Genomic DNA, 72,089 nt, shown 5'->3' with positions numbered 1-72,089 from the left:
GACTTCCCGAGGCTTTAAGCCAAATTTCAAGGCGGAATTCAAGCTTGTATTATGTTATTTAATTACTCCTAAGGACGGCGACCTCGGTGCACTTATGTTCGAAGAGTGTAGTACTTAGTGAGTGGCTCAGGACCCAAATGGTCCCGATGAGTCTAAGTCTCTGGCCAGAGCACCTCCTATCCCGATTGGATAGATGCCTACCTCGTATGGGTAGATGCCTATCCCGTATTGGATAGATGAAATCTTATGTCCCGTATGGACAAATGCCTAACCCATATGGTTAGATGCTCATCCTGGATGGATGAATGCCTAATCCAAATGGATGGATTCCTAGAGTATGCGATTGAATCAAACAGAATGATTAAATTAAACCAAAAAAAAAAAAGAATGGTCAATTTTGTTGAGTTAATTATGGTGGGTTATTACATGTGGTATCAAAGCAAAGGTTCAACTCTAGGCCTTGTGCTCACTTAAATTTACACAGCTAAGGGAATGTTTTGCAATGATAGAAATTAAATTTTAAAATCTTAAATCAAGAACTAACTACATAATTTAACTTTTAGGTAAAAAACTAGAATGGCTAGAGGAAGACGAAGACGAAGAAGAAGAGGAAGGGGTAATGGAAGACGTACTACCACTAGGAGTCAAAGGGAAGAAAACCGTGAGGAAAACCATGAAGAAAACCATGAGGAAGACCATGAAGGGGATCAACATAACCCAAGAAATAATGAAGATGGGGTCGAGGCTATAATCAACCTTCTAACCGAGCAAAGAGATAAAATCAACTTCTTGGAACAATCAATGCAGGACCTTAGGGCAAGGCAGAATGACTTTGAAAATCGAAGTGGTACTGAAAATGGAAACCCTGGTAGCAATCAAGGGAATATGGTGAGTAACAGAAAAGAAAATAACATATTGGAACTCTCCAAGGATCTAAATAAAATCACCCCTCGTAAGTTCGATGGGAGGCAAATTGGTGAAGGAGCTGAGAATTGGTTAAATGAAATGGAAAAGTATTTTGAATTAAGAGATTTTAGCGAAACAACCAATTTCAATTCTAATTGACACTGGGTCATCTGAATGTTTCATCTCACCTGAATTAGTAAGCAAATATGCATTAAAAGTTAATCAAATGGAGTCATGGACGGTTCAATATGGAGATAAGGCAACTAGGGAAGTAACTAAGTGTTTGCTGAAGGCAAGGGTACAATTTCCTGAGTTTGAAACAAGGGTGGATCTCTATGTGGCACCCCTAGGATTATATGATGTAATTATTGGAATGCGCTGGTTAACAGACCATCAAGCTAATGTAGATTGCTATAATAAAGTTGTTGAATGTTTGGATGATGGAAGAAGAAGGGTCAAAATCCAAGGAAAGTTTAATCCCATTAATATAGAAACCATATCAGCCATGCAATTAAAGAAGGAAAGAAGAAGAGGAGGCCAAATCTATATGGTTGAAATTGATGAAGGAAAAGAGGAAAATACACCAACCTTTGAAAATACCCCTTTCTTAAAAGAATTCAAGGATTTTTTTCCAGAAGAATTACCTGGCCTGCCCCCTAAAAGGAAGTTTGACTTTTCTATCGAAGTACTACCAAGAGCTGAACCAGTATCAAGGGCACCTTACTGAATGAACACAACTGAATTGCAAGAACTCAAGATGCAATTAGAGGAACTCTTAGCTAAGGGATTAATAAGGCCAAGTGTATCACCATGGGGAGCGCCAGTCTTGTTTGTTAAGAAGAAGGATGGAACCTTAAGACTATGCATCGACTATAGGATGTTGAACAAGGTCACAATAAAGAATAGGTATCCCTTACCTCACATAGAGGATCTTTTTGATCAAATGAAAGGAGCATCAATTTTCTCAAAGATAGACCTCCGGTCAGGGTACCATCAACTCAGAATTAAGGAGGAAGACATTCCGAAGATAGCTTTCAGGACTAGATATGGGCATTATGAATTTACAGTAGTTCCTTTTGGTGTAACCAACGCCCCAGTTGCATTTATGAACCTAATGAATAGTGTACTCCATGACTACTTGGATAAATTTGTTTTGGTATTTCTGGATGACATATTGATTTACTCTAGGAATGAGGAGGAACATTTAGTACACCTACAAATTGTTTTGCAAAGGTTGAGAGAACATAAGTTATATGAAAAATTGTCAAAATGTGCCTTCTTCGAGGAAAAGATTCACTACCTTGGGCATATAATATCAAAGGAAGGAATAGTAGTTGATCCAGATAAGATAAAGGCAATAGTAGAATGGTCAATCCCTAAAAATGTTTCAGAGGTAAGAAGCTTTATGGGGCTAGCAGGTTACTATAGGAGGTTTGTGGAAGGATTCTCTAAGATAGTGAACCCCATCACCTCATTACAAAGGAAGGGTAAAAGGTTTGTGTGGACAGAACAAAGTGATAAGGCATTCCAAATCTTGAAGGGAAAACTAACTTCAGCACCCATTCTAAAAGTACCAGATCCGAATGGACACTTCACAGTCGTAACTGATGCTTCTATTGAAGGTTTAGGAGGAATACTTGTCCAAGATGAAGGGGTAGTAGCTTACGAATCCAGAAAGCTAAAGACTCATGAAGTTAATTATGCACCCCATGACTTAGAGTTAGCAACGATTGTGCATGCCCTACAGAAATGGAGACACTTCTTGCTAGGGAACCCCTTTGAGTTAAAGACAGATAACCAAGGACTAAAGTATATCTTTACCCAACCCCACTTAAATGCTAGACAAAGAAGGTGGTTAGAGTTTCTAAGTGAATATGATTTTAAATTTGAATATATTAAGGGGAAGGAAAATAGGGTGGTAGATGCTTTAAGTAGGAGGAGACACTTGATGACTATAGCAACATTCAAAACTTCTTTCAAAAGACAAGTAATGGATGAGCAGGAACATGACCCATGGTATGAGCAAGTTAAATTGACTTTAGAACATGATCCAACTGATCCTAAGGTTGAAGGATATACATTGGATGAGGATGGGTTGCTCAGATACAATAATAGAATCTATATTCCTAATTCAGGAGACTTAAGGGAAGTAGTCTTGTCAGAGGCTCACAATGCCCCTTATTCAGGGCACCCAGGAGTTAACAAACTTTATGCAAATCTAAAGAAGTTATACTTTTGGCAAGGGATGAAGAATGACATAGTCAAGTATGTGGCTAAATGTTTGGAGTGTCAAAGAGTAAAGGCAGAACATAGACATCTAGCTGGATTGTTACAATTACATGATGTACCTCAACACAATTGGCAAGTTATTAGCATGGATTTTGTGCAAGGGTTACCCACGTCACCTTCTAGACATGATACAATAATGGTGGTAATTGAAAAACTCACTAAGGTGGCACACTTTATACCAGGGAACCTGATAGATGATGCACCTACCTTGGCTTGGCGTTTTGTTAAGGAAATATTTAGGTTGCATGGAATACCAAAGAAAATCATATCAGATAGAGATGCTAGATTCACTTCAAGGTTTTGGACAACTCTTCAGTCAGCTCTGGGAACTCAACTAAATTTTAGCACTGCATACCATCCTGAAACCGACGGTCGGATAGAAAGGACAAATCAGATTATGGAAGACCTACTTCACATGTACTACATGGACCAACAGAAGAAATAGGAAGAGTACCTACCTCTGGTAGAGTTTGCTTACAATAATACATATCAAAAATCTTTGAGAATGGCACCTTTCGAAACATTGTATGGTGGACCATGTTGAACACCTTTGAGTTGGGATAGTCTTGAAGATAGAGTAATTGTTGGACCAGATATGTTGAAGGAAATGGAAAGGAAAACTAAGGAAATTAGGCAGAGATTGAAGGAAGCCTCAGATAGGCAGAAAAGTTATGCAGACAAAAACAGGACACCAAGGGAGTTTGAGGTAGGAGAGAAAGTCTTCTTGAGGGTTAGGCCACACAAGAGTTCCATAAGATTTGGGAAAAAGACTAAGCTTGCACCTCGTTATGTTGGACCCTTTGAAATATTGGAAAGGATTAATCCAGTTGCATACCGGTTGGCCTTACCTCCCCAGTTGAGCCGAATCCATGATGTCTTCCATGTATCATTTCTTAAAAAGTATGTACCTGATGAGAAACACATTTTGAATTGGGATGCTTTACAGGTCCAGGAAATGGGAGGAATAATGATAGAGCCATTCAAAATCTTGGAGAGGCACTAGTGCCAATTGCGCAACAGAGAGGTTGATCAATGCAAAGTACAATGGAATCAGTATGATGAAAAGAATGCCACGTGGGAGGATACTAAGGATATGCAGTAGTTGTTTCCATTTTTGTTTTAATCATGAACTATAGACTCTTTTGAATGCGTTCAATAAGTGCATCGGGACAATGCACAAACTAAGGGGGGGAGGATATCACAACCCTCCTTTGTCACCTTTTGATTTAAATACAATTCTATTATATTTTTGGATAAGCTATTTAAATGATTGAATAAATGTTATAAAAAGAATGAAAATAATAATACACACACACGAGCTATTCGAGATGTCGTGCGTCTGGGCGTTTGCGTGCGGCCAAGCTAGGGTTTCACGGCCCTAGCTTGTGGCAGACATCGTTGATGGTGCGGTTGGGGAGGGCACTGCAAGGTGTCGGGGGTATGGCAGGGTAGAAGGTGTTGGGCTACGAGTGGCAGGGGGTGTGGGGGTGTTGCAGGGGTTGCTCGGGGGGCTGAGGCTGCGCGGGGGTGGAGCTTTGGCGATGCGGGGGTGGCATTTCAGTGGTGTGGGAGTGGGGTTTTGGTGGCTTGCAGGTGGGGCTCCAGCTGAGGGTGGCTCAAGGGTCTCCCATAAGCTTGGGGAGTCGACCGGCTTTGTCCTTCGGTGGTGTCTCGGGCTTCGACCCGTTTTGAACAGCCTTTTGGGGGGTGGTTTTTTTTAGGCATCCTCATTTTATTATTTGCTCTGATGTCGAGTTTTTGTGGGGAGGCCTCATAGGTTGCTCTAGCCTTGGATTTTCGTGTTGCAGTGGGTTCAAAACCCCCACCTCAGAGTATGAAGACCTTTAACAATAATCTGTATGCTTTAGATTCAAGGTTTGGGAGTGGTGCCAGTTCTCGCATGACGAAGATTAATGGTTGTCTGGAGAGATGTAGCGAGCGGCCAAAGTTGGTTATTCCTCCTGAGATGATAGCGGAAGACATTGATTATTTTTCAAAACACTCGCTATACTGCAAATTTTTGGGAATGAGGGTTTCCTTGCAGTTTTTGGAGAACTGGGCACAAAGGACTTGGGCACCGGAAGGGGAAATGGAGATCATGTTGTTGGCCAATAACTACTTCATGGTTACTTTCAATTGCATGGAGGATCGCAATAGGGTCTTTCAAGGGGGGCCCCTATTTTTACAACCAGGTGGGATTGTTCATCAAGCCTTGGCATGCGGGGTTTAATCCCTCTAAGGAGCTCCCAAATAGGGTTCCAGTGTGGTTTCGGTTACCACGTTGTCCTGTGGAATGTTTTCGAAAGGATGTGCTCCGAATGCTTGTTGCTCTGCTTGGGATGCCTATGGGTTCATCAACACAAACTCTGGGGAGAAAGGTAATGACCTTTGCGCGTATCTGTGTTGAAATTGATCTTAGTAAACCTTTGCCAGATGCTATAGATATGTGTGCAGGCTCTTATTCTTGGGTTCAACGGTTAGATTATGAGACTCTACCCTTCCGATGTTGTCTATGTCATGAGTATGGTCATTTACAGTGTAAGTGCTCTAGATATAAGCCGGCGGTATGCCAACCTTAGTAGTCAGACCCGAGCCTAGATAGGGCTGAGAAGGGGAAAGTTGCCTTGTCGGTCGAGGGCGAGGGTGCTGATGGGTTTGTCTCAGTTAAGACAAAGAATAGGAACCGAGGATAAAAGAGGCCCTTACAGGAGCAACAGGAGGGGGATTCTTCCAATAGATTTGAAGTCCTGGATGACCTTACCCATCAAGAAGTAAATTCGGGGTTTACCCCTTTGGATCAAGATGCTTCAGGGGGGGTCTCGGAAAGGGTAATTGAGAATTCTACCCAGGCCTTGCTTGTGGTTGGAAGTCAGCAGATGGAGATGGATCAGCCAATAGGGGCCCAGTTGGAAATCACTCCAGGCTTTGAGGTGAACTCGGTTGAGGGGGAGGGGTCTCTGATAGCTCTGAAAATGGAACCGGTTGGGGTTAGAAGTAATAAGCCTTCCGTTCACCTGGGTTTGCATCAGAAAGATATAAAGAAAAGTGCTTCAGAGAAGAGTTCAAAGGTGGGCAGAAAGAAAGATCTGGAGAAGATCAAATTGATGGGGGAGAACTTGGTTGAGTCAGGGTCAGTGAAGACTTTGGATACTCACTTTTCCAATCCTCCTAAATGATTGTGCTTTCTTGGAATGTGAGGGGCTTGAACAGCGGCCCTAGACAAAAAGCTATTCAGGAGTTGATTAGGAATCATTCACCTGATGTCCTATTTTTGCAAGAAACTAAAATTTCAGTAGAAAGTATGATGGGTCATGTGCCCAAGCTGTGGGGGAGAGGCGAGTGTCAGTGTGTTGGGGCAGCTGGTTCTTCTGGAGGGGTGGCCTACCTTTGAAACCCTTTAAGATTTCACCTTGTCTAGTGGGTTGCCCCCAGATCTTCGATATCCGGGGTTATATCTAGTCTCGAGACTGGAGAACTAATCTTGTTTTCTAACATATATGCCCCTACTGATTTTCAGGGCAAGCAAAACTTATGGTCCCATATTTCAGGTGTGCAAAGATTGGCCCCCTTTCACCCTTGGATTATGGCAGGAGATTTTAATGCAATCCTTGAGCTGAGTGAGAAGAAGGGGGGGATTATGAGGTTGGAACCCTCTTCTACCTTTTTCAGGAAAGTATATCCTTGTTGCACCTTGTTGACATTAAGCCTGGCAATGGGCTATTCACTTGGAACAATAGGAGGTTGGGAGAGTACTGGATTGCTGAGAGGTTGGATCGTTTTCTGGTCTCTAATTTTTGGATTTGGGGGGGGTGGTCCACAAGTTCTGAGATTTTGGACTGGAGAGGGTTAGACCATTGGCCCATCAAGTTGGTGTCTTCTTCGGCTTGGGTAGCCCGCTCACCTTCTTTCAAATTCCAACTCATGTGGCTTCGGGATCCTACTCTGCAGGTTCTCGTAGTGGAGTGGTGGAGGAAAGGGAGGTCGGCCTTTGGCACAGCCCTATACTCTTTTTTCAAGCAGCTGCAATTTGTTAAGTTTCAGCTTAAACGATGGAACCGACAAGGATTCAGGAACATTTTTCATGCTAAGGAAGCTGCTCAAAGCGTGTTGAATGGGATCACTAGTGAAATCAGAGAGCAAGGGTTGTCTGAGGACTTGCTTAGGGAGCAGGATAGGGTTGTCAAGGTGGTTGAGGAATGGGAGCTTAGGGAAGAAATATATTGGAAGCAGAGAGCTCGTATTGATTGGCTGAAGGAGGGGGACAAGATCACCGCTTTCTTCTTCAACTCAGTGAAAGCAAGAAGACATGGAAACTCCATCCCTGTTCTGGTTAACGATAGAGGTGAGAAGTGCCTATCCTTGCAGGAGATTTCGAGGGACTCGCTTCATTTCTTCCAGACCCTCTTCAGCGAGGACTCCCAGGGAGAAGTGGTGGCAGAGAATCAGGTTCTTGCTTGCATTCCCTCTTTGGTCACAGGGGAGATGAATGAGAAGCTTTTGTGTCCTATTTTGATGGAAGAGCAGGAAAGGATTGTCTTTCACATGAGGAAAGGAAAAGCTCCTGCACCGGATGGGTTCCTGGTTGAATTCTTCAAAGAGTTATGGGATATTATCAAATTAGATCTATTGGATGTAGTCCAGGAGTCTCAAAGGACTAAGCAAATGCTTAGGGCATTGAATGCAATGTTCATCGCACTAATCCCCAAATGTGAGGGGGCTGACAGGTTAGGCCAATTCCATCCTATCTCTCTCTGCAATGTGATTTATAAGATTATATCTAAGCTGATAGTGGATAGATTGAAGAAGTGCTTGGGGAATGTTATCTCTGAGGAGTAGAGTGGTTTTGTGGAAGGGCGACAAATTTTGGATGGTGTGATCATTTCTACGGAGACCATTCATTCTATGGAGTCATCCAAGGAAAAAGCTATGTTTATCAAGCTGGATATGGCTAAGGCATATGATAGAGTGAGGTGGTCCTTCCTTGAGAAGATCCTTAGGGCTTTTGGTTTTGCTGATGAGTGGGTCTAGTGGGTTATGAGTTGTGTCATGTCTGCTTCATTCTCTATGCTTATTAATGGTGACCATACGGGGTTGTTTGGTGCTTCTAGGGGTCTTCGCCAGGGGGACCCCTCTCCCCCTATTTATTCATTCTTCTGGCTGAGGGTCTGGGAAGGTTGATCAAGAATAATGTGGGGCTAGGTATTATTCAAGGATGGAAATGGGGTAATGACTTGCAGCCACAATCTCATTTACAGTTTGTGGATGACACGGCCCTTATGGGGCTTGCTCAGGTCAGGGAAGCTACTAATCTGCGTAAGGTCTTGGATGTTTATCTTGCGGCCTCTAGCTAGTTGATCAATGAGGATAAATCTTCAATCCTCTTTATCAACACTCTTGTTGCTATTCAAAGAAGGATTGCCCTTATCTTCAGATTCCAAGTTGGCACTTCTCCCCTAATTTATTTGGGTATTCCTATTTCTCTTGGCAACCCTCCTAGGGAGACCTGGCAAGGTATCTTAGATAAATTTTGCATGAAGGTTGAACATTGGACTCATAGATGGCTATCCTTCGCTAGAAGGGTTCAACTGATTCATTCGGTGGTTCAAGCTCTTTTGATCTACCGATGTATGCTTCATGTAGCTCCTAAGTGGTTTCTGAAGGGACTGGATTCTCTGGCTAGGCAATTCTTATGGGCAAGCAATCTTTCCTTTTCCAAATGGATTCTGTTCAATTGGGACTTGGTGTGTAGCCCAAAATAGTCGAGGGGGCTTGGTTTAAGGTAGTCTGTTCTTTTTGGGGAAGCGTTGGTGGCTAAGCTTTACTGGAGGTGGTGTGTTGAGCAGGATCGCAGCTGGGCTAGGATTCTGGCCAACAAATATATGCAGAGGATCCCGATGGAGGAAATCCCTAGATATCCACTGAAGGGAAAGGGCTCTTCGATCTGGAATACTCTCAAGAGGGGGGCCTCTTTCATTAAGGATGGACTTTTTTGGATTTGCAGAAGGGGGGAAGAGGTCCTTTTCTGGAACGACTCTTGGGATGGATATCCTCCCATCCTGGACCAGTTTCCTAACCTTGGGAATCTGTGCCAGAGATTTTTGGAGGCAAGATGGTCAAGGGTGAGTGACTTTAAGGTTGCTTATAGGTGTGGTCGGCTAGAGTTGGAGTGGTGGAAGGTCCCTAATGAGTGGTCGATTGTTGAGATGGAGGAGGAGTGTGCTGAGTTGCAGGGCATTTTGGCGAGTAGACATTGTAGCTCCCTCAAGAGTAGGGATGGGCTTGCTTGGCTTCCAAATCCTAGGGGCACTTTTACTGTGGCCAGTGGATACCAGGAATTGTTGAACCGAAGACTTGATGGAACAGAGGTGAGCTGGTGGAAACAGGTGTGGAATAATGTTTCTTGGTTGAAGTGTAATTGCTTCGCTTGGACTTTGGCTTTGAATAGATGTCTAACTTGGGACAATATCCGCAAGTGGGGATTTCTGGGACCCTCTATCTGTGTTTTATGTGGTTATGGGGAAGAAGATTCCTCACACCTGTTCTTTAGATGCTCTTTCTCCAAGCTTATTTGGCATTATTGGTGGGGGGCATGGAAGCATCCTTGTGTCCATGTTGATTCTCTAGTACAGTTCTGGAACAGTTTGGGCAGACCTCCTATCTTGTCCCCCTTCCTCCAGACTGTCTGGTATATTGGGCCCATCTTCATTCTGTGGCAGATCTGGCTCGAGAGGAACAGGAGGATCTTTTGTGAGGACGGATTGTTTGTTCAACAAGTTTGGAATAGGATCATTGCTATGATTTGGGAGATAGTGGAAGCTAAATGTGAGGTGAATTTTCCGCTGAGTAGAGATGAGGCAGATATGGTGAGTAGGCTTGGCCTACAAGAGTTGTCTCCTATTTCAACTTATGTCAGGAGAGGTAGACGGGCTATGAAGAAGGTTCAAAGGGTGGGAAGGTGGATTCCCCCCTAGAAGGGATTCTCAAGGTTAACACTGATGGCTCATCAAGGGGGAACCCAGGCCCGGCTGGAGTTGGTGGTGTTGGCAGGAACAGCACGGGGGGGTTGTTTTCCTCTTTTCAGTGCATAAAGGGTGGCAGTCTAATAACATTATGGAGGGATTTGCGATTCTCTATGCACTAGAGAGGGCTTGGGAGTTGGGTCGAAGGAAGGTGATTTGTGAATCGGATTCACAAATTATTGTTAACTTGTTGAATGATCAGAAGGTTAGTGGGATTCAGTGGCAGTTGGCTGGGATTGTCTAGCAGATTCTCCAAATTAGTACTTTAATGGAATAGGTGTCTTTCATCCACATCCCTGGTGAATGGAATAGAGCAGTTGATTGCTTGGCTAAGTGGGCTTCGAATCATGATAGTAATTGGAAAGTTGAAGGTTGGGAACATCTCTCCAGGGATTATAGCCCATACTTGCAGAAGATTCTTACTAAGGACATGGAGGGGTATGAAGTTGGTTAAGTTGGGGTTGGTTTTATGGCTTGTGTCTGGGGCCTCGGGGCTCAGTCTCTCTCTGTAATTCTCCTGTTTAATTTTCAATAAAGTTTTTACCCCTTTTATTCAAAAAATAATAATACACACACACACACACACTTGGAGAATATACATTATTTTTATTTATTTATTTTCCACTCCCACTTGGCCTTTGTTAATGCCAATCAAACTTTAAATCCAAGGCAATGTTAATTTTTAAAAATTCTTTTTTTTATATGTATAAAATTTTAGTTTATTTAAATTCTTTCTTTATATATATATAAATTTTAGTTTAATAAAAAAATTTAACTTAGGTAATTTTTAGATTTATAACTAGTTTTAACAAATTTATAAATTGTAAATTAAATTATACTTAGATCCTCTTAAGATCCACTTAGCAATTAATCCATATTAAATGACTTGAAGCTAAATTCTATTTTGGGATTAGTGGCTTTATAAGCGATATGCACGCATGTAATTTACCCTACCTTCGCCTCATGCAAATTTCTTTACATTGATTACATTTATTGGCATTTCCATCTCCATGCAAGTTTCACGTTTAAATATTATTATGCAAGTTTCCTAATCGTTATTATTATGCAAAGTTATATTTCAAGTTTTGAATAATAAATAATGTTAGTTATGGTTTTTATTCCATGTAATTCATCAAGTAGTTATTTCAATTAATTGAGATTTGCAATGTCTAATTATACATGTTCAATTCATAATTATTTTTCAAGCATGATGTTTATCATAAGTTAGAAAATTAAATAAAGGAAGTTGGAAAACCAAAACCTAGTAGCGTTCGGTATATACAGTGCCTCTGGGTCACGCTTACGGGTAATGTCGTCGTGTTGAACTACTGCACTTAACGCTTAATAAAACTACATCAACGACATTTGTGGCATCGTCCCTATAAATTGTCGGGGAGTAATAAGGGACACTTGGAAGTTAAAATCCAAGGGGCGGGTAATCCCCCTTGGATCGATAATTTAATAAGATAATTCTAAAATGATCTTTCATTCACTGAGTTAAACTATAGTAAACCCCTATAGGGATGATGAGTGAAATGCTTTTATAAAATTGATTTAATCTTGAAGAATTGTTGTCGATTCACGATTTGTCAAGGGTGACGCTTATGTTAAGAATTAGGATCTAGTTGATTTAGGCCACAAGCAATAGGCCATCTTGAGCCCTTGCTTAAGCGCTACCATCGTGGGTAGCAACTGCAGAGAAACTGTCTGGGACATTGACCTTAGAAAGGGTTGCGTACCCACTAATTAGTTTACATCAAACCATAGAGTAGAAAATAGAACTACATACTTTACGCCTTGATCCCGTGCCGAAGCGGGTATGTAGGCAGTCCTGGGACAGAGTTGTCCCTCGTACTCAAGCATTCGTGAGTGGGGTCTAGGCTTGGTATAGAAGGATTGAATAGAATCATAATTTGAAGATAACTAAATGGAAAAAGTAATACAATGCACACTCGGAAGGAATCCCGTATGGATTCACTTGACTTCCCGAGGCTTTAAGCCAAATTCCGAGGCAAAATTCAAGCTTGTATTATGTTATTTAATTACTCCTAAGGACGGTGAGCTCAATGCACTTCTATTAGAAGAGTGTAGTACTTAGTGAGTGGCTCAGGGACCCGATGAGTCTAAGTCTCTGGCTAGAGCACCTCCTATCCCGATTGGATAGATGCCTACCCTGTATGGGTAGATGCTTATCCCGTATTGGATAGATGAAATCTTATGTCCCGTATGGACAAATGCCTAACCCGTATGGTTAGATGCTCATCCCGGATGGATGAATGCCTAATCCAAATGGATGGATGCCCAAAGTATGCGATTGAATCAAACACAATGATTAAATTAAACAAAAAAAAAAAAGGAAAAAAAGAATGGTCAATTTTGTTGAGTTAATTATGGTGGGTTATTACATCCTCAATTTTGAGACCATTTTTTATCAGTTTTTTCAAACTTGGTGGACATTGTAGTTGGAGTCTATAAGTCATCTCGTTGTTTAAATTGTCAATAAAGATATCCATCTTTTCTCTCTCAGGTACCAGACGAGAATATCTAGTAAATAATTGTCTCCATCTTTGCAAGAATGTAAGGAATGTTTCACCATTTTTTGTTTTGTGTTACATAAGTCGAGCATAGTTATCTCATGTTGGATGTTGTATGAATATCGAGATACAAATTCGTTTACCATATCTTCGAATGTTCTAATACCTGGTGTAAGTTTTGATAACCATTCCATGGATTGTCCGCCCAAACTTCTTGGAACCAGCCTCATTAAATTAGGTGTCATTGTGTGCAAATTCCAAACTTATGGTGCAAAATTCCTTCACATGGTCTTGTGGGTCAGTTTTTCCATTGTATTTATCCTATTTTAGAATTTCACAATTTGGTGGAAATGGTATCATGTTCAAATTTTGATCAAACGGATAGGGGAAAATGTCTTCCAAGGCGTATCTCCTCGTTGTTCCCCTTTGCATGTCTTACATTTGTTGTTGAAGAGCCTGAATTTGTTGAGTTAAAGTCGTCAATGGATTGTTGTCATTGGTTCTTGCCTCAACTTCTGCTTTCTTGAGATTTTTTTTTAGTTTGCTTATATCGAAATCAGCAAATAGTGTAGCACCTTGAATCACCAACATCATAAAGTTTTTTTGAGGTTAGTTTTTAGAAGCTTTTCCATAAATTTTTGGAATTTGGGGTCTTGTTGAACCTCTTGAATTAGTTCCTCAGTTATCTCCTCTACTTCAATATCTTGATACTTGTAAAAAGGATTTTCCTCTCTTTCTGCCATGATTGGTTGCGGTTCCAGTATGGGCATACGAGTGATCTAATTGTGATTGTTTTGAAAGGCTTGATTAAATGAGAATTAATGAAAGGTTATTCTAGATGAGGAATGACTCAGTAGGTGATTTCTTGTTGAGGCCTATAGGACAAGGAGATTTGACCACTTCTATTGAGATATTGTGACAAGGCGGATCTTTGTTGAAAGGCATGAGATTTTAAAAATTCTTCATCAAACTCATTTCCATGACCGTGTAGATAATTACGAAAAATGGTGCAGGAATGTTTGATGTTTTAACAAGAGTTTGCAGTTTGTGTAGATAAATATTCTCTTCTTTAAGATTTATTTTACTAAGTTTCATTTTCTTCAATTGACGATAAATGGTCATACAAGTGATTGAAATTGTTTTAAACTTTTGATCTTTGTTGTGAGTGTCAATTTTATATGAGATACCTAAGTCGAATAGGAAAGATCCTTCCTATTGATAGGACTAGGGCAATCTGATTTGCAGCGTTGTTTCATGCTAAAGGGTGATGGATCCTGATGATGAAATTCTGTTGAAAATCAGAGATCAAACTGATAATTGAGCACTTAAGTTGTTTGATCCAAGTTTCCATGAAGTGGTTGCACTTGCAATAACTGAATTTCTTCAGGTTTAAATTGATGTTGTGATGTGAAGAGATCCAACTCTAAAAAGGGTATCTAAAAGTTATCCTAGTTTTCTGAGAAAATCACAATTATGCTCTCTATCTTAGGTGATAACAAGTTTATGCACTAAAACAGATAGTATATGCACTAAAAGATTCAGTGGATGTGCTACTCTGGACCTCCAATGTGCTAATTTGTCCTCTGAATGCACTACCTTGTCCTATGTATGTGCTAAATGGGACTAATTTGACTTTCTGACTGTTTTGGAGGTTAATTTTTTGCTTGTCAGACGCACTACTGTTGACACTAGATGTGCCACTATGTTTCTTCTATTCGCTAAATAAAGACCTTGATGCATTGTTATGTTGGGTGTATGAGCTAATGTTTCCTGTTAATGCAAAAAAACTGCTCTGCAAATAGAAATTTTAACAATTTGACTGTGTTTTGAGTGAAAAATATGAGTGTTTAATGCATGATCTGAAAAATGACTGAAAAACACAACGTCAAACAATAAGATAGCAGTTTCGATTTGTTTCACCTTATAATCTAAATAATGAGTACATTCAAGGATCTTTTCAATTCCCTTTTGTTTTCACTGGTTTGAACAATAAAGACACATCAGTCAAACTCTTCTATTCTCAAGGGTCACTAATAATACCACAGTTCACATCTTGATACCCTTTCAACTTAAACAACCCTATCAAACCCAAAGGTGTGCCCATTTTTTTGCCTTTTGCAAGAAGTTGAACAAAAAGGAATTGCTTCTCAATTGGATCATTTTCTTGGGAGATGTATGGTGAGTGTCTTGGGGGTGGATTCTTCCCCACCCTTGCACTGTGATACTACAATGTTTGGACAACTGACTCAGCTTGGTTTCTACACCTAAAGCTCGTAGTAAGTGTTTTTTTTGGTGTGTCAATGATAAACTCCCTCAAGAAGCTTCCCAACCTTTAGAACAAAGTCTTTACGTATCACAAGGATACAAGGGGAATGTTATCAATGAACATTGTCATTGGATGTAATTTTCATCGCAATCCACACTTGATTATAGTGGGTTGGAATACTTGGCGTTAGTCATTCCCACTTAGGTCGTTCCCCTCTCACCGACCTTATAGGCTTCTCGAGAGGGCAAGCCTGCTAAAAGGTGTTATCTTAATGCGATAAATTAAAGTGAGTCTGGCGTTTTGGTCACCCAACTAAGGGGAAAGCATAGGCCTATCACAAAACAAAGCAGAAATAATGTTCATTAACCTTTTTAATTAGCTAGATACCTAATTTAATAAAAGAAAACAAATCAAATCCCTAAAAGCATCATTATTAGTTTTAAAATTGGGTCTTTGACAACATATTGTTTTAAATTATTCAGTCTTTGACAGCGTATTGGGTACCTGCAAAACAGAACAATAAAGATTAGTCTCAGATTTTTCAAATTCTGTCAAAATAAGCAAATGCACTAAAACAAAGCATGTAAGCGATAAAGTTTGCAGTAAATGCATTAATAAACATAGTGAATGCACTACTAAATAACTTCTATGTGCTATTCTGATGACTAAATGTGCTAAAACAAAGTAAGACAGAGAGTAAAGATAGATTTTGCAGATTCGTTGAAACTTTGTGTATATGCACTGCTCTGATACTTCAATGCGCTAAAACAAAGTTCCTATGCGCTAAAATTTACACTCAAAGCACCATTGTTTGCAACCAATGTGTTGTTCTAGGACTCTGTTGAAAACCCACACTTGAACCTGTGTGAAAATTGTTAAAAATCGTGGGTTCGAGCCCCACGATGAGTGCCAAAAATGTATGCTAGAAAAATGGTATCATTTGATTAAGAACAAAGTAACTAACTTACCAATGAAATATTATATAGTAAATGAGGTAATTAATGAGAAATTAAAACAAACAATCCTTCCAAGACGTTCTATTGTTCTCTATCTATAAGGATTCTTCAAGTCATGGTTTTGCTCTCAGATCATTGAGCACTTAACTTTCAAAATGACAACCTAAAGAATGAGTGCTATGATAAGATGATCTATATGCTATGCAATTAAGATCTATATCAGAGTGATAATGTTATTATGATTGATGTATGATCATGAAAATGCTATGATAATGACAATGTTAAGCTATGATAAGTAATTGCTATGCTAACATGAATAGTTGCTTAATTGATAATAAGATTATGATCTAGAAATGCTTCTAAAATGCTTGTGTGTGTGAGACTTTTATTACTTGAAAAAGACGTGTTAGAGGGACCAATGTAGCACCTTGATAATGAAAGAATGGGTCCTATTTAAAGAGGAAACAGGCAAATGAATGGTTGAGATTCAATTGATTGAAGAAGGGTTAAGATTGCTTGAGGAAGGGGTGATCGTCAATCCATGCACTCCTCTTCAACCCCATCATATGTTGACAAGTGTCAACATGAGAATGCTTGAGAGGAGAGGGACAAAGCATTAAATGCCTGAAGAGACATGATGGTTACCCTGGATGGTTAGGTTAATGGATAAAGCTTTTATCCAAGGGATAAAGGAATGAGCAAGGGTTAAATGGTTACCTTAGTCAAAGCATTAAATGTTTGAAGAAACTTGAGGGTTACCATGGAGGGTTAAGGGATAAGTCTCTAACCAAGGGTCAAAGGTGGGTTAGTTCGATCAAATCCTTTAAGACTTGAGGAGACTTTGAGGGTTAACTTGTGGAAGGGAGAAGAAGGCTTTTAATGCTTTTTAAGAGCCTTAAATGTTTTTGAGAAGTGACTCTTCTCTAATCCTTTAGTTTAGGAGTATGCAAACACTTAGAAGGGGATTAGGCTAATGATTGGAATTTTGTCATGATTAGAAGAAGGATTTGTATGCAACTTCCATTTTCTAGAAAGTGCAAGTGGGTGAGGGTTTTAGGATTTTAAATAAATATTTATTTATTTAAATGTTAAAGATGAGACTTAAATAAATGTTAATTTATTCAAATTCAAGAGGGGGGATTTAATTAAACAAATATGATTTATTTATTTAATCAATGTTCTGAATTTGGTTAAATGAATTAAATTAAATAAATTTCAATAATTTATTTAATTAATAGAAGAAGAGAGTTGGGGTGAATTAATTAAATACTAATTTAATTAATAGTTGAAAATGAGAAAGGATTAATTAAATGTGAATTTAATTAATAAATGGATGAATGATAATTAAACAAATATAAAATTCATTTAATAAAGTGGACAGAAATAGGTGTCTACAACCCTAACTATAAATAAATCAAACTTTAACCTTAAATAAAATTGAATCCAAATCCTAAACCAAATACAACCCTAACTATAACACTAAAATGTCTTTGGACTTGTAGTGTTGAAGTTAAAACACTTGGTGAAATGGCCACCAAGGTTCAAATCCCTATTGGGCCACTGAGCTTGCATGCCTTGTGCTTTCGTTGGGCCATTGTGTTCACAGTTTTGATCAAGTAACATGTGGAGATGAGGTCCCCTGATTGTGGCATCATCAGTTTGCTCAAAGTCAAAAGCATTTCATGTGGAGCCAGAGGGCATGTTGTGCGAGTGTCACTGGTCACGTTAAAAAGTTTACTAGGAATAGAAAAAAATCATCACTAAACCAAAATCAACACTAACCCTAAACCATATTCAATTATAACCAGGTAACCTTATAATGAAATTGAAGCATAAACCTAATCAAATCAAACCATAACCCTGAAACTAAACCAAATTGAACTCAAATATTGAACCAAATTGAACCATAACTCTTACACTTAACTAAATTGGCCACAAACCTTAAACAAAATTGAATTGTATCCCTAACCCTAATCAGAATTTCATTGTAACCTTAACACTAAATAAAATTGAACCATAACCCTAACTCAACAAAATTGAATCCTAACCCGACACCAAATTGAACTCTACTCCTACACTAAATCAAATAAGCCCTAACCTTAAACTAAGTTCAACCTTAACCCTAAACCAAATTAAAACCAAATCGTATACTAAATTAAACCCTAACCCTATACCAAATTAAACTCAAATCCTAAACCAAATCGAGCCTTAACTCTAAGCCTAACCAAATTGAATCTTAATTGAACTCAAATCTTTAAACCAAATTGAATTATAATTTCATAGCTCAATGAAATTGAACCTTAACCCTAATCTTAATGAAATATTAAACCAAAGTAAACCATTATCCTATATCAAGAACCAAAATCTATCATAAAACTAGCACTATACCAAATTGAACCCTAAGTCTAATCCAAATTAAATATTAAACTAAACTGAATCCTAACCCTAAAAATATTTGAACCTTAACCCTAAAATTTACTAAACCAAGATAAACCCTAATCTTAAACTATAAACCAAATTGAATGCTAATAATAAAAATATTAAACATAATTGACCCCTAAATCAAATTGAACCCTAACCCTATACCAAATAAAACTCAAACCTTAAAATTGAACCCTAAACCAAATTGAAGACTAAACCAAAATGAACCCTAATCCTATAGCAAATTGAACCCAAATAATAAACCAAATTGAATGCTAACCACAAACCTGATGGAACCCTAAACCAAATTAAACCTTAACTCGAAACCTAATTAAACATTAAACAAAGATCATCCCTTTGTTGAGGGAGTCGTTGTTGGGTGTACTTCAGTTGCTGGTGTTGCTGGCGAGGGTGTGGATGCCTAGGTTGTGGTCTCTCCCAGACCTCCTCTTACTAGTGGAAGAAGTTATGCTCGTACAGTTAGGTTTGCCACTATTAAGGGCATTCGTCCCCTTTCCTATGCCGAATCCTCCACTATGGTGGTTTGTGGCCAGGATGTTATGGATAATATTAACTTCTATCAAAGAAATGCATTGGTGTGCGGATTTTCAAGGTTTTGGCCTTCTCTTCTAGACCTCCATCGTTGGGTGACTCTTGGAAACCCCTGGTTGCTCACAGCATTGAGCTCTTTCCTTGTGTGAAAGGTTTTTTCATTGCATCATTTACTTCTTCCTTGGATAAATACTTGGTGTTAGACAAGCTATGGGCTTGGCGAGATCACTCTCTCTTTGTCAAGCCCTAGACAACCTCTCTTAATCCCCTTTACTGAATCATTGTTTGTACGTCCAGTAAGGGTCCACCTTCCTAATCTCCCTCTCCATTTTTGGGAACTTTCCTTCTACGAGGCTATTGGCAACTCCATAGGTCATTTCTTGAAGGTGGATGAGACCACGTCTTCTATGGGGCACTCTACCTTTGCTTGCATTTAATCGACATCGACATCTCCTCACCTTTCCCAATGGATGTTGTTCTCATGGTTGGGGATTGACCATGGACTCAGCGGCTGGATTATGAGGGCATGCCCTTCTGCTGTCGAAAATGCTTCTCAACGGGATATCTTGCTATAGACTATTGTCTTCCTCGTCATAGGGGTGCTTCTACTTGGTGGAAAAATGCCACTTTTGACCATTTGACTGTGAATGCTTTGGATTCTGCTAGCTCCTCTCTTGAGGATGATGTATCCTCCCGAGATGAAGTGCCTCTCACCGCTACTGAACCTTCTATTGGTTCTCTCGTTGTTGTTGTTGTTGCATTTTGCGACCCTATTCTACTTCGGTTGAGCCTGCTTCAGGTGGTACTCTGCCTCAACAACCTATTTATGCATCTTCTCCTAATGTCGATACCTCTATTGTCTCTACTCCTATTGTTGTTCCTCTACAGTAATTTGTCACTGTTCCACAACACCCTGTTGTAGTTCTACAACAACACTCTGCAGTTGCTTCTAATTACAACCTTGCGAAATCACTCCCACTTGATCTCTCTCTTAATAGTCCTAATGATTGTATTGTTTGGACTGTGGTTCATCGTAGGCGGAAGAAGAGGTCCTCACCCCTTGTTCAAACCTCTCCCTGTCAAGGCTTGGGTGTCTCTACCCCTCCTCAAGTTGGGCCTAGTTAGTTTTTTTGGTCTAACAAGCTTCCATGTTTGCCTGTCTAATCTAGTTGTTGGGGGGTGTGCTCCCTTGGTTAGTTTTCTATTTTTGATAGACTCTGACTATGTAAAGGGTTTGCGCCCTAGTTAACACTTCTTTTTTAATCAAAAACATTAAACCAAGATAAACCATATTGAACTCTAACACAAAACCTAATTGATTGAATATTAAACCATATTCAATCTTAACCCTAACCCTAACCCTAACCCAAATTATATCCTGACACTACACAAAATGAAACCCTAAACCTTAAAACCATCATCATCAAGCTTATCTAATCTCAACTTTAAAATATTTGGATTTCAAAAATCTACTCCCATGTTGGATGAATTTTTGGAGCAAATGCCATAGCGATCTATCTTGAAAAATGATGCTACATTCAACCCTAAACCTAAGCCTAACCCTTATTATTAAAATATTAATGAGGGGGGAATTATTAATACTATCATTACTATAACTATTATATAATGATGATGAGGATGATATAAGTATTAAAGAAGAGTTGCTCGATGTCGCCAAAGCGTTTTCCTGCTCTTCCTAGGATTTCTGTAGGTTTTGACGACGGTGGGGCATGGAAGCATGGATTGTTGCCTGTATCTTTCTCAAGACCCCCACTATGTGTTGGTGGTTTTGGGCATTGAGGAAATGAGGCAACAGGGGTGGCACAATTTGGTGGTTCTACAAAGGGGGAAAAAGTTTGTTTGCAACCAGAGTGGCGGCCCTTTCAGAGGCTAGATGGAAGGGTCAAAGGTCGATGATGATGCCTCTAGGAAACGAGAAGAAAGAGCGGAGGGAAAAACTATAGGCCTTTTGTTATAAGGGTGTCCACAATAAAAATGTTCCTAAGTGTTGGAAAGAGCAAATTGTTGCTATGGAAACTGTAAATTTGGATGCAAGGATTGCCAAGGATGTTTATGAAAATGAACAATATTTTGTTGAAATGGGTTTGATAGGGAGGTTTCAAGGCTTTTGGCCAAGCTTTGGAGAGTTTCACAAGTGGGGCCCTATTTTGGAGAGAATGTGCAGATGTACCTAGGAGGTTGAGGCTTCTTTGTGGTAATCTTCGACAACCTAGAGGATAGGAATTGTGTGTGTGAAAAGTGGACCTGTATCTATATCTGGAATACACAACACTTCAATTAAGTCATTAGATGCATGGTTAGTAAATCAATAATCAATGAATAATAAATCATTACAAAGCGACCCATTGCCTTCTAGTAGATGTGAGTTTAGATTGCTCTCAGATTGTTAAGCTATCCAGTGACTAGACAACACCTAAACGAAGGATTTTTAATCTATATGAGCATGGATTTAAGCTAGATGAATGCAAGATTAATCTATCATGATTTAAGCAATATATGAATATTTAAGCTAAATGATTTAAACAATATAAAATAATTAATATGTAATATCTCAATGCAAATTCTCAATGAACCTAGAGCAAAAACAGCATAATAACAATATATTCTCCAGGATCTTTTTTTTGAATGAGAGATGAGAGCCTAAATTTATAGAAAATTCAGAAAGAAACCAAAGACTGAGATCAAATGATGATGAGCGGTCAAGATTTTCCAAGAGGAAGCACAATCCAGGTGAATTGATGTGATTGGATGCTTTTCTTAGTTTTAAAAGAAATTGAACTAAAATTAAGATAAAATCAAGAAAAAACTGATTTATTCTCTATTCCATTCAATTTTAATATTTAATTGTTTTAATTGCTTTCTATGAGATTATTTATCAATTTTTAATTTGTTTTTCAAGATTATCTCCAATTGATTTCTTTTTTCAATTTTTAATTCTTTCTTTTTGTCAATTAATTCTTTTTTTGATTTATTTCCTTTTTTGAAGATTTGTGCTCATAATTTCCAGTTCCTTTCTTGATTTGTTTCCTTTTTTGAAGATTTATGGCAATTGATTTATTTAATTAAATATGCAAAAGATATTTAATTAAAATAAATAAGATAATTGTTTAAAATGATTTACTTGGAATGATCAATTAATTAATATTGAGTGATTAATTAAGATGACTTGGTTGATACTGCTTAGGACATGTAATGTGCTCTGTTGATTAACCTAATACTAGGACATTGATCAGTTTCAAGCCATGAGGGTTCCAACGAACCAAGATGTCACAAAAGTGACTGAAATATGTACAAGCGAAAGCAAAAATGTAGCATTTCAATACAAGAGATAAGACCAACCTGGACAAAATTCAACATCCATACTGATCTATGTCATTGTTTTGATTTGATCATTGATAGGAATGTCTGGTTCAAAGAGTAAGTACCTCGTATAAAACCGATCTGTCTGGTTTCGAGTGTACCCTTCCTTGTATAAGACATGTTTATGTTTGATAGAGTTTGATAGATTAATTAACAAGACATGCGATAAGTTTGATTGCAGACCTTGAGAGTTTGTGTGTGGTTGATTTGGTTTGAAGGATTGTCTATGCTTTCTTACTTCGATTTTGCAGTTATTTTTCGTTTTTTATTTTTATTTTATTTTATTTTTATTTTTAGGATTTTGTTCAAGACATTTTATGATTTTTAGGAGTTTGTTTAGAACATTTTAGGATTTTTAGGATTTTTTCAGCTATGCCCCCAGTATGCAAACCTATATGACATGATGATCTACAAAATGCATGTGGAGACAATGAATTTTTTGATATGATCTATATTAATGCAATTTGCATGATGAAGATGCATTTCCTATTTGAACAAGGATGGTCGTGTTTGTTTAGCACTTTGTAATACATCAATTGAATTGGAGGTACAAAACATTTTATAGATAAGTGGTCAATCGATCCTTAAGGTCCCTTGGAACATCCAAATTAACACACTTAGTGACTAGGATTTACAAATGGAGACCCAAAAAAATTCATCATTGATTCTTGAAACTTTGATCTTCTTTTGCCCATGTGAGTGCAAACGAGTTAATTTTCACTCTTGTGTTTACTAAAGATCCTTAGCATCCTATATGACTAGCTACATGGATTATTCTAACTTCAAAAGCATCCCGAATAGAGCCTCGCTGCCAGCAAGCTTTTAGAGCTCCGACAAGGTTATAGACTGTAATTTCTCGAATATTCCTCCATTGCCAGTAGGCGTCCATTAGCCTTGATGGAGTTACTCGTATGTTCCCATAGTCAATCTTTTTGTCACACTTGTATGCGTGATATTTCAATTATATATCATTGCTCTTCTTGCCTTGAGATGAATATTTGGCATAGCACTTTTCTTTTTTTCTTTTCTTGCCTTGACTTGTAAGTAATGAAACCTACTTAGGTGTGACAATTACAGTGGCGCTGAAGTAGAATGTTAGATTTTTCACTAGTCATATGATCAACTAGGTGTCTAGAATGAATTAGAGATTTTATTAATGTGTTTGAGATGTAGCAATTGATAGATTTTGGGTTAACAAGTCTCAAATAGTGAAATCACTACCCAACCATAAGTAAAGCGTCGTCACAGGGTAATGTTAAAATGAATGGCCTTATGACCTCAAAGACTTCATGTCTGAATATCTAATAAAGGAGACGAGCCTTATTTGCCTTGAATGCAAACAAATGATAAACATGGATAGTTGTCTTGTTTTATTGATGCTACTATATGCAAATGCAAAAACGTTATGAATGTGATGCATTTGAATAAGAAACTATATGTGATGCAGTGCTTTTAAGAAAATGATATGCAGTGCAAAGGAAAAACTGAAACTAACCCAATCCTTAGATATATATCATTTAAGGTGCATGTTGTTCACAGGGTTAGCGAGTTTTGTCCTGCATAAAGAGGTCTTTCCAAGAAGGACTCGGCTAAGGGTACATGTCCAACATCTCCAATGTTAATTTCCTTAGTTTTTGGATTTGGTGATGAAACTAGGGTAAAGTCTTATGGAAAGGATCGGATAAGGGGTATGGGAACATGAAAAAGAGGTGTTGGATAATGCATCAGATATTGAAAGTTTGGTGCATGACCGAATGGAAACGTTTGCGGGATCACCATTGGCACACATCTTGAGGGATGGTGGATTGATGGAGGAAAAGTGGATCTCATATTTTGAGATTTGGATGGAGGAACAACCAGGGATTTTGGGACATAAGGATCCAAAATGGATGAAGGAGTTGATGGAGAAATAGATTTGGAAGTTTTGGATGGAGGAACAACAATCTTGGTTGTTGATTTGGATTTTTCTTTCGATTGTTGTTCTTCAAGGAGATGCTTAGGGATCCACATGGTTTTTGACTTTTCATGCTTTTGCAGTTTCTTGGAACGCATTGCTTCTACAAGTGCCTTAAGAACCCATATAGCTTTTGATTTTGCTTTCTTTTTCTCAGTGGGACTTTGTGTCCTTTTGGATGGATGGAAGGTACCCGAAGATGTACACCTTTGTTGATCTTGCACAAGGGATGGAGGAATATAGGGTCCTAAAATGGATGGAAGAGATAAATGGGAAGGCGTGTACCTGGATTTTGGTTTAGTAGGGATACCACCATCTTGAGGAATGTCACTGAAGCCATGACTCTTAACAGTTTCTTTAACATGGAGGGGTTCTTGCTTGTAAAGGTCTACCCCTTTGCGTTTATAAATATTTTGACTTTTAGGATCATGAGAGGGCTTTGTAGGCATGATGGATCCTTGAGGTGAATGTGGAGGATTATGACAAGGAGATGAAGGCTTACTTTGATCTTGACATGGAAGAGGACCATTGGATAGAGTATTTGACTCTTCATTTTGAATAGGATCGTTTGAAAAGGTAGAAGAGGCATCATGATCTTTCTTAGGAAATATGCTTTGCTCTTGAGATGGAAGAGGATCATTTTGGAATAAATGGAAAGGTATAATGGGATCCTCATGGAATTCTAGGGAGGTAAGATCTTTTTCAACCATTGGATGGGATGGTCCTTGAGATAGCCCTGGAGGATTAACATGAGAAGTTTCATCATTAGGTTCATCCTTTGAGGAATATGGTATGGATTGTTGTTGAGAAGCCTTAGGAGATGGAGGCATCATGGAAGAGATGGAGGCCACATATGGGGCCTTGCTAGACATAAGTTCATGATTTTGATCATGCTTAGAACTAGTTCCTTCTTTTTCTTTAGGTGAGTCATTAGGATCTTCAATTTTAATGACACCATTATCAATGAGATCTTGAATCTTATGTTTTAATTCCATACACATTTAAGTCTTATGTTTGTTATGCCTATGATATGCACAGTAACTACTCAAAACTTCACATCCCCATGTGGTCTTTTTAGGCAATATGATAAGATTGTTCTTAAGAAGCTCTTCCAAAGCTAACTCAATAGATTGCCCCAAAGGTGTAAACTGCCTATCTAGGGAATAGATGTCTTTCTGTCTTAGTGAAGGTGTTTTGTGATCTTGTATGAGATTTGGTCTTTGATTGTCAATTATTTGTTGCTCCATCTTATGTAATTGTTTTAGCATTTCTTTAAGTCTAGTGTTCTTGATATCATGAAGTTTTATCTCAAGAGGTGTCATTGAATCTTTTCATTGAGCTTGAATGTCATATATTTCTCTTCTGAGATCTTGAATTTGTTGAGCTAAGGCAGCCATGGGCTTCTTACTTTTGTTAGAAATTTTAGAAGAGCTTTTGGTTTGGACAGGCATTTACAACCGACGGGACCGAGAGCTAGATATGTTGCAGAAGTCAAGATCAAATTGTAGCTAGTTATTCGTTTAACGTAGTGATTGAGAGAAATTACTAAGATCTGGTCTGGTTTCAAGAATGATATATCCTGTGTAAGACATTATCTAAGTTAACTTAGGTTTGATAAGATGTTGTTTCAACTGGCTTAAAGATGATCGACAAAATCGTGCAACGCAACGGCAGCGGTACACTATCAAGGTTGTTTATGCTTAGGGGGATGATGACCAGTTTTATGCTCATTGTAGATTGATCTGGGTAGGTTTGATTGTTCTGTACTGACAAAATCAGAGATTCATACGATAGGATTTACTGAGTCGAGCGACAATTTAATAGTTCCAAGACGATAATAGTTTTATTTCGTACGAGTTGCTGCCTAGTAGCGTACGACATATGGGTATGTCTAGGACGACAAAAGATTCAGTGCAATTACGTATCGTATGACACAGGATTTATCTTCATACAACAGATTGTTGGGTTTCGTATGACCGAGGATTGAGCTCAAACGACAAATAATCCGACTCGTATGACATAGGATATGGTGCAGAATGATAAATGATCAGATTCGTACGACTGTTAACAGGACAGAGAAAAAAATTTTGAGTTTTTCAATAGCTAAGTATGACAACTGAGTATGACCAATTCTGAGATTGACTGATTTTTTACCAGGATAGACTAGTTTTGGACAGATTTTCGACTTAGGGTAGACTAGTTCTGACACGGACAGAGTTTTTGATCACTGAGTTGTTTCTTGTTTTCTCTAATTTTGGTATTCCAGTTTTAGTTTGAGGGATAAAAACACAGAAAACACGCAGTATGAATAGTAACTCCAATCACAACATGCAAACCCTATGGAAGTTGGCTTAGAGAAGAAAACTTTTGCTTGTTGACTTAGGTACACACCTAATAGCTAATTAGAATACGGTCGTTGAGTCTCACGCAATGGATTCTCAACACCGTATTAGCCGACTCCAAACGCTAACGAGAGCACGATATGGCAAGTGTCTGGGAGAGTTACTATCTCTCTTGCACAAAGATTATCAACCTTTCGGAGGTGAATCGGGTAGCTTCTAATTTTAACTGGATCTAGTAAGGGGTTCGTTCGGCGCGTCGAGGTATAAACTCAATTAAGAGGTCTCCCAGCCTTGAAAACCAAGGTTCAATATACCCGAAGGTATTGAGGAGAGTTAATCCCGAGCACTGCCATTGACTTGATTTTCATCAAATCACGTTTATTTTATAATGGGTTGGAGTACTTGGTGTTTAGTCATTCCCACTTAGGTCGTTCCCCTCACACTGGTCGTAACGACTTTAAGAGTTTTTAAGCTCCTCGAGAGGGCTGGCCTGCTAAAGATTTACAAATCTCAAACAAAGAAAATGCCTCAAGGGTCTAGATTTCCTATTGTCTAAAAAGACAAGAGCATACTCTCCTACCTCTCGGAATTTAAAACACAAAATACAGATTTGTTCTTTAACCAGATAGCAAGTTAGGTGCCTAAAAAATGAATTTAAAGAATACACAAAGTTTGGTTGATTTTCTTTAGGCAACCTACAAAAACAACGTATCAGTAGTCATGTTGTTTTTATTCTTTGACAGGGGTATGTGTGATTGATAAATTCTTTGACAAGCGTTCTGCAAGAAACTAGTTAGGTTGTGAAAATATCAGGCAGACAAAAGATGATTCAAGGTTAGCATTAGCGTAATCAAAATTCGGACAAAAAACCTAAAAAATGAAACTTGTTTTAACCCAACAAAATACAGCATCGTACGACAATTATCATAGAATGAAACGACAAAAGGCTTTTATCGTACGAGTTAGAACTAAGCATAGGACGACAGAAGATAAAATCAGATAATCAGAACAGTATGTCATACAACACCATTTTTTGATTCGTACGAAAAATAAGGCTTCGATAGAATGTCGTACGATGCAGTAATACCACTAGTACGATATTTCGCAGAGATTGTACGGACAAAACCTGCAGGATTTTTTAAAAATGATTTTGAGGCCGAAAAAGTAGTCTTCTGCCCCACAGTGGGCACCAAAAATGTGTGTGAAAAGTGGACCTGTATCTGTATCTGGAATACACAACACTTCAATTAAGTCATTAGATGCATGGTTAGTAAATCAATAATCAATGAATAATAAACCATTACAAAGCGACCCATTGCCTTCTAGTAGATGCGAGTTTAGATTGCTCTCAGATTGCTAAGCTATCCAGTGACTAGACAACACCTAAACGAAAGATTTTTAATCTATATGAGCATGGATTTAAGCTAGATGAATGCAAGATTAATCTAACATGATTTAAGCAATATATGAATATTTAAGCTAAATGATTTAAACAATATGAAATAACTAATATGCAATATCTCAATGCAAATTCTCAATGAACCTAGAGCAAAAACAGCATAATAACAATATATTCTCCAGAATCTTTTTTTTGAATGAGAGATGAGAGCCTAAATTTATAGAAAATTCATAAAGAAACCAAAGGCTGAGATCAAATGATGATGAGCGGTCAAGATTTCCCAAGAGGAAACACAATCCAGGTGAATTGATGTGATTGGATGCTTTTCTCGGTTTTAAAAGAAATTGAACTAAAATTAAGATAAAATCAGGAAAAAAACTGATTTATCCTTTATTTCATTCAATTTTAATATTTAATTGATTTAATTGTTTTCTATGAGATTATTTATCAATTTTTAATTTGTTTTTCAAGATTATCTCCAATTGATTTCTTTTCTCAATTTTTAATTCTTTCTTTTTGTCAATTAATTCTTTTTTTGATTTATTTCCTTGTGCTCATAATTTCCAATTCCTCTTTCTTGATTTGTTTCCTTTTTTGAAGATTTATGGCAATTGATTTATTTAATTAAATATGCAAAAAATATTCAATTAAAATAAATAAGATAATTGTTTAAAATAATTTACTTGGAATGATCAATTAATTAAATAAATATTTAATTACTATTGAGTGATTAATTTTGCCATGGGACATTTGATGATTAAAGAATTAATTGTGCTCAAGATTTATTTAATTGCCTTTGGTTGGGACCTTGGTGACGTTGTCGAGATTAGGGGCTCATGGTTTAGATGACCAATTTTAGGGTATTACAGGAATAAAATCTTCTTCACACCATTTTGGTGCGAGGAGGAGAAACATACTCTGTTGCTCGAACCCTAGTATCTAGCATTTAACCCAGTTATTGAATCCCTTGATCAAATACTAATATGGGTAAGACTCCCAAATTTACCATTACAGTTTTGGTTTGAATCTTGTTTTAAAATTGTAGGTGATTATTTGGGAAAATATTTAGGGAAGGATAAGGGTTCTTTCGATTATTTTCACACCACTTATGCATACATCTTAGTGGAAATGGATTCGTCTAAGGCTCCACTTGTAGAATTAGTTTCGCAATCTAAAAAAAGGATTTGATTGCAATCATAGATTATGAAGGTATTCCTTTTAAATGCAAGAAATGCTTCCAAAGTGGGCATATAGCAATCAAATGTGATAAGCAGAATATCAATAGGAGGGCCTCTTGGTGGAGGGAGGTATCCCCTTGTCATATTTGGTTGAAAAGGTGGGGAACGCCCAAAAAGAGAACAGAATCAGATTTTACACAATTTTTTGAGATGTCTTCAACTTTGACTAAAGAATAGTTTGGGGAGGTGGCTCTCTGGCTATAGCTCAAACTGGGTCAGGCCAGTTTTAGCAATTATAAATTCTACTTGCAATTTCTGGGCTTTCTCTATGATTTTATCTATAGCTATATGATTAGTTCACGTTTATCGCCCAAAACATTCTAGGTTTGGCTTTTATATGCAATCTCCTACATCAAGTGTAGTTTTGGCTCATAATCCAGAACATTTTTGTCTAGAAAGTAGATGTGATACTCCTTTTAAAATATTAATAAAATCTTGGCTTTGGCCTTTATCAAGCAAAAGATAATAATATTGTTATAATATCAATTTATAGTATATAAAATTGATGTATTTTATTCAAGTTTCAAATTGTAAAATAAACTTAAAGCTTGATTTTAGTTGGTTTAAGGTAACTATTCAATTTGGTATACGATCATGATTTAATTTCAATCACGGTTAGTATTACAATTATATTTGGTTTTGGTTTAATATTCAATTAGGTTTAGTGTTACCTTTCAATAATACTATAATACTAATATTAAAAAAACTAATAGAAATTATATAGTAATTATTTAAAAATAATAATAATTTGATAATAATATAATAATAACTTAACCATATGATACCATAGTAATGTTAATAATATTCTTATAATACTAATATTAATAATAATAGAAGACTAATTATCATATTCACATTAATAAGTTATCTTATAATATTATAGTAATTGTATTAATCTTGATAATAATAAAATATCCTCATTAACATGTGCATATCAAATTAAGATACCCTAGTTAACATGTGCATATTAAGTTAAGATCAAAATGTATTCTCTTTCATATTGCACTCCCCTTGCTACTAGCATATATATCTTAAAACTGACATAAATTAGGCCAACATATATCGAGGCGTTTAATTTTTCATTCAACTTTAATATATTAACAAAGTAGAAGGCCCACAATTTTCCCACGCATAATGCCTATCGGCTAATTAATAGTGTCCATGGGGGATTAAAGAACATATTGTAATCGAGACAGGCCATTATACTTGAACTAGTGAATAACCAAAATAATGCCCCTCAGACTTGCTACCATCTCAATGAGATGCAATTCTACAGGAATGAGGACCTATGATCACGATTCAACTGCCATGACATTACACATTTGTAGCCTTCCAATTAAATAGTTTCCTCCCCAAGCAATAAAGTGCATTTCAAATAATTTACCTTATGTTTGATCTTTGGCATGTTTCACAGATTTGAATACACTGCAAGAATAACTTAAATGGCTGGAAAAACGTTACTTGCTATTTACAAACTTTGACTTGGCTTTATAAAACTTTTCATCTTTCAATTTAATGTCTTTCGGGCCTGCCCAGGTTTAAAAAAATCTGCTGCAGAAATTTGAAACCTAGCTCTCTAACAACATAAATTTGTTAGAATTATCGTGAAGAATATACATTGTTTATAATGAAACAGACTGATATTCACAAATTTGATCGCATCCTTTAATGCAATTAAATTTTATAACACAGTTTCTAATTAATAAACAATCCATTTCATTCTTGACATGATTATTTAACAAGATTTTAACCAAGAAAAACCATTCCGACTGAGATGGCTTATCAGTTATCCAAATCTGTATGAAGGTACAAAATAAAGCTCAGGAAGTACTTTCACTGGGTACAAATATCCTCTCACAACTGAGAAAAAGGCATACAAGGGCTACCAAACCTTAACAAACCAAGTGCAACTCCACAAAATAACACCCTCGTGTGCCATTACTGTAACTTGCGAGACTTCATTTTAGCAAAAAATAGTAGCATAAAATATTGTCATCACAAGAAAATTGCCTACCAAAACATTTAGTAATAACATGCAAGAAATTTCAACTCAATCATTGTGATCTAAGGACCAAGAAAGTAGCCCCAAGTGAAACATTAATTCATAGAAATTGCCACATCCTGAGAAAATACTCAAACAGCAACATAGAGTGGTACAGATTAGATCAGAAAGTTCAAAAAGAACTTGCAATATTTTTGTACAACCAAGTACTATCATTGAAACTCTCAAATACATAATACAAGTTACCGCCCACGACCACGGCCACGGCCCCTTCCTCGTCCACGCCCACGACCAATAGGTTTGCCTGAAAACAATATAAAGGCTTACACAAAACTAAAGACAAAACATTAACCATTTATAAATGTAATCAATTCTAACGGAGAGAAAAACTATACCAGCAGCTGCCTTCTTTGGCTTGATTCTTGGTGTATCTTCCACCAGCAGTGCTTCCAGGTTCAAGCTATCAGGCAAAATATAGTACCGAATATTATTTCCCCTGACACTGAGATGGTCAAGTGTTACAGGAGCTTTCCCCTTCAGCGTTAGTTTCACTGTCTTCAAGTGTGTGTTCATGCTTATGTCAACCCCTGTTCATGACACAAATGCAGCATAAACTACCATAGAGTGATGTTCCCTAGACTTACAATGACTATCATTGGTTCAAGGAACAAAAGTAAAAAATATGAAGATCTTATGTCTACGCCATAGCTTGACATCATATTTTGCAATCTGAACTGGCTTTAGTGTCTTCTCATTCAAGGATGCAAAAAATTCCAAAAAATCAACGTATTTAAACATTTTCCATGACCTGGGATTATTAGGTTTCTAAACAAATCTAAAACTATTTCCTTCATTCAAATATTGTCGAGAACATTCTCAAAAATTAAAAGACTGCAATGAATTAGGCTACACAGTGTAAAGATTAAAAAATACAGCTTCCAAGAGGATGAAATCAACATGAAATGGCACAAGGGAACCCTTTTAGTAAATCTTTCATGGGCATGAGAGTTTCCCCACCTCTGTGCCAATAGAAAGTGATAGGAAACCTCAATTAATAACTATTTGTATAACTGACACAAGAAAGCACCACTCAGAAATAAACATAAGGGAAACCAGGCACTGTCCATGGTAAATTGAAGACATCATCTCTCAACATCTAATGAAAGATGGAAAAAATGACATGGTGAAATTTTCCATTGCTACCCCAAATTCACCAACACCGGTATTCCACAGAATGTATGCAAATAGAAAGTACACATTGTGGTAATCTGCATAGTGAATACTTGAATACGCTTAGATTTTAATAAAATCCCATGGAGCACATAGCATGTTGACTGGGAATCATTTGCATGGGCCTCTTTTAAATTAATATAATTCTTTTTCCCCTCTCCCACTTCTCCCCATATAAAGAGTGTGAAGCCAGTAACTTTATAAGAGACCCCTTTCGGTTAGCAATTTCTCTAAACCTCATCTGTTGAATATCCTTGTAAAATCAATGGCTATGGATCAGCCTTCACCTTTTGGGTGGCCTGTAAATGTGCATCTACCCTTTTGGAAAGGGCTTGCCCTGTGAAGAAGTATAAGCTGACTATACCATTTTGCATCAGATATTCGTATCTAACCTCTTATTCACCCTCCACTAGAATCTCATTATTGTGATTGATTGTTATCTATGGACAACACAAGTGCACAGTGAAGTCCTCGGAACCTCCTTCTGATCCTTTGCAATATGAGATGTCGGATGAGCTTGTGGTTCTGCATTATTTGTAGGTTCTGTTCTTGTGCATTCTAGTTTTCTTTATGGAGTTTCCCAATCTCTATATTGATGCATCATCTCTTTTATTTTTATACATAGTCTCTCCACTTTTTCCCAGCAGATGATTTAGGGTTAGCACCAGGGTAGAGTAGATAGGAACTGGCCTTCTCTATAGGTTACCCATTTGAAAATGGCCCAAGCTTCCAATGCTGTTGTGCATGTGCTAGCAGACATTCAACACCATAACATAGGTTGAGAAACATATTGTTTGAAATGAGTTTGAACTGTGGCTAATGAAGCAGTGTGCAATGTGCTGCCATTATATCTATGTCCGCCAACTCAGATACTCATTGTCAGCTAGTTTACTGGGCATTTCCAGAGGCAGAGTGCATAACTACCTCTGGAAAATGGGCAAAGATAGAAACCATGTTATTAAACTTCTTAAAAATATATTAGCACAAGAAATGCACATTAAGGCCATTGAAAAAGCCATGTCACTATTTTAGTGCAATGTCCCATTTGAATTTTTAATATCCCGAAGGGAATCTTTTATAATATCCACGCAAGTTTAAGTTTAATTTCTCTACAATAATATATACACCAGAAACTACACTTTTTCCAACTGGTATTTCTGATAGTGATAATTAATCAAATTTGCACAATTAAATATCTCTTTTAAAGATAGCAATCAGATTCCCTAATAAACAGCAAATGTTATTTACTTAAAATTTCAATAATGTCTACTAGAAGATCACTCAACTTAGCAGAATGGTAATCTCATTCTACAATTCCTGCCATGTGGGGTTTCGTCCTCAGGGTAAATGAATTGCAGTTCCATGCTCCAAGAGAACAATCAGATAATAAAAGATGGATTATTTATATGGCATTACTGCCATGTGGGGTTTCATCCTCAAGTTAAACGAACTACAGTTCCATGCTCCAAAGAAATAATAAAAGATGTATTCTTTGGATAGTGGTTACTTCTTCTTGTTGGTGTCTCTTATATATCTTTTTCCTTCAATATTCATGATTCTTTACATGCCCCTTTATTAATAAGATTAAAAGTTTTTATATTTTATATATAGTTTTTAAATTTATTGTTATTATTATTATTATCATCCCATTTCAAAAAGGGGATATTACAATTAGCCTATCTACCTATTCTTCGACAGATTGTTGATACTCGCCTGTATGCATGTCATAAGAATGTCAATATCGAATCAATTATTTATGTTTTTGAATAATACTATTATTCATTTCTAACAACAGTTGAGAAAACCCATGCAGGTATAGCTTAAAAAAAATTCCACACTTTTCCAGAAAGGATTTATATAGCCCAATTTATGCCCATTTGCTATCATTGAATTGGAATGGACACATGTTTCTGGTATTTTCACTTTAACTGTTCAGAATGGATCAGGATGGGCAACTTTTCCTTATCTGTTGTGAAATATTTTACAAATGATAAAATCTCAGAAATACCCCCAACACTACAAGAATATTTCATACAGTGAATTCCACTTAAACCCCTCATTTTCGTTTGAGAAAGATTTTACAGGTGAAGACTTCTCCAAAACACTCTCCATGCAACGCTTTCTTGGAAAACTTACAATCCCAAATATATCAAGTGACCATGCTGATGACTCCAAATTTGTAAGACCCAAAACTATTTTTGGTCATTAGAGAGAAGCCTGCCCAAAAACCAAAAAATGGCCAGAAATAGACAAGGTAAAGTTCAGAAAGTGATATGAATATATGTTCTTGTGTAGTTCAATCTTTCATCTATGCAGCCTATAATAATAGATACAGGATACCTGCCCTTTTTCTCAAATGGAGTGAATGTCATTAGAAATTTAACTAAAACATAAGGTTTATGCATCAACATGATAACTCCTCTAAAATAAACTTGAATAAACCAACGTCCAAGTTTATATTAGCCCCCAAACAAACATAAATAATTAGTTGTCTCACTTATGCAATTTTTAGATAACTAACGTCTCCATAATGCCAGATCATTCATAACAGTATACACTATTTTCCTCCGGCCTCAAGTAGAGCGTGAAGAAGGATAAGATACTGTAAAAATTATTAGCAAACTATCTCTGTAAAAGTGTGTAGCACATGGAGACTAATAACTGTTTCTTGTAAGCATTAGCGTCTTCCATCTCCAATAAAGTAAATAATCTAATAAAAACTTGCCTCTGCTTCAGCTCATTCTCCAATGCCTTAAGTGCATACAAGATTTTGCAAACTACCTCCACAAATGTGTGTAGAGCCTAGAAACTAGTAGTGGTCCCTCATAAACATTTGGATCTTCCATCTTTAATCGATTATTCAATATGTCAGGAGCCAAATTGTGTGCATGCATTGGACATTGAGCTGAAGGAAACACATCTTTAATTGGAATTGCACCTTTCTAAACTAGGGTCACACACATTGTGTGTAACATTATATGCTCTATCTCCTCAATGGCATCATATATTTAATCCTTTGAAAAAGGTGGAATTTCCTAACAAACAAATTAGGATTTAATAAAGACATCATAGTGCACTCTTTGCATCCTACAAATACACAAAACACACTTCTTTGATTTAAGAATCTATAATGATGGGCAAGCCTTACCCCTTTAAAATTGTTTGTTTAGCCTCTTATCATGGTGGATATTATAGTATCTACATGTGCAAATGTTTTGAACAATATTTTGTATTTTTTTCAGAGGCACCATGATCATGATTTAAATGAATCAAATGGATAATGTACATGACATCATCATTTATAATGATGATGAATATTTATTACATCAAACTACTGCTATGATGATTTCTCTGATATGAATTTGATAGTCTTTCTAGCTTCCCAATTGTTTTGCTTAGTTGATCTTTGAATGCATTTCTGGGAAATCGTGATTGTTTATGCTCTTGTACTTCAATTAAATCTCTTATCGGGTAAAGTTGAACTTATTCATAGCTTGGATCTAATTATCTCCTACAAATTATTAATAATCGTCTATAACTCAATTCAGACAAGATCACTTGCTGAAAGAATTCCTCTCAGTGCATTCTTCTTCTAGTCGATTTCATTCTATTGAGTTTTAATGTGTCGATTGAATTAGGGCCCAATGGATTAAAATAGTCCCAATCAAAAAATTTACAATCTTTCTGTGTCTGGCAAAAAATTATATAAAAACTTTCAAAAGAGTTTAAATGTTCTCATATTTCTAATATCCTCTGTATCAGAACCAACTTCCAACATGCCAGCGGATATTGTTGGTATGAGCAAAGGAATGAAATGAGAGGAAAGGCTTGTTTTTTTCAAGAGAGATGATAGCCCTATGTTATCGATGACCGTCTAATAAAAGACAGCAGTTACAAAGGCCATAAAAAATAGCAGTTATAAAAGAGCAGAAATAAAAGAACAATTGTACTAGCAGTTATACAATCATATGCTATGCTCCCCAAAGTTTTGGGGACAAGGACAGCGAGACGCATTTCTGGTACGAGGTACTTTTGGGCCATTTTTTAAAGGACGGCTAATAAAAAAGTGGATAAATTTTAAAAATATAGAGAAATTTCAATTATTCATATCATTACATTGATGAAGCATTCATCATAGACATTGAAGAAGCTTAATACATAACATTAGACTTGAATTGAGATTTCAAATTCGAATTGACAAAGAAAGTAACAAACATAGTATATAAGAATTATAACAAAATGCCCAAAAGCTCCAAGATTCAACTATAAAATGATTAAATAGGAAATATATGCCTGTCCCTAATCAGCAAGAGGCAACTGGTAGTTCTATATCAAAATCGGTGCTCATGTCTAAGTCACTACCAATATAAGGGGATGTCTCAAGCAAAGGATTCTAAACCAATCCCTCCTTTAAGTCTCTTCATTGATTTGTATAGCATTTCAAGATCAACATCCCATCATAAGGCTAGAATTTAATGATACTCGCGACTCTGACGATCCTATACCCACAAATCACTTTGTATAGCCACCATCTTCTCCGATCATCTAGAAGTAAGGTTATTCCTCTTGACTGATTGAATGGAGTGATATATGGACCAATTCCTCTCTACACAAAGGAACTGGCAACTTGTGAAAGACAGTGAACGGCAAGTAACCTCTCTGTGCCATGTCCACCATCCAATAGGGTTGGTTTGAGCTAACCTGGCTCTATCTGACCTTGCCTCTGATTTATTGAAGGTTGGACCACAGACATTGACAAATGCAAGCCACTGTGAGCGAAATAAAGTAGATTGCTCTTCAACATACATTTTCCCAAGGGCCTTCATGAAGCCTTCTTTCACCTCTTCATCATGAGATGGAGAAACTCTCCCAAGTCTTGTTGCATATCATTTGAGATCGAGAGCATAGGCTGCCATATGAAGTGGTGTGTTCATATTGTTCCACCATTGCATCACAATGGACCTAAGCTACTCATAAAATCCCAAAGTAGGGTCCCTACCATGAATTGCTTGCTTGATCTACCCAAGCATGCAATCAAAGGTCCCATAAATCTCTCCAAGGCTAGGAGAGTCAATATCAGCATATTTAATTGCTCACACAATAGGCCCAATAAGGAGAAAACATATCTGCTAGTGCAAACAAGTTATAAAAATTAAAATCTTCAAAAAGAATGGAAATATTTTACAAGTTAAAAACATTAATAAATTATTAAACTAACATTTTAAAAATTAAATAATAAAATCAGCAATTTTCTTACCTTGTTGTGGACCACCAGTCATCATTGAGGATTTTTTGTTCCACGCTTCTTCCTTCTACTATGCTTGAATCTTGCAATCTACCCCACTTTGCATTGACCACCATCAATTGTGAAGCTTCCTAGAGCTCAAGCATCCTCTCTAACAAAATGAAGTAGCTGGCATATCTAGTGTCCACAGCATTGAGGAATTCCTTCCTCGAAAATGTCTTGAACAAAGCAAGGGAAGTGTGATGGTTGCAAATTAACATCTGTACATCTCTAGCCTCTGACATCACTACCTTCATCCAATCTATATTCCCAATGTCCTTCAAGGTATCGTTCAATGCATGAACACGACATGGGGTCCTAAAAATGTGCTTATAAGCACCCTCTACCATCAATCCAGCTAACTTACACACATGAGCTAAATTGATCACTACCTCTAAAACATTAGAGGCTCCAACATCTTCTATGGCATCTCTCAAAATTTGAAATGGGAAATTTGCATCCTTCCTTTCCCCGAACAATCAATAGCTCTTGTGAAAATAAGAGTCGGTCATAGATGTGACAATAATATTGATGAGAGACCAATGTTTGATATTGGTCTACCCATCCAAGATAATAGAGCATCCATCCCTTATCCAAGTTTGTCTCATATCTTCCATCAACACACTCACCTTCAAATATTCTCTATCAAGGAGGGTGGTGTGTAGCTTATGTTCTCCAAGTGAAACAAACGAAGGAGAGGCATCTATCACATCTTTGAACATTTGTTTAAAATATGGTGAACGTGCCACATGAAATTGTATGGCATGAACATAAAAAAAACTTGGCATAGAGGAATCAGCCACATCTCCTAATTATGTGTTAAACATATCTGCAACAATAGTTTTCTTCTTTCCCCTAGCAGAAGTAGACCTTTCTCCCCCATGAAATCCAACATCCATGGACCCTGTAGGCCATGACACGCTAGACTGCAAACTCTCCAATGGAGTTCCTTTCTTTCTTGCCTCTTCCTCCATATGCAATATAGTTGCCTCAATCTTCTTAATAGGAACTATTTTTTCACAACCTTTTTCCCCTTTACCACCTATCCACAAAAGATGACAACTGCCCCTGTATTATTTTTTGCACAAATGCCAAAGCCATTCTCTACTCCCCCCTAAATTTTTTTTCTTATCCTTATCAACTCATGATGCAAATTGTAATAGAAGTTTCTTATGATTAAATGGGCCTTTGGCATAGGTTTTCAAGACTTTGGAAGGACATTCGAATGGGTTTGAAATTGCTGGCCCCGCTACATTCCCACTCCCTGAAGAACCCCCAATAGCTGCGATACTTCTATGAGTTCTACTTCTAGGTCTACTTCTTTCATGCATTTAAACTTCAGCCTCCTCCTATCATTATAGTACTCTCACTATTGCTCATGAATTTTTTAGGTTAAGAATTGTAAAGAGAGTTGCAAATTCAAATAAAAGATAACATAGAACTCACAATGCCCTTACTATGTGGTAAAGAATTTGAAAACAACTTGAAAAAATGCACAACAAATGTAAAATGAAAAACTTGCCTTCAATAGAGTGGATTTGATGCCCTAGCCTCCTCTTTCAACTGTTGTTCTCTCCTCCTTCACTTGCTGCTCTTCATCTCAAGTTTGCAAATGTCAAAATGAGAATGTTCTTTTCTTTTTGTTTGTTTTGCCCTTGTGGACCTGCCCATCCCTTTTTTTTTTAAAGTAGTTTTTTAATAAAAAACAATTCAAAACATTGTTGTGCAGTAGGGGACGGCTAGTCGTACCTTGGCCATCCCAAGGACGAGTACGACTAGCTGTCCCTTACCATCCCCTATCATTTCTGGGGCGTTTCGAGGATGCCCCCAATTTTTGGCACTGATTGGGAACGGATAGGTGTTTTAGAGGTCTTCCTAAGTCCTTGAAATGTTTCAGGGACAAAGACAGGGGTACTGGGGCAAGGGGCACATCCCCGAGGAGCACTGATTATTTGTCATTATTCTTAGTTCTAATATAGCATAATATATCCTAATACCCCCCTCTTAATGACTAAACCAAAAACAACACCAAGCTTGCCCCCAAATTTGAGGAACTAACTAGGACCAAGTTTGTCATCGGATCAGCAGGTTGCTCCTGAGAAGTGCAGAATTGAAAAGTAACATCTCCACACTCTACTGGTTGCCTAATATAATGATGATGAATCTCAATGCGTATGATGCCAGCATGACACATTCGGATCCTTACCAGCTTTAATACCCACTAACCATCACACAAAAAAGTTGGGTTGAAGAATACAGATGAAACTGAATATTTGTCAATATTCTATGAATCAAAACTACATCACATCCAACAGTCACAACTGCCTTGGCTTAGCTTCAATGGAAGATAGAGTTATTGTTTATTGAAGCTTACATTGCCAAGAAATTACTCCTGGTCCTAAAGAGAAAATATACCTTATAATAGACTACCAAGTAACAACTGATCCCACCTAATAAGAGTTAATACATTCAAATCTGCTAGCTGGTGAAAGAATGAGACAAAGCCAAGAGTATCTTTGGCATACTACAAAACTTGATTTGCGGCTATTCAATGAGACAGCTTTAGTTTTGACAAAAACTAAGAGAGCTAACAGCAAGTGGAGATCCAATCTAGTGGTTGTATCAAGCTGCAACTATCTATATAGAATGATTTGTTGACTAGAGATCAATCATCAAAGGCTGATAACTTCAGCCCAACCTCCATAGGTGTAGAAGATGAGTGCCAATCCATCATTCAAAAACTTTCGGAAAGACTTGTAGCATATTTGAACTTAACCATGACGATGCAATAAGCAGATTGTCAAAACTCAATTTCTAAGCGGGGATGACCTAGTGGTGTAGTGGTCATGTGGTTGCACTGTTAATGGTGCAACCAAAGGTTCAAATCCCTGCTTGGCCCAAACAGTGTTAATGCCAATTTCGGCCCACCTTGGTGGCCATGTTAGAGGTTGGTGGGTGTGCTGGTGGACGTGCAGGAGGTTGGTGGGCGTGCTTGTGGACATGCAAGAGGTTGGTGGATGTGGAGATTGGTGGAGGAGGAAAGAGGATTGGTGGAGGAAAGAGGTGGTTGGTGGACGTGGAGGTGTTAATGCCTCAATATGATGTACTCAGGGATGGAGTCCCCCTCTGTGACCCCACTGGTTCAAAGCTCCAATCAAAAGCCATTACCGAGCAAAAAAAAAACTCAATTCCTAAGCAATAGTGTAGGTGGCCTAGATCAAACATGTCAAAAACCTACACACAAGTCTAATTTCACTTGCTAAATTCCATGTTTGTGCTTCTTGATCACGAGATCGTTAGCATATACAACAATAATTATAGTATCATCACCATTGTTTTTGACATAAAGATTTGAATCAAAAAATTCTTCTAAATCAAGAATATTTTAGACATTATCAATTTTGAAATACCAAGTTCAAGGAGCCTACTTAAGCCTATAAAAGGACTTAATCAACTGGCAAACTAGGTGTTCACAACCAAGAACCTAAAAACCCTCGAGCTACACCATATAGACCTCCTCATCCAAATATCCATTCTGGAAGGCACTCTTGGCATCCATTTGATACACCTTCCAACCAAATTGAGCAGCTATGGAAAGAAGCAACCTTTGTAGTAGGCGCAAAAGTTTCTTCATAGCCTATCCTCTCTTGTTGCCAAAAAAAAACTTTAGCAACCAGACATGTCTTGTACCAGTCCAAAGAACTATCAGCTTCACGTACTAGTCCAAAGAACTATCAGCTTCACACTTTACCATAAAAACACATTTACACTCAATGAGCTTTTTCCATGAAGGCAATTCTTGTTGCAAATGTGAAGATGTGTGATGTGTCGGTATGGTTGTCATTGATTCTCATTGATGTCAACGTACTGATTCTGTGTTTGAGTGTTTGGTTTGACTCCGCATTATTGATATGTTGCAGATGTGTTCATGATGTGTTGATATGTTGATGATGTGTTGATATGTTGTTGGATATTACCTTGAGATATTACTCTCGTGTTTTGGAGGTCCCGAAGTTGTGCTCTAGAAGTCTATGCAGTAATGATATTTTTTGGCAAAGGTTGCAGTGCTTCGCGTTTCTCCGCATTGCCAATTTTGTTGATAAGATTTTGCATTTATGTTATTCACGTACTTATCTTTGTTATTCTGATTCAGCACGTGTTGATGTGCTCCAAAGTTGTGGTTTTGGATATGATTATTTTGGGTCTACTTGACCTCGAATGCTCTACCTTATGCTCCAATGATTGCAGCGTTTGGATAACATGTTGTTGCATCCTGATGTGGTCCACTTCTCATCCCTTTCCACCACGAGAATGCCTCATGATGTTGCATCGTGATCGGTATAAATGAAGAATGATTGTAATGAGGAATATATAGAAAGATATAGAAGAATTTGGATTGAAAAGAAAATCTATCTCCTGTTTGTTGAAGTGTTTTTCAGGCACATGCGAACACAAAACAAAATACCCAAAAGTATCTTATCCTCTCTTGAACAAAGTTTCTCAAATGCTAAAGATTGGCTTAAGGATCACTTGAGATAACTCCAAGGTTCTTGTATGTCGGGTCACGACGTGTGGATAAGCTCAATGGTTTGATGTGATTATGTTGGGATCACAAAGGGACTTACGTTGAATTGTTGAATGCTTGAATCGCTGGAACTTGATCATCTGATGTTGCAATCTTGTGATGCTTTTTGATCCTAAACTAACTTGAGTTGAAAAAAGGACAAAAGGAAAGGGTTGAGAGAGTCTATTCTAAGAATGCAAGAGAATGAGTGAATGATTCGATGGAATCCTACAGGGCGAGGTCTCACCATCAACTTGAACGATTTGACACGAGCTCAATGCAATCTTCTAAGGGATAGTTCAAAGATGTTCAAATCATTACCATCCAAGTTAATGCATAAACAACAGATGTATAACAATTTGAAGTTAAGCTCATATCATTCCAATTGACCACACAAGGCACACTTACAATCAGCAAGAGGTTAGTGGTATGGACTAAACGAATTCCACACAAATGCATTCAACAAATTCTTCCATTCAACCTAATCAACATGAAAGCAAATGAGAAGTAGAAACCATGGGACTAGTTGAAATAATACATTTCACCATAACTTCAATGAAAAGAGTATCTCATTTACAAGTCTTGACAACAGTTCCTCCTCCTCCTAATCTATTCCAACTTCTAACTAAACTATTCTTCTCTTATTCACTAATTCTCCTGCTACTAACTATTCACTAACTATTAACCTTTACAAATGAAGAACCTGAGCCTTATATAGAGAGCTCATTACAATGAATGGCCAAGATTGATTTGAGATCAACGGCCGAGATTTTACAATGAAATCCCTAATTAGGGTTTGTTACAACAAACTTAATTATGGCCAATGAAATAATTAAAACATTTTGACACATGCCCTCTCTAGAATATTCGACCAATGGATAACGAGGGTAGGTGCCTCGACGTTTGTGCCTCCATATGATGAGCGTGGTTCATTGAGTCAAGACATGCAGATGTGGAACTCCTTGATTTGGTGAGTAGTGACTAGGATGATGACTAGGACGCCACTTCAACTTGGGCTTGTAGACTCTATTCATCATGAAGGAATATTCCTTGATACTCAACATTATCCAGCTTCAACAGGGATGATGATGATCTTCTAACTTTGATTAACTCTTTGAAACTATCCTCTTGAATCTCAATCCTGGAGGTGCAAGGTATAGATTTTGACTTCCTCTTAGTTTGGAAGTATTCATGTTGCCTTGGAACGAACTCTTGATGTCACAACTGCTTCTCTCCTTTGGAGTTCCTTCTTTGTGACTCCATGTTGTTGGTGATGTGGATCATGTCCTTGTGTAAGTGAATGCTTCTTATGTAATAACCTTCTTGCGCTTGTTTATGAAGTTCTCTTGAAGATATCTTCCTTGTATGTAGGAATTTGTTTGCTAAGAGACTTGTTTCAATCCTCCTCCACCATAATCCCCTTGATTTCTTTCTTCATCTCTTGCAAAACAAAACAAATGAGCATCAAACACACATGATATATACCTTCTATATAACCTCCTAATCTGATATAATTTCTAATTTTTTGTGGTTTGCAGGTTTGATAAGAGGATTTAGAGAGAATTTGCTCTCATGAAGGAGCAATTGAAGTGTTTTTTCACTCCTAGGGAGGAGCACTTGAAGTAGATTTCGCTCCAAGGAAGGAGCACTTGAAGTTCTCTCTCACCTTGATGCACTTGAAGTTCACTCTCTCCTTGATGCACATGAAGTTCTCTCTTGGAGACAAGCATATGAAGTTCGCTCTTGGAGGCCATCACATGAAGTTTGCTCCATTTGCCTTACTCATGAAGTGAAAACCAAAATGAACTCCCCCTTCATTACGTCATTGTTTCATGAACTCAATCCTTAGGTTTTTCAAGTCTTCATCTACAAATACATGTCAAACTTTCCCTATGAAGGCCTAAAATGCAAAATTCGCTTCCAAAGGAGTACTTGAGGTGATCTCAAATCAAAATCATACTCACTATCCTCATTCAAACGCTCTAATTCACAATCAAACAAGGCTCTTAGGGGAAATTTGATCCAAAAGTGATGGTCATGAAGTTCGCTCCTCAGGCTAAGCAAGATTGTGATGTGGCTCATTGCGAAAGTCAATAACCTTAAGGAGAGGTTCAAAGTGAGAATTCAATTTCCCACTAAGCAGTTTAAAGAACAAAGACACTCTAATGGCCCCTCAAAACGATGGCCACATTGTGCACTTTGAAAAAGTCAAGCTTTGTTTTTAGGGTTTTTTTCTAAAGTTTTTATATTTACATTTTTCTTAATTGAGGTTTTTTTATTTGATATAAAATTTACTATATGCATTTTCAATTTTTTATGATAAGAGTTATAAATATTATTTTATTTCCATTACATTTTTATTTAAAAATTTAACATTTAATGTTATTTTATTTTATTGTTTTACTTTCTTTTATAAACAAAAATCATTTAATAAATAAAATTCAATATTTCAAAATATTTAATTTAAATTTTAAATTAGTCATGTATAAAATTTTAAAAATTCAAATATTTAAATTAAGTTTAACTTGTTTTATTTTTAAATTAGAAACTTTAAATATTTTAATTAAATACTTAAACTTATTAATATTTTAAATTTATTATAATCTATTTAGATTTAATATAATATTATTTAATTTGTAGTGATTTTAATTTACTATATATAAATTAACAAATTTAAATTTTTCAATTAAATGTTTAAACGTATTATTTATATTTATTATTTAATTATTTCCAAGTAGAAGACCTACGAATTTTTAATTAAAAATTTGCCAAATCCTCACAAACCCCATAGACCTGCTCTGATACCATGAAAAATAATTGAATGAATGATTCAATAATCGGATAATCTATTCAACAAAATACAAGCGTATATAAAGAGATTACAAGACGACGTTCTAAATTAAGAACAAGTCGTTTATAGTGAACTACTAAAAAGCTAAATGCTAAATAAAGCTTCTAAGCTAATTAACTAAAAAGATAAATGACCATTAAACAAGGAACTAAATATAGGTGACTAGTATATAATTAAATATTCTAATAAATTTAATCATGAACTTTTTTTGACTTTTTTCCCCTTACAAAACTACTTCCGAATTTTATCATTGTTGAACACGAACTCGAACATTGTGACATAGATTGTAATACCCACATTTTTTTATTATGAAACATGCAATTTCAAATTTTGTGAATTTCCTCTACAATTCACAACTTCTCAATACCAACCACACCTATTACACATTTCTTGTGACCAACAAATTTGCATCATCCATGACTACAAATGCCCACATGACTGAAAACCCATGATATAGAAGATGGCGATGGCGTTCGTGCGGAGGCTTGCAAGCGGTCAAGCTAGGGTTTCGCGGCCCTAGCTCGCAGGTGGTTCTGGTGCAATATCGTGCGGGGGTGGGAAGTGCAGGGTGTCAGGGGAAGACTATGGCGGAAGGCGCTGGTTGGGCTCGGCTGTGGGCGTGGGGGTGGTCGCCGGGAGGTGTGGCGATTGCGCGGGGGTGCGGTTTTTGCCTGCTACGACCGTGGATATCCCGTGTGAGAGGGAGATTCGGTGGACCTCTCTTCAGTGGTGCTAGTGAGGGGAGTTGCCTTGGGTGTTAAGCTTCTGTGGGGGCCCCTTTGGGGTGTGGGCCTTTGGCCCTTTTGTCTTTGTTATTTTTTAATTTTTTTTGTGCCCCGATGGCAAGTCTGGGTGGGGAGGCCTCACAGGTTGCTCCAACCATGGATTTCCGTGCTGCAGTGGGCTCAAAACCCCCACTTCAGAGTATGAAGACGTTTAACAATAACCTCTTCTCTTCTGATTCGGGATCTAGGAGTGTTGGTAGCTCTCGCATGGTGAAGATTAATGGTTGTCTGGAAAGATGCAGCGAGAGGCTGAAGCTGGTCATTCCTTCTGAGATAATAGCTGAAGACATTGAATATTTTTCAAACCACTCGCTATATTGCAAGTTTTTGGGAATGAGGATTTCCTTGCAGTTTTTGGAAAACTGGGCACAGCGGACTTGGGCATCGGAAGGGGAAATGGAGATTATGCTTCTGGCAACTAACTACTTCATGGTTACTTTCAACTGCATGGAGGATCACAATAGGGTCTTTGAAGGAGGCCCGTATTTTTACAACCAGGTGGGATTATTCATCAAACCTTGGCATGCGGGGTTTAATCCTTCAAAGCAGCTCCCAAAATAGGGTTCCAGTATGGGTTCGATTACCACGTCTTCCAGTGGAATGTTGTCGAGAGGATGTGCTACAGATGCTTGCCGCTCTGCTTGGGAGGCCAGTGGGATCCTCTTCGCAAACTCTGGGGAGAAAGGTAATGACCTTTGCACGTATCTGTGTTGAAATAGATCTTAGTAAACCCTTGCCAGACGCTATAGATATGTGTGTAGGCTCTTATTCTTGGGTACAACAGTTAGATTATGAGACTTTACCATTTCGTTGTCGTCTGTGTCATGAGTATGGTCATTTACAACGTAAGTGTCCTAGATACAAACCGGTGGTGCGACAACCTCAGCAGTCAAAAGTGAGCCTTGATAGGGCTGAGAAAGGGAAAGCTGTCATGCCGGTTGTGGTAGAGGGTGCTGATGGTTTTGTCTCAGTTAAGACAAAGGACAAGAGCAGAGGTCAAAAGAGGCCCTTACAGGAGAGACGTGAGGAGGATACCTTTAACAGATTTGAGGCCTTGGATGACCTGAGCCACCAGGAAGTAAATCCGGGGTTAACCCCTCTAGATCAGGGTGCATCAGGAGGGGTCCCAGAAAGTGTAATGCAGGACTCTACCCAGGCCCTGCTAGTGGTTGGAAGCCAACAGATGGAGATGGACCAAACAGTAGGGGTACAGCTGGGCTTGGCTCCTGGTAGTGAGGTGAATTTGGCTGAGGGGGAGGGTTCTCCGATAGCTTTGAAATTGGAACCGGCTAGGGTTAAAAGTAATAAGTCCTTCGTTCACCTAGGTCTACATCAGAAAGATATTAAGAAAAGTGCTTCAGAGAAGAGCTCAAAGGTTGGCAGAAAGAAGGATCTGGATAAGATCAAGTTGATGGGGGAAAATTTGGTTGAGTTAGGGTTAGTGAAGACTCTGGATTCGCACTTTTCCAATCCTCCTAAATGATTGTGCTCTCATGGAATGCAAGGGGCTTAAACAGCGGCCCTAGACAAAAAGTTGTTCGAGATTTGATTAGGAATCATTCACCTGATGTCCTATTCTTGCAAGAAACTAAACTTTCAGTGGAGAGCATGATGGGTCTCGTGCCAAAGCTGTGGGGGCGAGGCGAGTGTCAGTGTGTTGGGGCACCTGGTTCCTCGAGAGGGGTGGCCTGTCTTTGGAACCCTTTAAGGTTCCGCCCTGTCTGGTGGGCTGCCTCCAGATCCTCGTTATCCGAGGTGCTATCTAGTCTTGAGCCTGGGGAATTCATCTTGTTTTCGAACATCTATGCTCCCACTGATCTTTAGGGTAAGCAAAACTTATGGTCGCATGTTTCTGATATGCAAAGGTTGGCCCCTTTTCATCCTTGGATTATGGCAGGAGACTTCAATGCCATCCTGGAGTTGAGTGAAAAGAAGGGGGGTGTAATGCGGTTGGAACCTCTTCTTTCCTTTTTCAGGATAGTATCTCCTTGCTGTAGCTAGTTGACATTAAGCCTGGCAATGGTTTGTTCACGTGGAACAACAGGAGGGTGCGAGAGTATTGGATTGCAAAACGGTTGGATCGTTTTCTGGTTTCTAGCTTTTGGATTAGCAGGGGGTGGTCCACAAGTTCTGAGATTCTGAACTAGAGAGGGTCGGATCACTGGCCCATCAAGTTGGTTTCTTCTTCGGCTCGGGTAGCCCACTCGCCTTCATTCAAATTCCAACTTATGTGGCTTCAGGACCCTTCTTTGCAGGTTCTTGTTGCGGAATGGTGGAGGAAAGGGAGGCCGGCCTTTGGCACTGCCATGTACTCTTTTGCCAAGCAGCTGCAATTTGTTAAGCTGCAGCTTAAACAGTGGAACCGACAAGGTTTCGGGAATATTTTTCATGAGAAGAAAACTGCTCAAACTGTGCTGAATGAGTTCACCAGTGAAATCAGAGAGCATGGTTTGTCTGAGGACTTGCTTAGAAAGGAAGACAAGGTTGTCAAGGTGGTAGAAGAATGGGAGCTTAGGGAAGAAATATATTGGAAGCAGAGAGCTCATATTGATTGGTTGAAGGAGGGGGACTAGAACACTGCTTTCTTCTTCAACTCAGTGAAAGCAAGGAGACATGGAAATTCCATCCCTATTCTGGTTAATGATAGAGGTGAACAGTGCTTATCCTTGCAGGAGATGTCTAGGGAGTCGCTTCAGTTTTTCCAGTCCCTCTTTAGGGAGGACTCTCAGGGGGAAACAATGGAGGAGAATCTGGTTTTGGCTTGTATTCCTTCTCTTGTCTCGAGGGAGATGAATGAGTAGCTTTTGTGTCCTATTTTGCTGGAAGAACTTGAGAGGATTGTCTTCCACATGAGGAAAGGAAAGGCTCCTAGACCAAATGGGTTCCCAGTTGAATTCTTTCAAGAGTTCTGGGATATTATCAAGCTGGATTTATTGGAAGTTGTACAAGAGTCCCAGAGGAATAAGCAGATGCTCTGGGCATTGAATGCGACCTTCATTGCTCTAATCCCCAAGTGTGAAGGGGCCAACCGGTTAGGTCAATTCCACCCTATCTCTCTCTGCAATGTGATTTATAAGATCATCTCTAAGCTGATAGCGGATAGATTGAAGAAGTACCTGGGGAATGTTATTTCTGAGGAGCAGAGTGGGTTTGTGGAAGGGTGCCAAATTCTGGATGGGGTGGTCATTGCTACGGAGACCATTCATTCTATGGCAACCTCCAAGGAAAAAGCTATGTTTATCAAGCTGGATATGGCTAAGGCGTACGATAGAGTTCGGTGGTCCTTCCTTCAGAAGATCCTCAGGGCTTTTGGTTTTGCTGATGAGTGGATCCAATGGGTTATGAGTTGTGTTACGTCCACTTCTTTCTCTGTGCTTATCAATGGGGACCATACTGAGCTATTTGGTGCTTCTAGGGGTCTCCGCCAGGGGGATCCCCTCTCCCCTTATTTATTCATTCTTCTTGCTGAGGGTCTAGGGAGGCTGATTAAGCATAATGTGGGCCTGGGTAATATTCAAGGTTGGAGATGAGGTAATGAATTGCAGCCACAGTCTCATTTGCAGTTTGTGGATGACACAGCCCTTATGGGGCTAGCTCGGATCAACAAAGCTTCTAATCTACGTAAGGTCCTGGATATTTATCTTGCGGCTTCAGGCCAGTTGATCAATGAGGATAAATCTTCTATCCTCTTTTTCAACACTACTGAATCTATTCAAAGGAGGATTGCTCTTATCTTGAGATTCCAAGTTGGCTCCCTGCCCTTGACTTATTTGGGTATTCCTATTTCTCCTGGCAACCCCCCTAGGGAGTCGTGGCAAGGGATCTTGGATAAATTCCGCTCGAAGGTTGATCACTGGACTCATAGATGGTTATCCTTTGTTGGGAGGGTTCAACTGATTCAGTCGGTGGTTCAAGCTCTTCTGATCTATCGATGTATGCTTTAGGTGGCTCCTAAGTGGTTCTTGAAGGGTTTGGATTTTCTGGCTAGGCAATTCTTATGGGCAGGTAATCTCTCCTCTTCCAAATGGAGTCTTGTCAATTGGGACCTGGTGTGTAGCCCGAAGCAGTCCGGGGGGCTTGGGTTAAGGCAGTCTATTCTTTTTGGGGAAGCACTTGCAGCTAAATTGTACTTGAGGTGGTGTGTTGAGCAGGATCAAGGCTGGGATAGGATTTTGGCCAACAAATATATGCAGAGGATCCCGATGGAGGAAATCCCTAGATATCCGCTTGAAGGAAAGGGCTCATCGATCTGGTATACTCTCAAGAGGGGGGCTTCGCTCATTAAAGCAAGACTTTTTTGGATTTGCAAAAGGGGGGAAGAGGTCCTTTTCTGGAATGACTCTTGGGATGGATACCCTCCCATCCTTGATCAGTTTCCTAACCTTGGGAACCTGTGTCAAAGGTTTTTGGAAGCGGGATGGTCAAGGGTGAGTGACTTTAAGGCAGTTTATAAGTGCGGTCGGCTGGATTTGGAGCAGTGGAAGACTCCTAATGAATGGTTGGTTGTTGGGATGGAGGAAGAGTGTGCTGAGTTGCAGGGCATTTTGGCGAGTAGACACTATAGCTCCCTCAAGGGTAGGGATGGGCTTGCTTGGTCTCCAAATCCTAAGGGCGTTTTTTCTGTGTCTAGTGGATACCGGGAATTGTTGAGCCAAAGACTTGAGGGAAGAGAAGTGAACTAGTGGAAACAGGTGTGGAATAATGTTTCTTGGCCGAAGTGTAATTGCTTTGCTTGGACTTTGGCTTGGAATAGATGTCTAACTTGGGACAATATCCGCAAGCGGAGATTCTTGGGGCCTTCTATTTGTGTTTTGTGTGGTAATGGAGAGGAAGATTCCTCACACCTGTTCTTCAGATGCCCCTTCTCTATGCTTATATGGCACTATTGGTGGGGGGTGTGCAAGCATCCTTGTGTCCATGCGGATTCTTTGGTGGAGTTTTGGAGCTGTTTGGGCAGACCTCCTATCCCGTCCTCCCTCCTCCAGACTGTCTAGTATATTGGGCCCATCTTCATTCTGTGGCAGATCTGGCTCGAAAGGAACAGGAGGATCTTTCGTGAGGCCAAACTGTTTGTTCAACAAGTTTGGAATAGGATCACTGCTATGATTCGAGAGACAGTGGAAGCTAAATGTGAGGTGAATTTCCTGCTGGGTAGAGATGAGGCAGATATTGTGAGTAGGCTTGGCTTGCATGAGTTGTCTCCTGCCTCTGCTTGTGTCATGAGAGGTAGACGGGCTATGAAGAAGGTGCAAAGAGTGGGAAGGTGGATACCCCCTCAGGATGAGTTTATCAAGATTAACACTGATGGCTCATCTAGGGGTAACCCAGGCCCGGCTGGAGTAGGTGGTGTTGGCAGGAATAGTAGGGGGGAGGTTTTTTTCTTCTTTTCAGTGCATAAAGGGTGGCAGTCTAATAATTTTATGGAGGGCTTTGTGATTCTTTATGCACTTGAGCGGGCTTTGGCATTGGGTCGTAGGAAGGTGATTTGTGAATCGAATTCACAAATTGTTGTTAACTTGTTGTCTGAGCAAAAGGTGAGTGGGATTCAGTGGCAGTTGGTAGGGATTGTTCAGCAGATTCTCCAAATTAGCTCTTTAATGGAGCAGGTGTCCTTCATCCACATTCCTCGAGAATGGAATGGAGCGGCTGACTGTTTGGCCAAGTGGGCCTCGGAACATGATAGTGATTGGAAAGTTGAAGGTTGGGAGCATCTCTCTGGGGATTACTGTCAGGAATTGCAAAAGATTTTCACTGAGGACATGGAGGGTTTTGAAGCTGGATGATCTGTGGCTGGGTTGGTGGTTCTTCTCTGGGGCCTCGGGGCTCTGGTTCTCTTTGTAATTCTTGTGACTGATTTTCAATAAAGTTTTTACCCTTTTATAACAAATGCCCACATGACTAACCAATCTTCCTTGACAAAACACAACTTTGTTGTACTTTACTACCCACGATCCTAACCAAGAAAAAAATGATTTTCTTCAAGCCCACAACCTTATACCTAGATGCTACAACCCGCAACCTTCGCAACTCTAAACTTATCTTCCTGCTTTCTTCCATGAATTTTGTTAGCTCTAACACCACTATTGCAATGAGCAATGGAGTGATATGGGACAAAGGGCTTGCTTATCTCAGTACAAGATGGCAACATTATATTGTGGAGTAACATCTAATAAAAGGCACTTACAAAAGCCATGAAGATGGCAATTAAAAAAGAGCTGAAACAAATGGACAAATGCAATAGCAATTACACTTTCAATTGTCATTATTCTAATATAGTACGACTATACCCTAACAAAAACTAGATATTGTATCCCTAGAACAACCAATAAATAATTTCATACCTATTGTTACATTGATTCCTCCCTCAATAACCAATTCCTATATGTTCCTACCCTTATTGAAGTTAAACATTAGTTGTATTATTGACTTGAATTCTTATTATAACCTTTAACTAGATAGGATATAAAAGAAAAAAGAAAGGAGAAACAACTTGAAAATTGAAAATATATGCACATCAGTTAAACCAAAGGACAAGATACATGGACAATGGTGCAATCTAAATAATTACATAAAAATGGCATTTCATAGAAGGGGAATCTTTAATAGTTCCATTGTCCCTATTCAAAAGTCCCATGACCTAATATAATCTTTATAATGAAGACAAAATTACAAAAGTGGAGATCAAAAACTTTGCCAATTTATATGGTCTTAGTCTATAGCGTACAGTTTATATTGTAATTTCTAAGACAAATGAGGCAACCAAGACCTAGGGTAGATATGTCTAGGGAGAAATGGATGTGCTTCCCCCACTCAATGTGTATAAATTCACACAAGCATCCCAATCATATTTTGTTTACAAGAGATGTGTGCCAAGTCCTAAAATACCAACTTATGAGTTCTCTAATTGCTTTAACTTTTATACTGATCAAGTTGTAAAATCGTCAACAAAAAAATACCAAAATCCCTAGTGTAACTCGAGTTAATAAAGCATGATATACAACATAAATTTGGTTCCCCACTTAACGAGTAGGCAAATTAACACGAACATCCTTAATAACATATTGAGTACTTGAGCATTGTCCCCAACCCAAGAATGCAAACTAGAGAATTTGCTTCCACATAAAACGCCCTTTTGATAAAACAATATATTTTAAATTACTACTTCAACTTTTCAAATGGTACCTACTTTTTTGTCAAGGTATTTCCCTTGACTCCTCCATTTAGCAAAGCTCTCTTCTTAAAGAAAAAAAATTATCTTAACCCTTCCTTGCTTTAAAAAAAACTTTTTAAGTCCAAATATAAATCTCCTTGTGGAAAAATAGATAAATTAAATAAGCCACTTTCCAAAACTTCAACTTAACTCTAAACCTACATAAATTGTTTGTTCTTTTGGTATTTCCTCGTCTGAGATAGTTTTCCCCTTAGATAGTTGAAGGAAAGGATGAAGTCAAATGTGCTTTAGAAGCAATTTGAGTTTTCATTGAGATTTTTTTCTCTTTTAGGTGAAGAAAAAAGTATGTTAATGACTAGATCTCAAGAGATGATCAATTGCATCCAAACCTTTGAGCAAACATACCCAATCTCTCCCAACCATGTTCAAAGGACAAATGATGTGTACTCAGAATGAGGGTGTGTTCTAATGCTTATTACCCAAGGAAAAATATCTCTTTTACAATGGCACATGTGCACTAGCCATCAACCAAAGTGAAACAAACATGCAGATGTCAAATAGGTACACAGTGGGAGCCCAACTTGCTTGCAACACATGCTAACTTGAATCAACACTATATTTTGCATGTAAAAGAGTAGGCTCTTGTGGCATATGTTCAAAAATAAAGGCAGGCTAATTACTTCACACTTGCAAATTGTTTTTATTTCCATGCATTCCACCTCAATTCTTTGCTTCCACTTTCCACCATTATTTTCACATTACCTCAGTCGATTTACCACAATATTTGTTTATATTGATGTTCACTTCACATTGGATACCATTTGTTCATTGGCTTGCATGATAAGTAAGTAGTGTACTTATTCTCACGATCATCAGCAGGTTGAAAACATTGGACTTAGTTGCACAAATTTATTTGTGCAAACATTATGAAGATATCAACAGTCTCGAGTCCACAACTTAATCTTCCTAGTGCCATACACTGAAAGATAAAAGCAAATATATGCCAAACAAGACCCAGCAGGCATAACGTGCATGGCAGACAAGAATATGGAAATATTCAATGTTGTTGTTGTAGCTAGGTTGGGTCCTTCTAGGGCCGACCTAGCACAATTAGATGGCTAAGTGGACGGTCGGCCTTAGCCATGATAAAGGGCAACAAATTAATGCTATGATCCGATTCAAAATGGGCAAATTAATTATGCAAGATGGTGTAACTTGTAATGTATTAGTCTGGCCTCATTTGGGGCGATTCATGTAACTTGTAAATATGATGTAACTTGCAATAGGTCCTGACCTATATACGTAACTTGTAATTCATAATGTAATTCTTGGCGCCAAAATATGCAAGGCCGACTAGAGGCCTATTGGGGGCAAAGTCACCTATATATGCAAGGTGATTTGAGATCAAATTATAATCAATCAACAACGAACTACTTCTGATTAAGATCAGCGAATTATCTCTTGATTAGGCGAATCACCTAGGGTTCCTGAATCTGTCTAAAGGCTGGCGAATTTGTATTCCAAGCTGAGTGAACTTCTTTCAATGCTGTCAAATAAAGTTACAATGACAGCGATCTGCATTTGAAGGATTGTCAAGGTCGTAGCATTTCAGATAAGTCTGCCCTAGCATTGGAATATTGTAATTGTGCTACTGTGCTTCATCTAATATAAACTAAGATAATTGTTGCTGGGTTTTTCACCTCCAAGAGGGAGGTTTTCCCAGGGTATCCTTGTGTCTTGTGTGCATTTTGTGTTTTCTGTTTATTACTGTCAATCTGATTACTAAAATTAACATCCAAATCACTCCGAGAGGCTTCTACAGGCAAAACATCTAATTCAAAAGAGATATTGGACATATAGCATACATTACTTACATGTTCTACTTATATAAGAAACATAACAATCATAAATGCATCGAATCAACAGAAAAACTCAACACCCTTCAAAAGTAAGTTCTATTCTCCAAATTCCAGTTAGAGCAAAAAATTTCCAGGATTTTGGTAATAGCAAGGGACAATAAAAAATTATATCAAATATAACATTTGTACGAAAAGAAGCTGAAATCTATTTTAAGTAAGCAATACTAACATATTGAAGCAGATTCCATAATTAATGATTAATATGTGTAAATTAAGAACTGCAAATGTAAATGGTAAATTTAAACACAAACAGCAAAACCAAATTGCTTAAGTATATAGATATTAAAATTCCATTTATCCAGTGATATCTGATACACTGATATTAAAGGCGGCATTCCAGTACCCCCTACCTGCCCCTCTATGTTTTTATATTTTTTGTGTTGTTTAGAGTTTTTTTATTTTTTGTTTTTGCTGTTTTTTAGATATTTTAGTTGCTAAATAGGGTGGCAACCAAGGATGCCCTGCTGTTCCAGCACAATTCAAATGCATCCTTGCACTCCTCTGCCATTCCAGGGGCAACAGGACATACCCAAGCATTGCCAAAAATAGGTAGCATCCCCGGAGAAATCCCTATTTGATGGAAATGATATTGGAATGCCGCCCAAAAAAATTCAGGGCCTGGGGGGGAATATTTCAATCCCATTTACCCCTGTAAAGCCGTGAAAGAAATAGAATTTTAAATTATAAAATCTACACTTCTAACATTAGGTTAAGCACTACCTTCCTTGTGGCCTGTAACCTTCAAAAGACACTAAACAAGCATGTTAAGAAGAAAAAAGGGCAGATTTTGTATAATCTACGTTACTAAGTTTCCCATAGTCAGTCAGCCATACACAAGGTTTCTAATCTCAGGAAAAACCCCAACCTCGCTAGGGCTTACATGAACAAGACCGACTGCAAGTTTTGGGTGAATTTATCAAAATAGATGCCCCAGCAAGCCAAAAACTAAGTCCAGAATGTTGTGGCATCAAGCCAAAAATGAGTTCAGCCCACTGGTGCGGCACTAAACCACACATGAACTCTGTCATTGTGAAACACCTGACCCTACGCAGGAAGTTTAGTTTGCCGAAAAGGTAACAAACGCCTATTTGACACGAACCAAAATTCTTTGCGACTAAGTTTTGATAACACTCCTCCTTGTGCGCCCCATAATAAATAAGATTCAGTACCATGGGAGCCGGCGTAGACAAGCAACGAGAAAATGAAATCTACATATACTTCAATATATTCATTTTGCAACACATACCAGAAACTTGGGTTTCCTGAGTCGTCGATCTAATAAAATATTTTGGAAAGTTGGGGTTCTAAAATGAAAAATTTTAAATAAAAACCATATAAATAAATTCAAGCAAAAGAAAAAAAACGACCCAATAGATTAACTTGCATTTGTTGTTAAACCCTAAACCCTATATCTCAGCAACTAAAAATCATTCGACCTCCATAGCTTATCCTAACAAAGAAGCAAAGAGTTGAGCATCAAACCCGTAATGGTCCCATGGACTACAGTTCCATTCTTGAGTTCAATGTTAACTGTTTCGTTGTTCAACTTCATCAGAAACCTGTGAAAATGGAACCCAAAAGAAATGAGACCATTAGATGCATATAGATAGAGAATGAACGAGGCAACCCTACAAGAAAGCTCGTCAAAATCATTATTTTTTCCCAAATAAAATCAGAGAAAAAGAAAACAACAAAGAATGAAGCCACTAATGCCATTAAAGCATACCGGACAAGCTTCATGGTTGTAAATCTTGCAACGATCAGAAGTAGTTCTTAATCGACTGTTATTGTTTTAACCATGCGGGTGTAGCTCCAAACGCTGGAAACTCGAAAGTAGTTAAAATGACTAATATTACAAATCAATAATACTGGTTTTAATGAGGTCCGCCTTATAAGTTCAAGTCTGGTAAATCGGGAGAGAGGCTTTTTGGGCTTTTTGACATAGAATTTTGAGCTTCCTAATCACAACATAAATGATCCTTAGCACTGAAAGGATCCTTTCATTTTATTTTGATTATTTTTAATTAATAATTTGGTTTATTATATCAATTTTTTTTAGATAAGATCACTTCACTTTTTAATAATTTTAAATTATTTTGTGTGGAATTGTATAATGTTAGTATTAAATTAGATTCATTTCATTTTTCGATTTATAGTTTTGCATGATAAATCAAGGGATGCAATGCATCAAGTTCTTTCAAATAGTGTAGTTAGTTTAGAGTAGGTAGAAAGATGAAGATAGAAATGGGAATCGATGTATGGAGATAGGTAGAAGAGATGTATAGCAATAGAGAGAGATGCAAAGATAATGAGATAGAGATAGGAAAGAGATTTAAGAAGAAATATGGAGGGATGGAGATAGAGGGGCAAAGAGATATAGCTATAAGGGTCTAGGAAGAGGGACAGGGAGAGAAAGTGATGAACTGAGTCTAGAGATAGAGAAAGATGGAGGTAGATAGAAAGAGGTGAATAAATAGATAGAAGGTGGACAGAGGGAGTGATATAGATTGCAGAGATATAGAAAGATAGAGGGAGAGTTGGAGAGATAGATGAAGCTATAGAAAGTGATGTAGAGAGAGATAGTGAGAGCGGTATATCGATAAAGAGAGAGCTCATGAAGTAACATATTTTGTATTATATACAAACTATAAGCATTTATAAAAACACAATCATTTAAAGAATCATAGTCTCAACTTAAATATTAAATTATGTAATGGTAAAAAAATAATGTGAATTTTTTATTTTACTAAGATTTGCAAGTAATGAAACATATCAATTTAATAAAGATATAGTGGAAGATAATTGAGATAAATTTTTTAATTAAATGTAAATTTAAAATTAAAATAGAATAAATTAAATTCAAACTTAGAATATATCAAAATTCAAATAGTAATTTAAAAAATTCATAACACATATTAAACTTATTAAATTAATTAATAATTAAATAAAAAAGTAAAAGAAATTCTTTAATTAGTTAGAATTAGAAATGTGTGCGGGAAAAGTGGTGCAAAGAAACGGAAAATTCGGTTTCAAAAGGGTCCACACACCAATGGGACTCTTTGTGCAAGTTATGGAGCTATATTGAATAGCTCAACTCCCCAAGGGACGTTCCATTGTTCTCTATCTCACAGGATCCCTCAAGTCAATGCCTTTGCTCTCAGATCACTGAGCAAAGTGACTTTAGGAATGACAACTCCAAGAATGAGGGATGTTTGATCAACTTAATATGAATGCATTCCTAGTTATGCATGATATTAAATCTAATATGATTTAAACTAGCATGGATGATGATAAGATAAAAGATTAGTGAAACCTATCCTAACATGATATACTAGTCTAATATGAGTGTGCTATGATAATGGAAATGCTTCTTAAAATTCTTATTAAGATGATTTCTATTCAAAGAGAAGCTAAATGCTTGATTTAAAATGATTATAGATTAGATGCATGAAACTTGGATATACTTAGTAAAATGTCTATAAGTTTGATACTAAAGACTTGGATTCTGAAAATGAGAGAATGAGAGCTCTATTTATAGGAAAAATAGGGCAATGGATGGTCAAGATTGGATAATCTTAACAAGGGCCAGGATTGAAAGTTATCAATCCATGTTCACAATTCTCACCAATGAAATGGTGACAATTGTCAACAAAAGGTTGCTTGAGAGGAGATGAAAGAAGCATTAAATGTTTGAGAAGACATGAAGGTTACCTTAGGAGGTAAGGGTTAAGGTTGGGTTAGGGTTATCCATTGGATAAAGCTTTTACCCAAAGGATAAATTCTTGTGCAAGGGTTAAAGGGATAACCATGGTCAAAGCAATGAATGCTTGATGAGACCCTTGGGTTAGATGAAGATTGAGTTAAAGAGAAAGTCTCTAATCGTGTAAGAAGGTTGAGTTAACCATTAATGGTTAGGAAGACTTTAAAGGTTAACTTGTTGAAGAGATAAAGCCTTTAATGGTTTTCAAAGACTTTGAGGGTTTGAGAAGTGACTTCCCTTTGCTTAGGAATGTGACAATATTTAGAAGATGGATTAGGCTAATTTGGAAGTGATTAGAAGAGTCTAGAAAGGGTTTAGAGAGGCACGTGGGAGATGTAGGAAAATGCATGTGGATGGAGGGGAATTTTAATCAAAATAAATTACTTTATTTCAACAAAAATAGATGCAACTTGTATAAATACAAGTGGAGAATTTAAATAAATAAATTAGATTTATTTACTTGCAAGGATCAATTTAATCAAATGTAAATTTAATTAAAATGGGAGAAAGGGGAATTAATTGAATAAAGTGATTTATTTAATTAAAGGCTATGAAAGGCTTAGGTGAACTTAATTAAATAAATTAAGTAATGTATTTAATAAAATAAATGAATAAATAGAATTTAATTAAATAGAAGAATGAGGTTAAAATGAATATTAAATATTCACTTAGGAAAGTGGTCATTTTATACGTCTACATTTTGCCCCTCTTTGAAGTGATGTGTGTGCACATGTTGATTCAAAGAAAAATTTGCCAGATATGATGTTTGTGTCGAAATGTCGATATGATGCCCTAGATTTGATGAATGATATTGATGATGCCCCCTCGAGAGATGAATCAAAGATTGGGAAAATTTTGTTGATTTGATGAGCATTTTTGAATTAATTGCATTTTGAAATTTAGACTGTATTGAATGCAGTGTAATTGATTCATCTCCCAAAAAAAGATGTTTGATAAGGTTAAAAGTGAGAAAATGAGCAAAATACATGCCCCACCTACTAACCTTTTTTTATTTTTACCCTATAAAAAGGTAAAAAGTGATTCTATTCTTATCATTTGCACATTTGTCTCCTTGCGATTGTGACACCTTAGCTCTGACGAAAAATGCCAGTCCCTTATGCTTCTCACCGATTCGAGCACGTTTATCGATACCGGAGGCCCACCGCGTATGGTTCACCTATAAGTCATCTAAATTGTGCCACGTTTTTTATTAATTTTGTCGATTTTGATCACATTTTTCATTTTTTGCTTTCAAATTTGTCGTTTTAGCGTATAGGCAGTCTAGAGTAGCGCATGCGATGAGGTTAGTAGCGCGTAGGATAACCTAGCTAGGTCAACGTTTGAGGTGCATTCTACAGCGCGTCGCAGGTTTAGGATAACGCGTTTAGTCTTTTAGCGCATAGGGTTGACATGTAAGCGCACAGGGGGTGTACGATAGCGCATAGGGTAAGTAGGTTAGCGCGATGACAACCCCAGATAGCGCATAGGTTAGTTTAGTGCGTAGAATAAAGATTATAGCGCGTAGGTGAGGAAAGATGGTGCATGGTTAGCAGCTTAGCGCATGGGAGGGATGTTATGGCGTGTGGGTAAGAAAAATGGGTAGAAAAGACTTGGAAGAATGTGTCGCGGGAGGAATAGATGAGGTAGATGGCTTAAGAGCAGATAGGTGCCTGCTGAGTGTTTTGGGATGGATTTTGAGCCAATGTTTTGCTTGTTGTGATGATGTCTGAGTCTTGATATGATGATTGAGAGTCTACTGAAATTGTTTTTGTTATGAAGTGCCAAGTTGATTGATTGTTTGAATGAGGATCCTGATTTTCTGTTTGATGTGGATCTTTGATTTTTTGCCTTGCCATATGAATTTGATGTTCGATATGAGTTTTGATTCTTGATTTTTGATATGATTCCTGATACGATGCTTGCGTTATGGATTTTGAATTTCTTGCATTATGGGTCTTTGATATGATTTCTCAATATGATGCTGCCATTATGGATTTTGAATTGCTTGCGTTATGGGTCTTTGATATGATTTCTCAATATGATGCTTGGGTTTTCGATATGGATCTTTGATTTTTTGATATGATGCTTGGATTTTCGATATGGGTCTTTGATTTTTTGATATGGGTCTTTGATTTTCGATATGGATCTCTAATTTTCAATATGGGTCTTTGATATGATTTCTCGATATGATGCTTGGATTTTTTATATGGGTCTTTGATTTTTGATATGGATCTTTGATTTTCGATATGATGCTTGATTTGATGCATTGTTGTTTCAAGTTGATTTTGTTTTGATTGGATATATCGGATAGATGTGGGAACTGATAATGGACATTTGGTATTTTGTAGGCACAACTTGGTGTAATTCAATCACGAGAGTGATTTTCGCGACTATGGTCATTGATTCTACGATTATCACAGGTTGATAGAGATGTGATTGAGAGATGTGGTTTGACTTCTTTACTAGACATGCCTCGGTATATCATTAACTGGGGTTTGTTGACAACTTTGGCAGAGAGGTGGCATAGTGACACGAACACCTTCCATTTGGCTACTAGCGAGATAACAGTCACACATGAGGATTGTTATCACATTCTACGAATTTTGATTGTGGGGGCCTTGTTGCCATATGAGTAGACTGAGGAGGGTGGGACAGAGGCTCTTCATTGCATCTTCCAAGATGATCAGATTTGTGGATATGAAATCCCATGGCAGGAGTTTGTGGATCTTGATTATGCTCCTTTACTCTCTATTCTAGCAGGTTTCATTGGTGGATTTTTGTGTCCTGACCGTAGGTCGAAGGGACTAGCTGTGGGATGGGGATTGGTGTTTGAGGACATGGTTATACAGGGATGCAGGTTTGCATGGGGGTCATGTATGTTAGCGCACCTTACAGGGAGCTTCACCAGGTAGTGTATCTAGGATACATGAGTTTGTCAACGGGGGTGACAATATTATAGGTGTGGGCATGGGAGCATATTCCTACAGCGGGGCCACTTGCAGATAGGGATAGGTCGGTTGGTCGAGCATATGCATATGGGTATACATGTATAGTTGTCCAGTGTAAGCTGGGCAAACTAGAGCACTGGCATAGAGTATTGGATGATATTGATACGATCATCTGGAGGTCGTGTATGGATTGTGAGGTGTGGGCGGAGGATGGGCTAGAGATGCCCCATGTATATATGTCTAGATATTTGATCGGGTGGATGCCCTTTATTATTGAGCGATTTTTGCATAGCCGTGTGCAACAGCAGTATGGGAGACAACAGGGGATACCACAAGGAGCATGTTTATATGCTCGTTGGATACAAGATGTGCCTGAGTGGGGACCCATGGTGGATAGCGTAGTGGCAGTAAAGGATTACATGGCATTGTTCGACGAGATCTGGGATTACGAAGCTGGGGTTGTTGATGCAAGGATGATAGAGGAGTTCTCGACCTACTTCGTGGCACATGCATTGGCATAGATATCGGATCCAACAGAGATGTTACCTACTTTTGACGATGAGGAGGATGAGCAGCCAGAGAGGCGAGGGGGAGTTAGACAGAGAGATGAGGAGGGAGAGGAGGTTGGAGAGGGAGGTGGGGATGATGGAGGAGGTGATGGAGGAGGAGGAGGAGGCTATGGAGGTGATAGAGGAGTTTTGGGGAGAGATAAAGGACAAGAGGGTGATGGAGGGAGAGATAGAGGACGAGATAGAGGACGAGGAGGGGATGGAGGGAGAGGAGGAGGACTTCTCCTTGGTGTTGGTGGTGCTGGTGGGGTAGGTGCAGTGTTAGCAGTGGTGGGGGATATAGAGGATGATAGGCAACTCGCTCAGAGGAGGAGATCAAATGTTCTACCTCCACTGGCACCTTGGATAGGTACAAGTATGGGTGAGACCACGACACAAGTACCCGTTCAGATTAGGGTACCCACCCATTGACAAGACTCACATATTAGATCCCTATAGGTCACAGTGCAACAACTACAGGTATAGGTGCTAGCACAACAATGCCAAATTACATAGATTGCGGCAGAGTGGGATATGGAGAGAGAGCGTCGGGATTGGGCAAAGGAGCTTGCAGACATATTGCAGAAAGTGATAGGTGGTGCCTCGATGTGGGACACATTGTGAGAGAGATATGGTACACGACCATGGCGATCGATTACTACAGGAGGTTATATGAGGATCTAGTCCCTAAAGAGCAGAGAGCTCCTAGCTATGTAGCCAGTCGATTTGCTCGGAGTCAAACGAGGACAGAGAGAAGAGGTGTTATGGAGCCTTCTCGACGTGATCCACCTGGGAGAGATCCGAGAGTTGGGACATCTGCTACAAGACTGTCAACCTCAGGAGATAGTCATACCTGAGAGACTTGTCTCTGTTGTATTTTGATTATTTTGTTGAATATGACAAGTATTGTACCCCTTGTACATTTCGACCATTTTGAGATATGTGTGTGTGTGTGCGTGCGTGTGCGTGTGCGCGCATGTGTGTGTGTGTGTGGCATTGATTTCTCTAATTCTCATTTGATGTGTTATGGATGATGATTTATGACATGCATGTATATGATGCTTCTATGATGATGATGTAATGCTTAGATAGTAATGTTTTTTATTTTGATTATGATGTACGAGCTATAATGATAAAAATATGATGATGCTTTGTTTATCTTGATTTTATTGATGTATGATGTGAGATGTATCTTGAAAATAAGATGTATGATAATGATAATGATGTGAGATGTATCTTGAAAATGAGATGTATGATAATGATAATGATGTGAGATGAAATTGTGATATACAGCTAAATGCAAGTTTAAAATGATATGCAACTAAATGATCACCCTCATTTTCTCGTTGTCATTCCTGTGTAGTCACATGTTTTTGCTCTGTTTTTGTTTGTCATCATTGAGCTTTTGATATGTTGGAAGTTTATGCAAGCATAATGGTATAATTGAACCATAATGACTTGAGTAAAACGTACATGGATTTTGATATTGCAAGATGGCACAAGCGTTGAGGTATAATTAAACCAAGACGACTTGAGTGTTGCTTGCGTAAAACAAACAAGAATTAACCATTTGTATGCGCAAAGTGGAATAATGTCTTCAATGATATGTTTCCAATCATGTCTCAAGACAGATTTGCACTGTACAAGTGGTCGCCTCACAGACAAAAAATCCCCAAAAAATATCAAACTCTCCCTCTACTTTCTCTAGCTCGACGCATCGTTGAGAAATTCAGGAGATCCAACGATTCAAAAATTTGAAGTGCAAAATAGTCAACACTTTATGCGAGATGTAAACAAATTATAATTTAGAAAATAATCCATCATGTGTGTTGAAGTCGTTAATGGGATTCATGTCTTGTTTTCTCAACTGATGAGTTGTTGTTGGCAGGGTTTCCTTAGCGTGTTGCAATTCTTGTTCGCTTATTGTTGGAATACTTGAATTCAGAGGAATGTTGCCCCTAGTTATAGATATCTATCGATGTGGATATTCGCAGTGATTATCAAGCCATGGTGGGATACGATGAATTGATCTTTAGATAAGCAAGGATAGTGACTACGCTAAGTATGTCTGCGATAATGTTGCGTAAAAAGTGTTGGGCGATGGCCATTAGCTTTGACTTTGGATGCAAAAGATATGAGTAATGATAGATAGAGGAGTTGTTTCCTCACAAATAGTGTTTGGTGCTAGGTTTTCATCACTTGTTTTTATTGCACCTTTTTATTGTTTTTCTTTTTTTTTTCTATTTTTTTTCTATATTTTTGTATTTTTCACTTTTTTCGTGCATTAGACCACTCAAGTGTAGAATTTCTTTAGATGGATGTTGTTGGTTGGTTCGTCGAGCACATCTCCTTCTGAATTTGTTAGCTGATAGGTGCCTGATCCATAGGCTGATATGATAACATAGGGAACTAACCACTTAGGTTCAAACTTCCCCTTCTTTTCTCAATCTTGTTGATTTATGGGATTTTCTTTGAGTACAAGATCACCGACTTTAAAAATCCTAGGGATGACTCTGCGGTTGTAGCTTCTGCACATGCGTTGTTGTGATTATAGTCATGCTGTCATTTTTTCATCCAGAAGCTCTAGTTCTTGCAATTTGTTTACCCGATACTCCTCATCTAGTATGAGGCCTTTTAAAGATACTCTAAGTGATGGAATTTCTACCTCGAGGTAAAATTGCTTATGATCCGTACACCAATGAATATGGCGTAGCCCCTGTAGGTGTCTTGATGCTAGTTGAGTATGTCCAGAGTGCCGGATTGAGTTGTACATGCCAATCCTTACCCGCATCATTTACTGTCTTCTTTAGGATTTTCAATATTGTTTTATTTGATGCCTCTAATTGACCATTCCCCTGTGGGTAGTAAGGTGTAGAGAAACGATGTTGGATTTTAAATCACTCATACTTCTCGCACATCTTGATTTTTGAAGGGACGTTCGTTGTCTGTGATGATGGAACTAGAAATGCCCTATCTGCAAATTAGATAATTGAGAATAAATGAGGCAATCTATTTTCCAATTACATTGGTCATTGGGACCGCTTCAATCCATTTTATGAAATACTCTATTGCAGTGATAATGAACTTGTGTCCATTTGAAGAGGAAGGATGAATTTTCCCTACTAAATCAAGTCCCCACTGACAGAAAAGCCAATATTTCATAAATGGTTGCAACTCCTGTGCTGGTGCATGGATAAGATTGCCATGAATTTGGCACTTGGGACATTTCTTTGCAAATTGATAAGAGTCTTTTTCCATTGTTGGCCAGTAATATCCCATTCTCAGAAGTTTTTTAGCAAGAGTAGGACCACTTGAATGTGTTCCACAAATACCCTCATGAAGCTCGTGTAATGCAGAGTCTGATTCATTACGATCGAGGCAACGAAGAAGAGTATCATCTAGACCTCAACGGTAAAGTGTGTCAGCGGTTAAGGTTTAACGGGCGGCTTGCCAGATAAAGTTGCATTTTTTATTACGAGATAGGTCAATGGGTAGGGTATTAGTTTTAAGATATTCATAGATTGTCCCATAAAGAGGAGAGTCTGAACCGGTTAAGGCATAGATGACGTGGGAAGCAGAATTGTCATAGGCTGGGGAAAATAGTTGCTCTATTGGGAACTCATAACGACTCTGTTGCTCTGGAATTTGTAGCAGTGAAGCGATAGTGGCCATTGCATTGACCGCTCTATTGTCCAACCTTGGTATTTTCTCAAAGGTGATATGTACAAAGTACTGTTTGAAGTCATCCACCATCCTTTTGTATGGCAACATCTTGTCATCCTTTGTCTAATATTCATTGTTGATCTGATTTATAACCAGTTGGGAATCTCCATAGACTTTCAATTCTGTGATTCGCCATTCCACAACCCTTTTGATTTCTGTGACTAGGGCTTCATACTCAACGATGTTATTGGTGCATTGGAACATGAGTCTATATGATCTTGGAATGGTGTGTCCTTCGGAGGTGACGAACAAGATGCTGACACCTGAGCCATGTTGGGTATAGGAACCATCAAAGTATAGGGTCCATTGCTCGAGTGTAACAATAAGGACATCCATGTCTGGAAATTCCACCTTCATTGGTTGCTTATCTGGTAGTGGTGCTTCAGTTAATTAATCTGCAATTATTTGTCCCTTGATAGCCCGACGCTTTGTGTATTGGATATCAAACTCACTAAGAATCATGACCCATTTAGCCAGTCGGCCTATGAGAGCTACTTTGTTGAGTAAATACTTGAAAGAATCAATTTTTGCTACTAGCTTGATTGTGTGAGCTAGCATGCAATGGCGGAACTTTTGAGAAGCGAATACCACATCTAAACAAGCCTTCTTAATGAATGTGTAATTTAGATCATATCCATTTAATGTGTTGGTTGATGTAATATATAGCTTGTTCCTTGCCTTCTTGATCTTCTTGTGCTAACAATGCCATACTTTAGTTGTTGATATGTAGAGAATGAGCGACTTTCTTGCTATTGGTAGTACCAGAACTAGTGGATTCATTAGATATTGCTTGATTTGATAGAATGATTCTGCACACTTGGCTTCCCATTGAAATGGTATGTTCTTATGTAGCAGATGATTGAATGGTAGACTTTTATCTGCTAGCTGGCTATGAATCGCCTGATAGACTATAGTCATCCTTGTAGAGATCTGGGTTGACTAATGTTCCTGGGAGGTGGCATCTCCATGATGGCCTATACCTTCGCTAGATCTACTTCAATGCCCTTTTCAGACACAATGTAGCCTAATAATTTGTCTGATGTCACCCCGAAGACACACTTCTTAGGGTTTAGCCTGACTTGGAACTGCTCCAATCTTTGAAAGATTTTATCTAATATGCATAGATGTTTTGCCCAGGTGAATGACTTGGCCAGTAAATCATCCACATAGTCCTCCATGAAGTTATGTATCATATCATGAAAGATTGTCGTCATTTCTCTTTGATAAGTTGCCCAAGCATTCTTCAAGCCAAAAGGCATGACGTTCCAACAATACGTTCCCCAAGGACAGGTGAACGTTGTTTTATCTTGATCCTCTGGGGCTATCTTGATTTGATTATAGCCAGATAAATCGTCCATTAATGATAGCATTGCATGGCCCGTTGTGAGGTCCACAATTATGTCGATGCTAGGTAAAGGAAAGTCATCCTTTGGATAGGCTTTGTTGACATCTCTAAAATTCGTGCATATTCTGATGCTTCCATCTGGTTTTGAAATTGGAACAATGTTTGAAATCCATTCAGCATAGTCTATAGGTCGAATGAATCCGACTTCAAATAACTTCTTTAGTTCAGCTTTGACCATTAATGCTACATGCAGATTCATCTTTCTTAACTTCTGTTTGACCGGTTTAGCTCTTGGAGCAATAGATAAATGATGCATGATTAAGTTTGGATCGATTCTGGGCATATCAGCATAGGACCAAGCAAAATTGATTTGCTTTTCTGTGAAGAATCTGATAAACTCTGGTTTTTCCTCTTCTGTTAGTGATTCTACTAGGTGTATGTTTTTAGTTGTTGCTTATGTACCGAGGTTTATTGATTAAGCTGGCTCAATCAATATGGGTGATCGCTCCTGATAGTGTTTAGGAAGAGTGTCAAGTCTCCCAGCCTTAGGTGCCTTAAAAAGGTTTTCACCCTCAGATGTGTCCTTTATTTTGACTTTTTTGTGATCCAGTGTTGCCATTGACTGGTTTTCAGTATTAGATCCTTTGTTTCTTTCATTTTTGTGACTGAGAGACTTGGCACCCTCCCAATTGTAGATATCGTTATTTTGTTCACTAGTAGAGCCTGTTTCCGGGTTGACTATACATAGGTAATGGACATTGGATACATCATCTGGAAAAATAGGTATACTGTGGTGTTTAGGTTGTCCCAGTCTATCAAATCAGGAAATACGAGCGGTATAGAGTCATTTGGTGGGTCGAGGTCAGCTGCAGTAAGTGTCATGATAGAGGTATCGTTAAGGTTGTCTAGGATGTTGGTTAGGTTAATGATATTGTCAAGGTCTTCGATGGTATCATCTTCTGTGTAGACTTGTTCGTAGTGTCGCTGCTCATTTTCCTTAGCTTCGTAGATATGTTGTGGACCGAATTCAAGTAATCGAGACTTTGTGCCTTGTCCCTCCTAAGAAAGGGGTGTGTGTGAATGTACAACACCTTCATTGACATCCTCAGTAATATTTGAACAACTACCCCATTCAGAGTCATTAGAATCAGTTTCAGAAGTATTGTCCTAGAGCCTTTCAGTGTTGCTGGCAGGTATGTTGTAGGGTGAGAAAAGATCTCTGATAATTGATACCAGTCTTGTAGTTTTTTCTTATTCCGAATCAGAACCTGCTTGTACCCTTTGCATTTGTTCATACATTGTTTCTCCTTGGGGAGTAGTGATGTCTTCAGGAGGTGACTCAACCTTGTTTTGAATAGGTTCCTATACATGATGCACTTTCTCATAAGATGCTTCTTCCCTTTGAATGGTCAGTTCCTCTTGTCATTTCTCATTTTCTTGGTGTTCTCGCTCTTTCCTTGTTGTTTTTGATGCTTGGTGTAGTACCTCCTGCCATGAGTCCTCGTTTTATTTCTTCTTTTCTTTCCACAGAGGTTTTTGATACTTATTTTTTTCGCCTTGGGGGTATGTTGTGTCTATATCCCAATCATGTTTTGTCTCGAGAAAATTGTGACGGAGGGTCTAGTGGTTCCAGCAATGCCTTCTCGACACTTGCCTATAGGTCCTTTGTCATTGTATCTCATATGTTGCATGATCAGGAATCCTTTTCCATATTGTTGTGTTGGTATGGCTACCTCTAGAGTAGTAGCTATGACTTCTCCCTTATCCTTGTATAGCCAACTAAGGATGTCTTTCTCTTCTGATTCATGTGCTAGTGTGCCCAATTGATAAATTTGCCATCAAACTTGGTGATGGGTTGTGTTGCTTGATGTGTTGATGTCGAAGGTTGTCCATGAGATTTTGGTGATGTTGGCAATTTGGAGAGACACATGGGTTCGAAAGAGTATTCTCCCATGCCCATCTCTTTAATTTTCATCTTTTATTTGAAATCCATGGATAAAGACTTGAGTTTTTCTTGATGATAATCTAATGCTGAGGTAGTTGGAGCTTCCCTGTTGTGTGGAACCAAGTTGTCTTGAGCTTCCCCCATAGCGTTGTAATGTTGAAAAGATTATTATCGACATATATGGAAATCTCTTGTCCATTATATGGGAATTTGACACACTGATGGTAGGTTGACGACACTACCTGCATTTCATGTATCCAAGGATGACCCAATAGAATATTGTATGTTAAGTCTATGTCTAAGACTTGGCACATAGTGTCCCTTTGTATTGGTCCTACTTGAATAGGTAGTATCAATGTTCCTTTGGATGATCTTTCTTCATCATCATATGCCTTGATGGTGATCTTTTTGTGTAGATCAATAGACTGTTCAGAGAAGCCTAATGCACGGATAAGTTTTAAAGTATAGATATTGAGACCAGATCCTCCATCTATTAATACTCTTTTAACTCCATGCTTGTAAACTAAGACTTCAATATGAAGGGGAGTATTATGTGGATGACTCAAAGAGATATTTTCATGTTCAGAAAAGGTGATATTATGAGGCCCTGTCATATGAGCCACCATGGCTTAAACTTTATCAATGTCGATATCTTGAGGCACATTTGTTTCAACGAGTGCTTGTTCTAAGATGTCCTTATGTTTCGACAAAAGTTTGAGTAACTCGAGTATGGATATCTGAGGAGGAGTTCTTCGCAGTTGATTAACCAAATCATATTGAGTCTTGGGGATAGTGGTAAATGTTGATGTATGCCCTTTCAAGACGTATTTTTTAGCTCTGGTTGTCACATTGATTGATGTATGGTCTTGTTTGTCTTTGATATTTATGACATTTATTTGGTTGTCATCTGTTGATATGTGATTGATGGTGTTGTTGTAGAGATGATTTATGCGAGCTCCCCTTGTATCATTTGATGATGAAGCTCCTTCCTTGTTGTAAGAGGATTTTTAAAGGCCTCATGATCACCATTTGTTTTGAGACCATCAATTGTTAAATCACCTCTATCGATCATATCTTGAACAATATTCTTAAGCCTCATGCAATCATTTGTGTGATGTCCTCTGATTTGATGAAAATCATAGAAATGTGAGTCATTCCACCAAGGTGGTTTAATCTGAGGTTCAAAATTGTTTATGACTGGCAATGTGATATCTTGTTTGCCGGGAGTTCTCGGAATGTTGATTCCAAGGTTTGCCCCAATGGTGTGTAGATGTGTCTATTTGGGAAAGTGTTGGTGTTACCTCTTTGATTTGTATTATTCCCTCGGTTAGTGGTGTTGCCTTGGGTATTGTTGTTGGATTGGGTATTGTTGTTGGTGTTTGAATTTGAAGGTCTGTGATTGGTATTTTGTGAATTTTCTATAAATGAAGATATTTTTTTTTTTATGGAATGCATATCTAATTGTTGTAGATTATTATTGCTATAAATTTTGAATTTGTTGGGGTTCCAATGTATTCTTTGAAGAATAAATGATTTGCGATTTTTAATGAATGATCTCAGTATGGAATGTAAGTTTAATGTTTCAAACTACCATGGCAAGAAAAACAATTTATTCTCTATTTCTTTTGTTCTTAACGCATGTCTGTAAAATTTGTTGGAATGTCTGGTGACAAATATCCCCAGGATAATGACTAGCATATTTGTTGTATACAGTTTTATAGTAGTTTATTTTTTGGGGACGTCTACCAAATACAATTTGAAATTTTTTATTTTTTTATTTTTTTATTTTTGGTTATAGTAGTTAAATGAATGAAGGAATTTTAATGGTGTTCACAAGACCCAACCATCTCAGAGATAAAGATAGAAAGGGACCATAATTTAACATGTCATTGTTGGCTTCATTTCCTGTTAAGTATGCATTAATAGATAAGCATGTATTAATGTCAAGGGACATAATTTTGGTGTCTACTATTCATGCACTCCAAATGGGTAATACGCTTATCGTTGACTTGAGCTCTTCCACTTTCTGAACTTGGCAAAGCTTCCATGGATTAGGTGTGTAGTCATTCTCCTAATAATACTTTGTTCTTGATATGACTGATTTGTTCAGAAACCTCCATAAACACAAACAGATCATACTTTTGGGCTATTCAAATAATTCTTCCTTTTCTCTATACTTCATTCATTATTTTTCTTATTTCAATATTTTTTCCTTTAATATATGACTTATTAAATAGTTTAAAGTCAGTAGCAATTAAAAAATTAAAAACACTTTTTCCAACCCACAAAATCATAATATAATTTGAAACAAAAATAAATAAATTATAAATTCATGGGTATTTCCATTTCACTTGATAATATGCTATTATCATTATTTGTGAAGTTAAAAAACTTCTAATCATCCAAGTTAGTCTACTGAAACTTTTACCAAATTGGGCTGACTAAATTTTATTTTCTTTCTTCATAAATAAATGTGCCAAGAATGGAATTTACATATAATTTTTAAATAAAAATGTAAGAAAGGTTAAGATTATTCAAATAATAAATATTGTTTTGTTGTTTTCATAAGTCATATCATTACCGCACCAATTTTGAGAATCATTTTTTTTTTGTTGTTTTCATAAGCCATGTTATTACAACACCAATTCTAAGAATCATCATATTTTTTGTTGTTTTCATTAGCCATGTCATTACATCACCAAATTTGAGAATCATCATCTTACTCATGCATGTAATGGCATACCAATGACTTTATAA

General features: G+C 37.9%; 1 protein-coding gene across 1 annotated transcript; it reads right to left on the bottom strand.

The window, feature by feature from the left end:
• Positions 1–31,278: 31,278 nt before the first annotated feature.
• LOC131034658 (small nuclear ribonucleoprotein SmD1a) lies at positions 31,279–57,033 on the bottom strand. Its single transcript, XM_057966230.1, has 4 exons — positions 56,790–57,033; positions 56,546–56,622; positions 31,655–31,846; positions 31,279–31,563 (listed from the first exon to the last, which is right to left on the bottom strand). Exons 1-4 carry the CDS (start codon positions 56,801–56,803, stop codon positions 31,502–31,504), a joined length of 345 nt encoding a protein of 114 aa, XP_057822213.1. The 5' UTR covers positions 56,804–57,033; the 3' UTR covers positions 31,279–31,501.
• Positions 57,034–72,089: the final 15,056 nt, after the last annotated feature.

The sequence above is a fragment of the Cryptomeria japonica genome, chromosome 5 (assembly GCF_030272615.1).
Source record: "Cryptomeria japonica chromosome 5, Sugi_1.0, whole genome shotgun sequence".
Taxonomy (NCBI): domain Eukaryota; kingdom Viridiplantae; phylum Streptophyta; class Pinopsida; order Cupressales; family Cupressaceae; genus Cryptomeria; species Cryptomeria japonica.
The sequence above is the reverse complement of the archived record's forward strand: the minus strand, read 5'-3'. Positions and strand labels throughout refer to the sequence as shown.

Bases quoted from the DNA above. Each gene is read 5' to 3' on its own strand.
- LOC131034658 (XM_057966230.1), bottom strand. The intron at 31,847-56,545 runs GTTTGATGCTCA...TGTCATGAACAG, and splicing joins AGTCCATGGGACCATTACGG to GGGTTGACATAAGCATGAAC. The intron at 31,564-31,654 runs GTATAGTTTTTC...TATTGTTTTCAG, and splicing joins GCCAAAGAAGGCAGCTGCTG to GCAAACCTATTGGTCGTGGG.